The sequence below is a fragment of the Pseudochaenichthys georgianus genome, chromosome 10, assembly GCF_902827115.2.
Source record: "Pseudochaenichthys georgianus chromosome 10, fPseGeo1.2, whole genome shotgun sequence".
Taxonomy (NCBI): domain Eukaryota; kingdom Metazoa; phylum Chordata; class Actinopteri; order Perciformes; family Channichthyidae; genus Pseudochaenichthys; species Pseudochaenichthys georgianus.
This window is the reverse complement of record NC_047512.1, coordinates 3,295,163-3,367,251: the sequence shown is the minus strand read 5'-3', so window position 1 is coordinate 3,367,251 and position 72,089 is coordinate 3,295,163. Positions and strand designations below refer to the sequence as shown.

Sequence of the window (72,089 nt, the reverse complement as noted above, 5' to 3'; positions counted from 1 at the left end):
TAGTATAGCAATATCCTGTAAAATTATGTAAAAACATGAATAAAACTACACATCTTCAGATGTTATACATACATAAGTGTCTACACTAATAATACAAAGTTATTATTAGTATGCTGTGTGTACCTTGTGTGCACCGCCTAGTGGTTAAAGCATGTTATTGAATTATTTTTGTTGAATAACGTTATTTGATTAAAACAATATTAAGAGTACATACTTTCATAGGGGGAAAGTAGAAGGTCAATGATAGAAATATTATATAGAATATAAAAAGTCAAGAAGATACTAAGTGATCTCTACAATAAAACAGTTTAGTGCCGGATGTACACAGATATTAATAGGAGGATGTGCAAAACAGAAAAACGAATTAACCTTTATTAACACATTAAAGAATACTTTAGGTTAAGGTCTTCTTTTAAACAAGAAAAAAGCTTTGGGGGTATCTATCTACAGATGAATATTAAGCCTGACAAAGTACTTAACGTCTAAAATATTGCTTTCCTGCAATGTTACCTATGTTGAAGCACTTATTTTAACTGACAGTATACACATTAATGATACTCTTATGTATGTAGATAGAATAATAAATGTGCAGAATATGACAGTTTAATGGTGGAGGTACACACATATTCATAGATGTCTTGTAATGCACTGTTGAGGAACCTGCGACCCAAAGTTGTGTATAAGATCAATACACCTTAGAACATCTTGAAATCTTGAAAGGGATGTGCAAAATAGCCATTATACAGTTTTTAATTAACTATTAGTAGAGAATAACAAGTAATGAATATACTTTATAAATATCTGCAGATAAATGTTTAGTCTTCTCAAGCACCAACTATCAAATATCTCTCCTGATTGTTCGCACTTGACAATCACCTTCCCTGAATTTTACTCAGATGTAACTAAAGTCTGCTTTAAGGGTTGTTTATATTCCACATCATTAATCAGAATCTGCAAAGTAACTAAACTAAATGTAGTGGAGTAAAAATACCAGGTTAACCTCTGAATTGTAGTGGAGTAGAATTACAAAGTAACAATGAGCTGTCGTGTGGGTATATATTAATGCTGCCCATTATGGATACAAGCGATTTTCACCCATTTAGTAATTACATGTTTTAAATGTGTACACACCAATGTGTTTCCTATCGCCTAAACCTCCAGGGCTGTACACAGTTTAATACTGTCAACTTCTAAATTTGGGAAAAACGTCTTTTAAAACTACAATTCCCAGTAGAGACGTGCCATAGAGAACATGTTGCGAAACACAATAGCCAGCATGTGTAGTTCTCGGGGGGGCGTTCGAGTCCAGTTTTGAATAGGTTTCGTTCCATTTTCAAAGAGCTTGAATCTCGGCGTAACCTTGGCGCAACATCACTGGGACTGTAGTCCCAAACGATAGCTGGGGATTATGGGTAGTGTAGTGTCTTCGGCCATCCTAAATCTTGAAATGTCCCGTCTGTTTCTGGTGACTTTATTTACGGCTAAAAAGCATTCTAAAAAGCCCAAGATTATAGAATTAAACGAATAAATAAAAACAAGGATAATTGTGTGTTGTTGTTGAGTAAATCACAGTGTGTTATTTAGAAAAGAATAACAAATTAGAAGGAAGACATTTAAAAAAATACAGATTTCAGTATTTTGAGGCTCTAAACCCAATTTCTTTTCCTCAAAGACGACAAAAAAGTCCGACATTATACGATTTAAAATAAAAACAAATAAATAAAAAGATAAAACACTGGCATGTAATTTACATTAGAATAAATAGAATTGTTTTTGAATAATAGATGAGAGTAAAATCGACTTCACTTTACAGCCCCGCCCACTTTTGGGGAAACCAACGCTGTCATTTGAACAGCGATCAAGCCTGAAGCAACAGAGATCTTCTGTCACGGAGCGTCCACACTACAGCTTAAAAAAAAGCTTGGAGCTGGGTGTGTCTGGAGCTTGGGGATTTTATTCAAGCAACACGACCAACAACCAATCACATGAATCTCCCGCCCCCGACATACAAAGCAAAAAACCCCGGGGATTTTATGCGAGCAATATATATATAAACTCCCCAAACAGGCGAAAACCTACCAGTTTCCCCCACTGTCTCTGCCACCTCCCTCCATGCTGGTTCCTCCGATTTGTATCCCGTAGGTGAAGAGGGTCTGGTCATACAAATCGGGTGATTGCTACGGCGATAGTTAGTTTCTCCTCCGACTTTTTTTGAAATATAGAAATGAACGGCGGGATATCTCTCCCAGCTTAGACGCGGTTTGATTGGCTAGCGCTTGAGCTGTCAGATTTTCAGAAACGGGATTTGATTGGCTGGCGCTGGCTACTCCGGCGTCTCCGGCGTCAGAAGTTGAACGTTCAACTTCTGACGGCGGAGACGGCGGAGACGGACCGCTCTGCTACCCACAATTCAGTTCGGCGAAAAAGCGAGGCAACGTGACGTCACCCCATTCAAAGTGAATGGGCAGATTGGAGTTTTCGACGCTGTCGACGCTGTAGTGTGGACGGGCCGTTACTGTCCTTTCTTCTTAGAGGAAGTTCAGAAAAACGTAACTCTGGATTTGTTTTTAATGTTTGAGGAGCAATAAACGACACAGCAGCTTTGTGTCATGTTAAAACTATTATTTTCTGCCTCGCTCATGAGAGTAACAGCTGGCAAAATTACAGCCTCGCCTACTGATTTTAATTTAACCCTATATCGAGCCCGATTGTCGATTTCAAAGGTGTGCTCTAAAATGATATTTATAAATGACTATTATCATTATTATAAGCAAGACAATAAATGGCAAAGATATGTAGAAAATAAACGTATTTAAGATATGTTCATAAGAAACGTAACGTGGGAGAAACTACGTTTATAGCTAAACGTAATTCAGAATGCAGTTTAGTTCTGTGGGAACGTAATTTTTAGGAGACAGGGTTGCGCTAGTCCCATATACTTAGAATATAGAATATCTAAATCATTGAACTTAACTTACATTTTTACTAGAGGTGGGAAGTAGTGGAGTACAAATACTTCGTTACTCTACTTAAGTACATTTTTCTGGTATCAGTACTTCACTCCACTACTTATTTTTCTGAAGACTTTTTACTTTAGCCGCGTTCACACTGCGGTACTTTTCCCACAAAGGTTCATGCGAACTTAGTTCATGCTCGCGTTCACACCAAAAAGAGCCGGTACTAAAAGTAGTTCATGCGAACCTTTTAATCCCCTCGAAAGTCCCTGCTAGAGAGCAGGGACTTTCGAACGGCTCTTTTTTGAGAAAAGAGCTATATTTCTGATTGGCAGGGCGGATTGCAAACCACGCCCCGTGAAACTCTGAGAATGCCATTTTTATTTCCTCGCATTATTGCCCAGCGCACCAACGGAGAGAGTACTGTTTTTGAAAGCAGTTATGGCAGCAGTTATTGCAAAGAAGTCATCGGAGCGGGACAGCAGTCCTCGCTCGTCTCCCTTTCCACCAACCAAACGCAAAGGTACATACAAACACATTTACTACTCTGGTCTTGAAAAGAACGTTATCCATCGAACTGATGTCCACTAATCAGGTTTATTTCCGTCTTGGTACAATTATGAAACACCGTGAAAATACATCGTTTACACTTTTAGTGCCTTTTTTCACTCTCTCACAAACGTAAACTTCCGGGCTAGAGGTCGCATGACTTCCGGTAAGAAAACTCTTAAGATATTTTGACAAAAAACTAAGTTCAAGCATACATTAAGCACTCTTCACAAATACAAAACAATAAATAAGGGCACGACACACACACACACACACACACACACACACACACACACACACACACACACACACACACACACACACACACACACACACACACACACACACACACACACACACACACACACACACACACACACAGTGTATGTGTGTGTATATATATATGTATGTACACACAAAGTGTGTGTATGTGTGTGTGTATATATATATATATGTACACACAAAGTGTATGTGTGTGTGTATATATATATATATGTATGTATGTACACACAAAGTGTATATATATATATATGTACACACAAAGTGTGTGTATATATATATGTATGTATGTATGTATGCATGTATGTACACACAAAGTGTGTATATATATATGTATGTATGTACACACAAAGTGTGTGTGTGTGTATATATTATGCTATTTGATCCTATCTTACCTTCTACTTTACACCTGCATTTTTTACACTGTCCCTGCCTGCACCCTGTCCAATGTTGTCTCCGTGAAAAACCTACTAGTAAACAAATTCCTTGTATGTTGTAAAACTACATGGAGAATAAACTGATCTTGTATCTTGCTTATTTGTCCTCTTAGGAAAGCGGGCTCGGGATGAGAGCTTCCTTGACACCATCGCGGCGATGGAGGACCGGCGTGCCATGGCCAGCAAGGAGAGTGAGGACCGACGTGCCATGGCCAGCAGGGAGATGCACGACGAACAGACGTTGTCTGTTCATAAGTCCCAGGAAACGGACAACAATCTGGTCATGGTGATGTTGCGCCAGGCTGATGCGATGTCGCGCCAGGCTGAGGCATCGGCACGCCAGGCTGAGGTGTCTGCGCAGCAACAACAGGCCTTCCAGGTTGGGCTTCTGGCAGTGCTTTCCGAGCTGGTTAAATCCAACAGGCCTTCTTCGCTGTAGTGTGTATATATAGGGGGGGGGGGGGCTGTGGCTCAGTGTATGCTGTACTTTGAATCGGGGGGTAGCCGGTTCGAGTCCTACTGCAGTCAGCATGTCGTTGTGTCCCTGGGCAAGACACTTCACCCCAAATTGCTCCTGTGGTTGTCCACGGTATTGAGTATGTAAGTCACTTTGGATAAAAGCGTCTAACAAATGACATGTAATGTAATTGCCACTGTTTTGATACTGACAATTTACTTGCACTAGTGTGTGTCTGCAGCGGAGCCTATCCCTACACCTGGGACAGTTTATTTTGTATTGTTATTATATATATATATATATTGCCACTGTTACTATATTGTTTTGGTACTAAAACTTTAACTTATACGACACCTGGGACAGCGTGATGCCGTTATTATGTCTTGACTGTGCTAAATAAAAGAGAACCTACATAGCGATTAAACAGATCCTGTATCTTGCTTATTTCTCTTAGTCTTACGCATACACACAAATAATTTATCATATCATTGAGATAAATAATGAAAATACAAGGGTTAATATCCTTTTGCTAAATCAGCCTGAGGACACTATATAAATAAATGTACATAGTTGTAAAGTACCCGTATAACTGGTGTGTCTGCACTATTGTAATTGTGTCTGTCTTGACTGGTAAATAAAAGAGAACCAAAAGCACTGTAGAAATATCAGTTTTATTGTCAATTAAAAAATGTCAACACTGTTGAGATGCCTCATAAGGGCTGTGCGCGTGTCTTGGGGAGGCTGCCCCCCAGCCTCGCCAATGGCTGGCGCTGGCCCATCAAGCTGGGTCGCCGGTAAGGCAGTCCATTCGGCCCTGTACTCATCGCCATTACTCTCACAAAGGTTATGTAGTATGCAACATGCTGCCACCTGGATTTTTATCTTGTCAATCTTGCAGTCGTTTCGCTTCATCAAGCACCTCCATCTGCCCTTCAGTCTGCCAAAAGCGTTCTCCACCACCACTCGTGCTCGGCTTGTCTTGAAGTTGTACACATGTTGCTCGGGTGTGAGCCTTCCATTATCTTGGAACGGTTTCATCAGCCATCTTTGCAGGGGGTAGGCTGAGTCACCAAGGATATAGTAACCCACATCATGTCCACCAATATCTCTTGTCACATGAGGAAGTAGACCACCCCTATCCACAAAACTACCCAGTGATGACAAGCCTAACACTCTGCTATCATGCATGCTACCTGGTAAGCCAACAAAAACACTCCAAAAGAGGCCCTTGCCATCCACAACACCCTGCAGGACGAGCGAGTGCCAGCCTTTGCGGTTGAAATACTCGTGGTGGTGTTCCTCTGGTCTCAGAATGGGGATGTGTGATCCATCTACTGCACCTACACACTGTGGCACACCCCATCTGCGCTCAAAAAATAACGCCATCTCCTTTAACTTCTCAGAGTTCGGCCATGGCATAAACTCAGGAAGGAGTAGCGTCACAACAGAGGAGCAGAACTCGTGCACACAGCAACACACCGTAGATCTGCCGACTCCAAACAAATGAGAGATGGTCCTGTACTCTGAGTTGGTCGCAAGTTTCCACAGTGCTATGGCGATTTTTTTACATACAGGTACACACTCCCGGAAGTTTGTGTCGCTTCTCCCCAACGTTGCTCCCAGGCGAGAACAGAGGTATTGAAAAGACTGCTTGGACATTCGGAAATCTTTAATCCACTGCTCATCGGTGTACGTTGGCCCCACCGTCTCCCACCAGGCCGAGGTTCTATTGTTCACCCAGAGAGAGCGTGGGATACGGCGCGCACCGTAGTATTCGCATATCTGGAACACATACAAAGGCACAAATTAGCTCAACATGGGTCATTCCAGAATTGGAGGACAATTTAGACACCAACATTTTTGAAAAATGAACCTTTAAAATTTGATAAAAAATGGTTATGTATTTAGGAAAAACAGATAATAAACCATCAAAAAAAGTGATTTGCCCAGCTAGGCATCAAATGTATATTTTCCAATGAAGAATTACCCCGGTTACTCTAATTATAGTAACAGGGTTGAAAGCAACAGGGTTGAAAATCAATGCTAATTTGAGCTTTAACCTCAGGAAGTATTGCTAGATGTAGCATGTAATGCTACTTTCAAGGCAAGGACAAACTTGGATATCTAATGCAAGAAAGATAACTTTGAAATGAATATGCTTTATTCTGAAAATATCAGTAACAGGGTGGAGTGGGTCAGAGTGCCACACTCTTTTAAGACTGAAAAGATTGTAAACGCATGTTGAGGGACACACCTTCTGTGCAAAATTACTGTTATTTAAAATATGTTTATGATTTAACAAATTGATTTTACCATTACAAGAGACATATATCAATAGAATAATACCAAAAAAGTAAATAAAATCCCTATTTCAAATGTTATATTTGACTTGCAAGTTGGTCACCAAGATTTTTTATATGGGGGACATGAAATGTCCTACAATGCTGGAATGACCCACATAACTCCACAAATCCTACATTAGATAGTATTATGATTTACTGATAACTTACCATTGCTGTTCTTATGGCGTGATAACGCTCATCATCCTCAGCCGCCCTACGGTCAAACAAGGCCAGAGAGCGTGCATTCCATCGTCCAATCCTTTTGCTATCGCTTCTTAACCGTCTTCGCTTCCGAAGCAGCGTTGCTATTTCAATTGAGGTGGTGTAGATCTGCTTTTGTGGCTTAAATAACTCAGTTACAACGCTGTATAACACGAGCACAAAAACCACAACATCAGTCAACTCCATCATGTTTGAGGTCTACGGTCGGAAGTGTGTGTTGTTGTTCTTATCTTGGTTCTTCTTCTCTCGGTTTTTGGCGGATTGCAACTTTAAGGTGCATACCGCCACCACTGTACTCGCCGTGAAGTGGTTTGCGGCCTGCCAATAAACCCAAAGCAGAAGAAGAAGAAGTGACGTCAGCGGCTTCATTTGCCTAATCCACCCCCGGGGACTTTTTCTGGTGTGAACGCGATCTGTACTTAGTTCATGCGAACTAAAGAGTTCTCATGAACTAAGTTCGCATGAACCTTTGTGGGAAAAGTACCGCAGTGTGAACGCGCCTTATGACTTCTTACATTTTGAACACAAATACCTGTACTTTCTACTTCTTACATGTTGAACTCAAATACCTGTACTTTCTACTTCTTACATGTTGAACTCAAATACCTGTACTTTCTACTTCTTACATGTTGAACACAAATACCTGTACTTTCTACTTCTTACATGTTGAACCAAATACCTGTACTTTCTACTTCTTACATGTTGAACTCAAATACCTGTACTTTCTACTTCTTACATGTTGAACTCAAATACCTGTACTTTCTACTTCTTACATGTTGAACTCAAATACCTGTACTTTCTACTTCTTACATGTTGAACTCAAATACCTGTACTTTCTACTTCTTACATGTTGAACTCAAATACCTGTACTTTCTACTTCTCACATTTTTCAAACAGACTGGTTCCTTTAGTTTGAATGTGTGTTTGGTGGCATGATCCTTGTATTCTGTGGAGACGATAACATTTATAACAAGTGCACTTTCAATTGCTCTGAAAGTTGGGCACGTGTCTTTAACAATATCTTTGAGTTGCTATAATATTTTATTTCCCCTTTTATTTTGACTGTTTGTGTCAAATTGTACCGGGCCCAGCGCCACGAGGGGGCAAAAGGGGGCATTGCCCCCTCAGTTGTATTCTTTGACCCCCTCACTTTGAGCATCATTCATCCATCAAAAAGTACAATAAATGTCACAAATATTAAATAACTTTAAATAATTATTTTCCCCAATACACTTTACTATGTTTAGATCAGATATGTGGGCAGGCAGTCAAGCAACATGTAAAAAAGCCTCCACCCCAAGTGAGCTGTAGTCTTTATGTTAGCGTGTGTGCTTAGCTGTAAACACAGTCGGATGGGTGACCAAAACGTCCCCGTTTTCCGGGCAGAGTCCCCGTTTTCAGTGGCTGGTACCCTGTTGAAACTCCCGAAAATGTTCCCATTTTTGAACGTGCGTTAAAAAATATAGAGCAAGGTGAAATCAAATGTTATATGTCAGTAAAAACAGAGTAACAGTGTTGTGCCTGTTTGTAGCGTTAGCATATTTTTTCTTCTCATACTTCTTCTTCTTCTTTTTTCTTTAATGGCGAATCGCTTCCACTTGGAGCATATATCGCCACCTACTGTTGATTTATTAAATGTTCATATTAAATCCTTGTCCTCAGACCAGTGTTTTTGAGGAACTTGAAGATCAGCTTGTTTACTTAATTTCTTGATTTATTTTCGTATATTGACTTGAAATCCATGTCCTTGATGTTATGTTGTTCCAGTGAAGTTTTCAGAATGAGTCTTTGTCTGTTATAAACCGGGCAGCTAAAAAATACATGATGTAATTTTTCTCCCCAATTTTCGGCGCCCCCTTAGCATTCGCCTATACTGCCTATGCCAAGGGCCGGCCCTGGTGAAAACAATATGATATCAACAAAAAATAAGACAGACAACTACAGATAGCACCACACATGATGGTTACTTGTTATTATTTAGGGCTACCTGTATGGATCAGGTTTTTGCCGAAGAGAGCCCTTTTACTATAATAATAATATGCAGTGGCGGCGCCAGAGTATTTTTGTTGGGTAATCTATGTTAGGGCTAACCCATACAGTGGTGGGGCTCAAGTCAGTATTTGCAATGTAATTATATACACCGTACACGCTCCCCATGAGAGTGAAACGGCACGCGTGAGGTTTAGATTATTTCCCTGTCTCAATCCAAATTGAACTATATGAAATAAAAGGCACATTTGTCTTGTAGTAAATAAAAAGGGCGACCAGGAGCCAATCCTGCAATTTCCCCACAGCTGAAAGAGTTGATATGCTGAAAACCACACATTTAAAAAAATGAATGCCATTTTAGTTTATTGTTACTTTGTTCTGAAAGCTGAACCTGCTGCTCCTCACTGAAGAGGGAAGAGGCTGTGTGAATTACTTTACATTGTGGATAAGGGTGGATAGCCCCCATTGTTTTGTGTGTCAAAATGAAAGACAGCCCACACACCTACCAATCATCAAACCGTGGGGTCTTATTTCATTAGGCCTATATAGAGATGTACTACAGCAAAAGTATTCTGCCAGAAGACATTATCAAAGATGTTCTATTGAGAAGACGATCACTACATGACAAAGGTTTTCAAAGCCGTTTCTAGTCTTCGGTATTTCCAGACAAGTGGCTGCTGAAATCAATCTTACTGCTGTCTGTGCAATTTACTCCGCGCGAGTTGGCGGACTTTATTTTGCTTACTTTAACATCATTTTTCATGGTGGGGCTAAGCCATTTCTTGGTATGGCTGTAGCCTACCCCAGCCACACCCTGGCGCCGCCACTGCAGCTCATCCAGAATGCAGCGGCTCGTCTGGTCTTCAACCTTCCAAAATGTTCCCACACCACGCCGCTCCTCCGCTCCCTCCACTGGCTTCCGGTAACTGCTAGAATCCACTTCAAGACACTGGTGCTTGCGTACCATGCTGCAATGCTGGATCTGGCCCTTCCTACATCCAGGACATGGTTAAACCGTACACCCCAGCACGTGCACTTCGCTCTGCATCAGCCAAACGACTCGCTGCACCCTCGCTGCGAGGGGGACCCAAGTTCCCATCAGCAGAAACACGTGGGTTTGCTATCCTGGCTCCAAGATGGTGGAATGAGCTCCCATTGACATCAGGACAGCAGAAAGCTTACACACCTTCCGGCGCAGACTGAAAACTCATCTCTTTCGACGCCACTTCGAGCGATATAATTACTAACAAAGAATTACTAACAAAGCACTTATATACTAACAAAGGGCTGGCTTATCTAAAGCCAGTTGAGTAGCACTTGTAATGTTTGGCTCTATGAAACCTGATGTACTTATATCATTCTGTTTTCTTCAAGGTTGTATCTTCCTGGACGAATGTACTTATTATAAGTCACTTTGGATAAAGCGTCAGCTAAATGTAATGTAATGTAATATATATTTGATTTATTTCTGGAAGTCTTCCCCAGAAAGCATTTTATACTTGTTGGCTAATTCTAACTAGCTAATGTAACCCAGGTTATCTTTCTGTCGCTAGATTTGACAGAGGTTCCCTGAACGCCTCACAGACAATGAGTTTAACGGCTGTGCTCGCGCTCCAAGTCTCCTCCTCTGCAGCAGCACCGGAGCAGCAGTTAAAGGTGGGGTAGGTAAGTTTCAGAAACCGGCTCGAGTGCACTAAAATGTGAAAATACACAGCCGAAAAGAATCCGCCCCTTCCTTCAGACTTCCTCACAGAGCACCTCCTCCAACACACATGAACGCGCACATGACCAATGAGGGCACGAGATACATTTGTGCGTGCACGAGATGGAAGGCTGACAGACAGGGCGGGATTGGTAGTACTTTTTACAGTATTACGGCTTCCACAGATTAATTTTTTTATGGATTTTTTGTCAAAGCACTTCAGATATTCATTACTATCGGGATGTTAAGAGCATTCCATGGAATATATCAAAAAGTGTATCTCGAGCCGGTTTCTGAAACTTACCTACCCCACCTTTAAGAGTTTGAATTTAAATGTATGTCCGCGGGGTCTTAAAAAGTATTAAAAGTTGATAAATCAATTTAGCGAAAATTAAGGCTATTAAAAAGTATTAAACGGCATTTCCCAAGGTATTAAGAAGGTCCACAGCAACGACAACATGAAACACCCTTTAATTTACTGCAACGACATGTTGGGAAACCGCCTCAAGACGGCCCCATGCATAGCGCGCCGTACAATTCTGCTTCTTATTTTAAGTTTCGTTGCCTTGCTCCGTCTGGGGGGGGGGGGGGGGTGTTTTGGGGCGCCACTGATGGTGATGAAAGCTGGTCCGAGGGGCCCACAGACTCTAGAATCGCCACTGTCGATGGGGATCAAAGCTGTCCGGTCCCACATGCTAAGTAATAGCCAGAAAGCCGCGGCGTTTAAGTCCTGACTCTCCCGATAGCCAATCCGTGCCTCCTCTGACTGCACGTCACTGACGGCCCCTACACACGGCGGCGTGCGTTGCCGCTTCAACGCTTCTGCCCATTCACTTTGAATGGGGTGACGTCAAGATTCGCCGAACTGCATTGTGGGAGCAAAGCGTTGCTTCTCTCGCGGTGCTCGCTGCAAAAGTAGAGCAATGTTCTACTTTTGACGCCTCGATGGAGGCGTCAGCCAATCGAATCATATGCCAGTACAAGCTCTAGCCAATCAAACCGCGTGCTTGTGTGTCTGGGGCGGGAGATTCATGTGATTGGTTGTTGGTTGAGTTTCAGCCCCCCCCGCCGGCAGGCAACAACGCACGCCGCCGTGTGTAGGGGCCGTAACACACACCGCAGCAGACTCTCTGCACGGAGGAGGAGCGGAGTCCGGCCGATGCTGCTCCTCCAAGGAAGAGGCACACGTTCGCTAAGCCGAATTATATCCGGTCACAGTGATCTGCTATTTTAAAGTAAAGTCAACACATATCGACCCTAAATATAGTCTATATTAACAACAAGAAAAGCGTTAACATATCGTTTTTTGTTTTATCTCTTGGGAACAATGCCTAAATCAAACTTTCTAATGGTTTGTTTTTCTAATAAACCTTGCATTGGGTTAGTCACACAATTCATTCTCTTGTGCTTTGTTCTATCTGAATTATGATAAGGAGTTATCACAAGCTGTTTAGTTGTGCTATCTTACAATCCATACTGTATATAGTAAATGTGAGGTAAAGTGTGTCGCCAAGGTAACCGGTTAGAACTCAAAGTGGCGATGAGGTCTTAACATGTATGGAAAGGGTCTTAAAAAAGGTCTTAAAAGGTATTACATTTGACTTCAGGAGTCCTGCAAATACCCTGTAACTGCCTCGCGCATTGTGGCCACTGTAAACCCGCGAAAGCATTGTGAGCTAATGAATGCAGACTTGAATGAACATAGTGATGAGCTAATGTGGATTTATTTTAAATGTATGAGAAACAAAGAGGGGAAACGGACATGTTTGTTCACTCCTGTTATTTAAGTTACTTAAGGGTGTGTATAGTGTTGTGTTAAAGCAGATTTAATTGTATCCTATGGTCGTGGATGTTGTGGCGTCTCCTATGGATGCTGATGTGTGGATGTTATGTGGTGTTTTGATAACTTTGTTGAGCTTGTTTTTAGCTGCTTGTGTTTTCTATCTTACTGAACGTTTATTGCTTCAGCTGATAAGGCTGGTTATGAATCAAGAGGAGGAGCTGCAGACAGGTGAGGGTGTTAAAGTCCAAATATGAAGTCAGACTGCCAGACGCCATTTTACAGCTCGACGGAGCAGGAGGACAACAGGGTGAGTGTTAACACCAAGATCTGCTTTCTAACACATTCATTATTCACTCTGTTAAACTGGATGTCAGAAAAAAACGTATTGGTTAAAAATCTGCGTCCTAGAGTCCAATGAGACTTCTCCATGTGTTGTGAACTTTTATTATTCCTGTTTTCCTAGTTATCAGAGTTACATAACATGTGACGCAGTCAAAATGGAGAGCGGCCTGAAGTCTGACTGATTTCATGTATTTTAACCAAGTTTAATATTAAGATGATTTAGATTGAATCAAGTGTGTGTGTGTGTGTGTGTGTGTGTGTCTCCAGTGTTACTGGTCTATCTCTCAGAGAATATGAGTGATTTAAAAGATGAGGAAGAGGACACATCTTCAGTCTCCAACTGTCTGTCTCTGAAGAGTGACCGGTCTATGACTCCACATCCATATGTCAGAAATGAACCTGGACCCTCAGGCACAAAGTAAGAGTCTGTTTCTACTGTAAACTGACCTGAAGAGGATTCTGTTGTTTTGGTATCTGATAATCTAAACTGTTTAATGAAACCCAGTAGAGTACATTAATAAAGTTGAACTCTTGCTCCTTGTCATCATCAGCAATAGTAAATGATCTACCAGTGAAATCATCCTCACACTATACATGTTGGACTTTGTGTTAAATTAAGCTAATAAAATACAAATATGTAAAACGTTTCACACTCAAATGAATTTTAACAACATAAACCCACAATCAAGACTCAAAAACTAAATAAGGTAAACAGTCATCAAAAGCTACTCTTTAAATAAACTAATGATGTTTAAAACATGTGTTGTTTCCACAGACAGAGAGCAGAGTCTCCAGTCCCCAGCTGTCTGTCTCTGAAGAGTAACCGGTCTATGGGGAAACCTATAAACTTCAGTAATGAACCTGGACCCTCAGACACAAAGTAAGAGTCTGTCTCTACTGTAACCTGACCTGAAGAGGATTCAGTTTTTATGTAATCTAATATATTAAACTGTTCTTTAATGATATCATGTGAGCAGTTTGTAAAGGAAAACACAGCAGAGTACAGCAAGATAACATTATTTGATGATAATTCAATATGAAATTATATTATCATTGTATCTGTGCTATAACATGGTTTTAAATAGCAAACATGTTGATAAATACTGATTTAGAACTAAATATATATCATCCAAAACAGTATTTAACTACTTGGGCATGTTTATGATATGTCTTTTTAAGATGTTTATTAATAATAGCAGTCACCTGGTGAGCTGGTTGAGTTTAGCATTAGCGGATATAACAGAGTTTAAGAGATTACATGTAGACAGGGGCGGACTGGCCATCGGGACGTTCGGGACGAATCCCAATGGGCCGGTAGCCCGGTACCGAAGTGGGCCGGTCGGACCACTCGACGTGGCCCACTGCCCCACTCCGATCGACCCACTTTGGTACAGGTGAAATTGTAATCAGCTTAATGCTTGGCCCATGTATACGAGTGAACGTGGATCGCTTTATTTAGTGATCAGATATGATCGGAAAAGCATTCCATGTAAATGGGGCTATTGATAGGTTGTCAAACTTGTCAATTTTATGTTTTCGAAAGTAGGCTAACAGATTAACTGAAGGGGTTGGGCCGGGAGAGATGAGTCGTCTCTTCCAATTGGAAAGAGGCATCAGAGGTCTACTCATTAGACAAGCTCCCTAGCTTCGTTTGATGATTGATCAGTACGTTAGCTAGCCAAATTGAGAAAGATGGAGAACAGTAAAAAAAGAAAGGGTGGGGCTGAAAAAGCCAGAATGAAAAAACGAAAATTGCTACATGACGATGCTGGAACATTTTCGAAAATCACAGAGCTGTTTAGTAGAAGGGCTCCCGCTCCCAGTCGCAGTAATAAGGAGGAGAATGAAAAGGAAGATGATGAATCACAGACCCGGCATATAATGACAGCAGGTGCAGTGTGCAGGGCTGTGTTAATTTGTGTTACTGTTAGCAATAGCATTAGTTGACTGAGAAAACCGTCAAGAAAAAAGTTTAGTGATGTTACGACTAGTATAATATGCCCATGGCTGTGATTGACAACCTGGATAGCCAGTCAGAAGCTAGAATGCCAACCTAGAGAGCCAATCAGAACCTAGAACGGGCTGCAGGGCTGGCCAGACTATTATATTGCGTTAGGATAGAGTCATATGCTCATGATATTCCAAGTTAAATTATATAATATTGTAATTTTAAATAATTATATGAAATAATATTAATATTCAATAATATTAATATTGAATAATAAGGACACAGAGATGTGTGGCCAATTCACTATTGCATTCATTTTAGTGATTGACATTACTGTGCATGATATTGTATTCCTTGAAGTTGGTTATTTAATACTGGACAAGTGCTCTCATAATGACTATTAGAATAATTTGTTGGTTGGACCACATGGCATTGATTGAATGTCTGAGCTGCATGTGCATTGGCACTTATTTTTGTTTACAGCCAGGCACAGGCAACCATTTTTGACTATACCCATTAGCTGTACTTTGTCCTTATTCCCAATTGTACATTCACGTTACTGACTCCTACAGTCAGCCACTTTGACACACTTCACACATGACACGGACATTTTTAAGAAACCTTAACTAAAGGGAGGTTTCATTTTGCACCTTGCTCCTGTTGTCCATCTCTTTTATGTTATGGCTTGACTCTGGGGAATCTATCCTTAACAGTATACAGTATATGAGCATAGTAGATGTATCATTTATCTGTAGGCTACAAGGGTGGCCCGCATGTGTGGGCGGCGGCCCGGTGTGTGGGCCGGTGCGTCTGAACGTCCCGGGCTGAATTTGTGTCCCAGTCCGCCCCTGCATATAGAGTCAATGCAAAGACCCAGATCCGTGCCTGGCAACACGAAGGAAGTGAAGATGGGAAATTCATATCACCTGCGTATTCGTTCAGCGTGACACATTTCAACTTGAGTGTAAAGTCTGACGCTCTGTTACAGAAAGCTGTCAGTGTTGAGATTGTGCTCCTGTGGTCTCTGACGGTCTGAGGGGAATCAGAGAGGAGAACAGAGCTCTACAGCAGCTCATATTCAATCAGGGTTATAATGTTCCTGTTTAAACCAGAGACTGTCTGTGGTGCTAACAATATAGTCACTGCTGTACGTATAACTACATGAAGTTCTTCTGAGCGCTGATGGAGCAGCTAATGTTAGCCTAACTTTAATCAAACCCATCTCATTCAGAAAACAAACGTTTGTAAAAGTGTACGCTCATTGTGTTGGAGACAGACTTGACAAAGCTTTAACTCAGTATCAAATCAGTATCATTCTGTTGTTATTTAGGCTTCCTTTTCAGAAGCTTATTGCTATGAATTCACAGCAGATTCTCTGTAGGTTGGGTTTCTAAAGCACCAGGTTAATACAGCTGAGTGTCTTAGTAGATGCAGTGAACTTGTGCTCCTCTGGGGGATGTCATGAGTCCAGACAGGATGCTCTTTGGTTTCATGATAATGTGAATTGTAAGCTATCTACCTGATCACAAAGGTATATGGAATAGACCTTTTTTTAAATATCAAACTAGAATGTTCCCCTTGTTGTACCTTTGGGGATAATCAGCTCCCCTAAAGTGCTATAAAGGATGTGTTCCTCTCCACAGAGGGAAGAGGAAGAGTGGTGTTCCTGTGGAGGAGCAGCTGTCCAGCTGTGCTCTGTGTCAGGACGTCCTGAAGGATCCAGTCTCTACCAGCTGTGGACACTGGTTCTGCAGACAGTGCATCACCTCATACTGGGAGCAGAGACCTCCATCAGGAGACCCCTCCTGTCCCCAGTGTGGAGAAAGATCCAGAACCAGAGCTGGCCTGCAGACAGCCAGTCAGAGCAGCTCTGTACGAGGTAAGAGGCCGAACTCATGCAGCGTCTTATTCCTCTTCCTGGTTCATTTGGTCTTGATAAGGTATTCTGTTGTAGAGCATAGACATTAAGCTGTTTGCAAAACATTTCAACTCAGTCTGTTTTTATTAGTTTTATTGTTAGATTCTCAAAAGCATTTCCTGATTCTCTCGTGTTTGCTTCTCTTCCAGCAGATAGTGGTCTGCAGGAGGTTCTAGATGAACATCGGCTCAGTCTGAGGAGGAGATGTGAACGTGTGACTGAAGGAACTGATCAAAGTGAAACCCTCCTCAACAGCATCTTCACTGAGCTCTACATCACACAAGGCCAGAGTGAAGATGTTAATACCCAGCATGAGGTGAGGCAGCTGGAGACAGCTTCCAAGAAGGAGACCCTCCATGACACTCCAATCAAGTGCCAGGACATCTTTAAAGCCTCACCGGACCAACAGACTCCCATCAGATCGGTCCTGACCAACGGAGTCGCTGGAGTTGGAAAAAGCTTCTCGGTGCAGAAGTTCACTCTGGACTGGGCCGAGGGTTTGGGAAACCAAGATGTCAGTCTGGTGATCCCGCTCTCCTTCAGGGAGCTGAACCTGATCAAAGGTGAGCAGTACAGTCTTCTCAGGCTGCTCCATGTCTTCCATCCAACCTTACAGAAGGTCACAGCAGAGCAGCTGGCTGGCTGCAAAGTGCTGCTCATCTTTGACGGCCTGGATGAAAGCAGACTTTCTCTGGACTTCAGAAACAATGAGGTTGTGTCTGATGTCTCACAGAAGTCCTCAGTCAACGTGCTGCTGACAAACCTCATCAGGGGGAAGCTGCTTCCTTCGGCTCTCGTCTGGATAACTTCCAGACCTGCAGCGGCCAATCAGATCCCTCCTGAGTGTGTGGACAGGGTGACAGAAGTACGAGGCTTCACTGACGCCCAGAAGGAGGAGTACTTCAGGAGGAGATCGAGTGATGAAGACCTGTCCAGCAGAATCATCTCTCACATCAAGAGCTCCAGGAGCCTCCACATCATGTGCATGATCCCAGTCTTCTGCTGGATCACTGCTGCAGTTCTGGACCACATGTTGACTACAGACCAGAGAGGAGAGCTGCCCCAGACCCTCACTGACATGTACTCACACTTCCTGCTGGTCCAGACCAAGAGGAAGAAGCAGAAGTATGAAGAGGGACATGAGACGAGTCCACAGCAGCTGACGGAGGCTGACTGGGAGGTTCTTCTGAAGCTGGGGAGGCTGGCGTTTGAACATCTGGAGAAAGGAGACATCATGTTCTACCAAGAAGACCTGCAGCGCTGTGGCCTTGATGTCACCGAGGCCTTGGTGCACTCAGGAGTTTGTACAGAGATCTTCAAAAGAGAGAGTGTGATCTTCCAGAAAACAGTCTACTGCTTTGTTCATCTGAGCGTTCAGGAGTTTCTGGCTGCAGTCTACATGTTGCACTGTTACACCAAGAGAGACACAGCGGTACTGAAGGACTTCCTGCAGGCATACTATAACACCAGCAGAGATCAGGATTACCCATCCTTGGATGTCTTCCTAAAGGGAGCCATGCAGAAATCCCTCAGTAGTAAAAATGGCCACCTGGACCTGTTTGTCCGCTTTCTCCACGGCCTCTCTCTGGAGTCCAACCAGAGACTGTTAGGAGGCCTGCTGGGTCGCACAGACAAGCGTCCAACAATCATCCAGAGACTCTTCAAAGGCAAGCTGGGTCACACAGACATCCAGAGAGCCATCAAGAACCTGAAGGAGATGAGCAGTGATGAAATCTCTCCTGACAGGAGCATCAACATCTTCCACTGTCTGACAGAGATGAAGGACCACTCAGTACATCAGAAGATCACAAAGTTCCTGAAGTCAGAGAACAGATCAAAGGAGCTCTCTGTGATCCACTGCTCTGCTCTGGCCTACATGCTGCAGATGTCAGAGGATGTTCTGGATGAGTTGGACCTGAGGAAGTACAACACATCATATGAGGGACGACGGAGACTGATTCCAGTTGTGAGGAACTGCAGGAAGGCCAAGTAAGTCCAGATGCGATTAACTTTATAATGTAATGTGGATCAGGAGTTTAATTATTCAAATAAACACTTTAACATTTCTGCTGTTTAAATACTGAGAGCAAAATAAAACCAACACTGTTCTTCTATTTATTTATAATGATAGCTAAACTGAAGCGTTCAACCTGATCTCACCAGAATGCGTGACTCCACCACGACTCCTTTACACCACAATGCGTGGTGGAGTCACGAACTTTGTTACATTTGCGTGTCGGCACCACGCAAACAACCTCAATGTAAAGTGAATGAGGCTCCTTTGTCGTGGTGCACACACGCATTCTACAACGTCCCGCAGTGAGCTTTTATTCTATAAAACGTGTTTAAAACTTTATAGCTTGTAGTAACTCACGGGAGGCTTCTTTTATTTTATTTGTATTCATAATTTGATAACTTGATACTCAAATGATATCTAGAGTAAAACAGTTTCGTGCCTGATAGGACAACACACTCTCACTCCCTAAGCGTCCAATAGCGACGTTTGGTCAGTGTCCGTGGCGTCCAATTGTGACGCTCCTAGGCTCCTTCAGCCTCATAAAGAGACGCAAATAGCGTTCAACTGATTGCAATGTATTCCCATCTGCGTCTGGATTTGACGCTCATGGAAGCACGGCATTCATTTATGTCGGCTGCCCTTAAAGGTAATGTGAGCGTCCATTCCCAGGAGTAAAGGATGGCAGAAGACACTACACTACCCAGAATCCCCAGCTATCGTTTGGACTACACCATGTGCTCTTGACAAACCCCGTGATAGTCCTCAAGCTCTGTGATTGGAGAGTGTGCTCCGAGGGTTAAGCCGATTCTCGAACAGCACTTGAAATGGGATGGAACCACGGCAGACTGTCCAAAACTGGATTTGAACGGGTCCACCGCGTCCCCCCTCCCCTCCCCCACCCCGTCCCCAGAACTACACATGCTGGCTATTCTGTTTCGCAACATGTTCTCTATGGCACGTCTCTACTGGGAGTTGTAGTTTTAAAAGACGTTTTCGTATTTCCCATAATAAGAAGTTGCCAGTATTAAACTGTGTACATCCCTGGAGGTTTAGGGGACAGGAAACACTCACATTTAAAACATATAATTAATAAATGGGTGAAAATTGCTTGTGCCCATTATGGGCAGTATTACTATATATACCCACATGCCAGCTAAGGTCAGAAGAGCTTTATTTAACAGCTGGTCTTATGTGTGTGACCCCTGTGATAACATTACATTACATTAATTGATAAGCCTGAAACATGCACTTGTCAAGGTTCAGAGGCACATTGTGCAAATATGGCAGTAGCCATCGATCAGCTTAAGATAAGATATACTTTATTGATCCCAAGTTGGAACATTTGCGTTACATCAGCATGTGTAACAGTTAAATATGCAGTTGTGTTTATTTGAAAATCATTTAGTATAATCACACAAATTCTGTGTTTTATATTTAACAATTCTGTGTTCTTTATTTATTGATTGTTCAATACCTGACAAGGCCGGAGATGAAATATCTACATACATCTATAAGAGTATAATACATTATGTATAATATCAGTTAAAATAAGTGCTTCAACATAGTTAACATTGCTGGAGGTATGCACACATATTGATAGATGTCTTGTAATGCACTATTGAGGAACCTGCAACCCAAGTTTTTCATTCAGTGCAGAACTACACCACAGTTGTGTAGGCCTATATGATATGTCAATAAACCTTAGAACATCATGAAATCTTGAACGGGATGTGCAAAATAGTCATTACATACAGTCTTTAATTAACAATTAGTAGAGAATAACGAGTAATGAATATACTTTATAGGGATCGTATTAATATCTAATAATAAAAATATTGAAATTCAATAACATGCTTTAACCACCAGGTGTCCCTTTATATCAGCTGTGCACCTTTATGGTGTAAATACAGCCTATCTACCAATTGGATCAAATATAAAAGTGAGCCGAATTAGTGTTGATACGGCAAGGAGACGTATTGTGTGAAAAGAAATGTAAGATGTTGTTTAATGGCTGATATATTTATGATCCACGTCACGTTTTCAGTTCCTCATGTTTGTCTTCTCATCAGGGCTCTATAAATACAGAACTACGGCAGATATGTAATATGTAATGCAGCCGCACCGTGTATTACAATGCCGTTATGTGATGACTTTCAAAGAGAAAAGCAAGCACACTCGGAATAAGGTATTATTATTATTTCGGTCTGTTTCCGGTATTTGTTAATGACGGTGTGCTGTGAGATGTGAGACTGGAATTGCACAGGGGGGAAATAACGTAGGCTATCTTTAGATGCGGATTTTGTTAAACTAATATGTTTAGGCTGTGGACCAACACTATACATTGACGGGGAAGGGGGTAGCAATCAAGATAACACCATTAAACAGTTACACAACATAACAGAAATAATATCGATAGCAGCGTCCCTAGCAACCACCTTGGTAACAATGAAAACGTCGCGATTTCCTGAAGTAATCTTCGTAATAACTAGCAAACTAAAGATCATGTACATCCACTGCACACATAATCTGAAATAACAACTCATATTTCTCGCATCAAATGACATCAAAACGCATTTTAATGGCCAAACTAACTTTAAAATAGGCATTTTACACCTAGAATAAAACGAAGTTCGGCCATGTTTTCTTTTTCTGCAGGGAGACATTTGAAGATCACGTGACATAGACGCCAGCCATCGGAATGAATGGTGAAAAAAACGGGGTTTGTCAAACAGAGCACATGGTGTAGGCCAAACGATAGCTGGGGATTCTGGGTAGTGTAGTGTCTTCTGCCATCCTTTACTCAGAAAACATATTTGTTTCTCCGAATCGAAGGGGAAAAATACAAAAGCATTGCACACAATTTAAACCAATCAATGTTGTGTAATTAACAAGGATAATCTGGTGTTTTTTAGTCGATGAGTAGTGCAGATATCACTGTAAAATCAATCGACAGTAAGAGGAGTACTTACTTCCGGGTGTAAATTCTCCGTTATCCAATGGGAATTGATGCTCACATTGCCTTTAAGGGCAGCCGGCATAAACGAATGCCGTGCTTCCATGAGCGTCAAATCCCGACGCAGATGGGAATACATTGCAATCAGTTGAAAGCTATTTGCGTCCCTTTATGACGCTGAAGGAGCCTAGGAGCGTCACAACTGGACGCCACGGACACTGACCAAACGTCGCTATTGGACGCTTAGGGAGTGAGAGTGTGTTGGATAGGAGGATGTGCTAACTAATAAGTCTTTATTTAAAGAAATGTGCAGAATACGACAGTGTAATGGTGGAAGTATACACACATTGATAGATGTCTTGTAATGCACTGTTGATGAACCTGTGACCCAAGTTTGTCATTCATTGCATAACTACACTGTTGTGTATGATATGTCAATAAACCTTAGAAAATCTTGAAATATTGAAAGGGATGTGCAAAATAGCAATTATATACAGTCTTTAATGAACTATTAGAGAATAACGAGTAATGAATATGCTTTAAACGGATCTGCAGATAAATATTTAGTCTTCTCAAGCACCAACTATCAAATATCTCGCCTGATTGTTGGCACTTGACAATCACCTTCACTGAATTTCATTCAGGTGTAACTAAAGTCTGATTTAAGGGTTGTTTATATTTCACATCATTAATCCAAATCTGTAAAGTAACTAAAATAAATGTAGTGGAGTAAAAATACCAGGTTAACCTTAAAGAAAGCCCTCAGGATTATAAAAGACCCCATCACCCCAGCCACAAACGGTTCTGTCTGCTGCAGTCTGGCAGGCGGTACCGCAGCATCCGGACTAAAACCACCAGACACAGAGACAGCTTCATCCCACAGGCCAGAAGACTATTAAACACCTGAACTTAGAAACAACATTCATCTGGCTGCTACTTAGAAATTATTTATCTAATATATCATATTCCAATCACTTGTATATAGACTCTTATTGCACTATTTCACTATTTTTTCTGTGTATCTGTTTTATTGCGTAGCACTGTTGGAGGAGCCTGTGACCTAAGGGGGGGAGGGGGGTAGGACACGTTCGATTCCTGTTTTGAATAGTGTGCCGTCGATGGGTTTCATTCCATTTCAAAGTCCTTTTGGACGCTCTGTGTAAACGTCGCGCATCCAATCACAGAGGTTGAGGACTGATCACGGGGTTTGTCAAGCTAAGCACATGGTGTAGTCCCAAACGATAGCTGAGGATTCTGGGTAGTGTAGTGTCTTCGGCCATCCTAAAACTCAGAAAAAATCTTTGTTTCTCCGAATCGAAGGGGGAAAATACAAAAGCATTGCACACAATTCAAACCAATCAATGTTGTGTAATTAACAAGGACAATTTGGTGTTTTCTAGTCGATGAGTAGTGCAGATATCACTGAGATCAATCCACAGTAAGGAGAATAGGCTACTTACTTCCGGGTGTAAAATTCTCCGTTATCCAATGGGAATGGACGCTCGTAATACAATACAGAGGACATGATCATTATCTTTTAAATAACGTTAACTAAAGGGAACAATCTATTTGACACAGCTGAAGCTCTGGCCTTCCTTTAAAACTAACTAATTTAATACAAATCACAGTTGCATTACACACAATGCAGTGTTTTTTGAGAACACAAATTCGTAACTAATGTAATTTTTACATTCTGACGAAAAATACAAATAATTATGAATACAAATAAAAGAAGCCTCCCGTGAGTTACTACAAGCTATAAAGTAGATTTAAAAAACGTTGTATAGAATAAAAGCTCACTGCGGGACGTTGTAGAATGCGTGTGTGCACCACGACAAAGGAGCCTCATTCACTTTACATTGGGGTTGTTTGCGTGGTGCCGACACGTAAATGTAACAAAGTTCGTGACTCCACCACGCATTGTGGTGTTAAGGAGTCGTGGTGGAGTCACGCATTCTGGTGAGATCAGGTTGGAAGCGTTCCTCTCTTCATATTGAGTGAAGGAGGCGACATGTCAAACACATGAAGGACTCTAGAGGTTTCTCAGCATGTGATCACACCACACAGCAGGACTTACAGTGATCAGAGAAAGCTGTTATTATTACTTTCTAGTAGTTTCTTTATCATTAAGCAGACACACGTTTTCATCACAATGTGTTGGAGTTCAAAATAAGATCATGTGTCCCCTCTTCTTCATGTCTCTTCTACATCAACATGTGTCCCCTATTCTTCATGTCTCTTCTACATCAACATGTGTCCCCTCTTCTTCATGTCTCTTCTACATCAACATGTGTCCCCTCTTCTTCATGTCTCTTCTACATCAACATGTGTCCCCTCTTCTTCATGTCTCTTCTACATCAACATGTGTCCCCTCTTCCTCATGTCTCTTCTACATCAACATGTGTCCCCTCTTCTTCATGTCTCTTCTACATCAACATGTGTCCCCTCTTCCTCATGTCTCTTCTACATCTACATGTGTCCCCTCTTCTTCATGTCAATCAGCAACCAAGGTAACCCCCCCCCCCTTATCATCTTAATCTCCCCCTAGAGCACCATTGAGTTCTTTGTAACCAAATCTCTCTCCGAGGGGCGTGGGGAGGGGCTCCTTATTTTCATCTAAAGTAACAGACAGAGAATCAGCACTTTGGAAACAGGGCTGAAACAGAGGGGATTATGGGTAATGCTGCAATGATCTGTTTGGTGTTTCAGCCAATCAGAGACATGTTCTGGATATATCTGAGACCTGTGATATATTGATGACAAACAGTATAATAGGAGCACAGACATGTGATCAGATCACACTGACAACATATTAAGCTCTACTATAATATATTATGATATATTATATAAAATGGACTAACAGCAAATCTCAATCAATTCATCAAATTCTTCAAGTTAATATAATGTTTCCGATCTAGATCCCTCCGCTTCGCGTCGGGCTCCTGATCAGCCTGTCGGTGTTCTTTTCCCCATAATGACCGCGTCGCATCCCGCTTATTACATGGCCACATTCTCAACAAAGTAACGTTATGACTCCCAATATTAATTGAAATGCTTTTATGGATTTAGAAAATGATTTTATTGATTTAAAAAATAGTTGTATTGATTTAAATTGACATGCATCCGCGAAGAAAAATAGTCCGTTGTTACCGTTTGAACTAACGTAGCAACGGGCGGCAGGAACTGCTTCGATAGCGTTTTTGAAGAGCTTTCTGATTACAGATTTGAAAACATCGCTGCTTGCTTTAAAAGTAGCACACTTCATTATGTCAAACCTTGGAAAGTATCTCGATATCCCTGCCCTGATGCCAAAGTAACTGCACACTGTATGTGTTGCCGTTTGATGTCTATGTCTGGACCGCTGCGTAAAAAGGAGGGTTTCTGCCCGTTACTTCTGCGCTGTTTTCTTGTCCCTCTTGTCTTTTTCTTTTCTTCACTGGGGACTCATCAGCCACTAACCATTCCTCCAAATTACTGTGCTCTCCAAATATATTAAAAATGAATGTTAAAATCCTCCATGTTGCTATCACACGACAGCGGAAAACTAAAGACAATCAGACAGTTTGCTTGCTTTTCAAACTGTTAAATTTGAAAAACAGTGAGAGCGTCTCTTGTCAGTTTGAAAAGCCAACGGCAGGAACTGCTTGTGTTTTTGAAGAGCCTTTTGATTACAGATTTGAAAACATCGCTCCTTGCTTTAAAAGTAGCACAATTCATTATGTCAAACCTTGGAAAGTATCTAGATATCCCTGCCCTAATCATGCCAAAGTAACTGTTTGATGTCTATGTCTGGACCGCTGCGTAAAAAGGAGGGTTTCTGCCCCGTTACTTCTCCGCAGTTTTTACTTCTCCGCAGTTTTTACTTCTCCGCAGTTTTTCTTGTCCCAGTTTCGGCCCAACTGTATACAGTTCAATCGACCGGACTTCTTTCTGAAGATGTGAGCGTCCTTAACAACGGTCAATAAGTCCTTGACAGCGGTCTGTCTGTTCGGTATTAACAACGTGTCACGTGTTCTGAATTGACCAATCAGAATCGAGTATTCAACTAAGCCATGTAATAACTTGTTTTAACACATGTTGTAATATGTGTGTTATTATAGACTTGATGACTGTGGACTCTCAGAGACTCACTGTGAAGTCGTGGCCTCAGCTCTGAAGTCGGACCCCTCCCATCTGAGAGATCTGGACCTGGGTCTCAACCCTCTGGAGGATTCAGGAGTGGAGCTGCTGAGTTCTGGACTAAAGAGTCCAAACTGCAGACTGGAGGTTCTCAGGTCAGTTCACTGACTGCAGTTCATACAGATCTGTTTGTGTTTATGATTTTCTGAATTTGAACAAATACATTTTAATTGTTATTTCTTCCATGTTTGCTAATGACTGCATATTGATCAGATTATCAAAGAGAAGGTGAATGTGTGAGGGAGAGAGTTTGAGCTTCCACAGACTCACTCTGTGCTCCATGAGTCAGTGGAGATGCTGTCAGTACTGATGAGCTGTCAGGGAGATGAAGGAGTTGATAAACATCTGATCAAAGTGAAAGATCCAGATTATCAGTGGATTGTTTCTACATCATCTCTGACATTAAAACCCTGTTTAACTCTGAACAGATTATTAAACCTGGAGTTATTTCAAACAGGAACTTTGTTTTCTAAATCAAATCAAATCAAGTTTTATTTATATAGCACATTTATAAACGATTTATGGTCGAGCCAAAGTGCTGTACATATAATACAAATAGCCTACAGTAGAGACACTTTACAGCAAATACAACAGCACAGTTTGTACAGAATATCAGTATGACAATACGACACCCTCTGTCCTTAGACCCTCTGTCCTTAGACCCTCTGTCCTCAGACCCTCACATCGTACAAGGAACAACTTCCAGAGAAAACCCACAGTTTAAGGGGAACATGGGAGAAACCTCAGGGAGAGCAACAGAGGAGGGATCCCTCTCCCAGGACGGACAGACGTGCAATAGATGCCGTGTGTAAATCGAAAAGATAATACATTTGCAACATATAGACCGAATGTTAGGAAATGCATGTGTCTGTAATAAGAAGATGAATCCACGAGGATGTCAGCTACAATCCTGAGGAAGCCATCAGGGAAGCAGCATGACGAGACCCAAGGCAGGACCGCAGAGACAGGTTCAGCCACGACCCGAAGTCCACGACTTAATCCAGAACTCAGGATAGAGGATCCAAGACACAGGACTACAGCAAGAGGATCAGCCTCGACTCCGGATCCCGGCGTAGATATAGAAAAAAAAAATGTGGCTGGGTTAATCGGGACAAGAGAATACACAGACACAGACAGACAGACAGACGGAAGAACAAGCACTCCCTTAGAATAGGTTAAGGGCAAAGGGTAGCAAGTGAGAGAGTAAGAAACATAGGTGGAGAGGCACACACAGGGAACAAAGTCCCCATTGGAGCCTTAGTTGGAAATGTATGAGAGATAGGGAGGTACGCTGTGTCTACGAATCGTAACAATCCCCGGCCTGTCTATCAATCAATCAATCAATGTTTATTTATATAGCCCAATATCACAAATGTTACATTTGTCTCAGTGGTCTTCACAGTGTGTACAGAATATCAGTATGACAATACGACACCCTCTGTCCTTAGACCCTCACATCGTACAAGGAAAAACTTCCAAAGAAAACCCAGTTTAAAGGGAAAAATGGGAGAAACCTCAGGGAGAGCAACAGAGGAGGGATCCCTCTCCCAGGACGGACAGACGTGCAATAGATGCCGTGTGTAAATTGAAAAGATAATACATTTGCAACATAGGTAGTCCAAATGTTTGGAAATGCATGTGTGTATAATAGGAAGATGAATCCACGAGGATATCCATCCAGGACCTATGATCCAGGACCACAGCCACGACTCAAGATCCAGCGCTCGCGATCCAGGACACAGGACCGCAGGATCATCCATGACTCCGGATCCCAGCCTATATAGACACCAAAAAAATGTGTTCAATGTCTAAGCCACTCTACAAACCTGTTTCCCTCTAATAAAACCTTGAGAGGTTAGAGAGGGAAAAGGTCTTGGATAAAAGTTATTCTTGATAAGAGAAGCCTAGAAGGCCAGAGAGAAAAAGTGAGTTTTAAGTGTTGATTTAAAAACCTCCAGGTTCTGAGCCGACCTCACGTGGAGGGGCAAAGTATTCCAGAGCCTGGGGCCAGCCGCTGCGAAAGCTCGATGCCCTCGGGTTTTGAGCCTGGTCTTAGGCACTATGAACAGCAGCTGATCAGCCAACCTTAAGGCTCTGGCTTAAAGTTACATCATGTTTTCTTTATTCAGCCTGATTGGCTGTTTACTTTCTGACATCTACATGTTTATGTTCCCAATCATGTAGATGTGTTTTCACAGATAATAGACAGAAGGCTGATATAATGATGATCCTCAATAACAGAATGACGGTCACTGTTATTCAGGGGAAGATCACTGATTAGGACGCAGTAATGATGAGCTGATTTTTATCCTCATCATGTTTTCTTTATTCAGTTTGTGGAGCTGCAGTTTGTCAGAGATCAGCTGTTCTGCTCTGATCTCAGCTCTGAAGTCCAACATCCATCTGAGAGTTCTGAACCTGAGTGAGAACGCTCTGCAGGATTCAGGAGTGAAGCTGCTGAGAGATCTTCTGAAGAGTCCAGACTGCAGACTGCAGACTCTCAGGTCAGTTCACTGACTCTCTGTTACTGCTGGAGGTCTCACATGTTTCATTAGTTATTCAACTTGTTCTTCTACATAAATATAACATCCATACGTTTGTAAATGTTGTTTTGTTCACATTTGTATTTCTCTAAATGTAGTCTGCAGTCATAACAGTTGATTGTTTCCTAAATAAACTATTATTCTTCCACTGTTAGTTGTTAAAGTAAATGGATGTTTTCTTTAGTAAATGGTCTGAATAAAGAAGGTCCTCTGAACTAATATTAGTTTTACATAAAGTTTACTTTGTGACATAGAAATGTTTATGTTCCCAATAGGGCTTCACGATCTGGTGAAAAAGTCATATTGCAATTATTGTGGACAATATTTCGATTTGTGATTGAATGAACAAAGTGTAATATGTACTTGGTCAGGGAAAGGAAAAAGCACAGACAAATGATCATTTTGAAATCTGTATTTCTCAAAGAATCATAAACAAATACAACAACAACAACAATATCTGAGTAGTAGGCTACTGTTTGAAAATAACTTAGGATTTGACCAAATAAAATAAATAGCAAAATATATCTTCTTTGAATATAAAGGTTTTTTCTGCATACTTTCTGCACTACTATCCAGTAAATATAAGAAAACATGCACATGTTAATTCTAAAAGACATCTGGATGCCCAAACAAATGATGTAACAGAGAAAAGAGCAAGTAACAAAATGGGGCATATTTCAGTTAGACAACTCACGTGTTTCTTTAACATGTTTATTAGAAGCAGCATATAGTTGAGTTTGGCGATTAGGCTCGGGCATCATCACTCCCTAGATATACAGTGGGGCAAAAAAGTATTTAGTCAGTCACCAATTGTGCAAGTTCTCCCACTTAAAAAGATGAGAGAGGCCTGTAATTTTCATCCTAGGTACACTTCAACTATGAGACAGAATGGGGGGAAAGAATCCAGGAAATCACACTATGGGATTTTTAATGAATTAATTGGTAAATTCCTCGGTAAAATAAGTATTTGGTCACCTACAAACAAACAAGATTTCTGGCTCTCACAGACCTGTAACTTCTTCTTTAAGAGCCTCCTCTGTCCTCCACTCGTTAACTGTATTAATGGCACCTGTTTGAACTCGTTATCAGTATAAAAGACACCTGTCCACAATCTCAAACAGTCACACTCCAAACTCCACTATGGCCAAGACCAAAGAGCTGTCAAAGGACACCAGAAACAAAATTGTAGACCTGCACCAGGCTGGGAAGACTGAATCTGGAATAGGTAAGCAGCTTGGTGGGAAGAAATCAACTGTGGGAGCAACTATTAGAAAATGGAAGACATACAAGACCACTGATAATCTCCCTCGATCTGGGGCTTCACGCAACATCTCACCCCGTGGGGTCAAAATGATCACAAGAACGGTGAGCAAAGATCCCAGAACCACACGGGGGGACCGAGTCCATGACCTGCAGAGAGCTGGGACCAAAGTAACAAAGGCTACCATCAGTAACACACTACGCCGCCAGGGACTCAAATCCTGCAGTGCCAGACGTGTCCCCCTGCTTAAGCCAGTACATGTCCAGGCCCGTCTGAAGTTTGCTAGAGAGCATTTAGATGATCCAGAAGAGGATTGGGAGAATGTCATATGGTCAGATGAAACCAAAATAGAACTTTTTGGTAAAAACTCAACTCGACGTGTTTGGAGGAGAAAGAATGCTGAGTTGCATCCAAAGAACACCATACCTACTGTGAAACATGGGGGTGGAAACATCATGCTTTGGGGCTGTTTTTCTGCAAAAGGACCAGGACGACTGATCCGTGTAAAGGAAAGAATGAATGGGGCCATGTATCGTGAGATTTTGAGTGACAACCTCCTTCCATCAGCAAGGGCATTGAAGATGAAACGTGGCTGGGTCTTTCAGCATGACAATGATCCCAAACACACCGCCCGGGCAACGAAGAAGTGGCTTCGTAAGAAGCATTTCAAGGTCCTGGAGTGGCCTAGCCAGTCTCCAGATCTCAACCCCATAGAAAATCTTTGGAGGGAGTTGAAAGTCCATGTTGCCCAGAGACAGCCCCAAAACATCACTGCTCTAGAGGAGATCTGCATGGAGGAATGGGCCCAAATACCAGCAACAGTGTGTGAAAACCTTGTGAAGACTTACAGAAAACGTTTGACCTCTGTAATTGCCAACAAAGGGTATTTAACAAAGTATTGAGATTAACTTTTGTAATTGACCAAATACTTATTTTCCACCATCATTTGCAAATAAATTCTTTAAAAATCAGTTTCTGGATTTTTTTTTCTTCTCATTTTGTCTCTCATAGTTGAGGTACAGATGTAGCGCTTCATTTCAGACGCCTACCCGTGCGGGTCCGTGATCGGCACGGGGTGATAAGGAAAACCCCCCCGCAGGACTTGAAACGCCCCCTTGATAAATACATTTAATTATAATGAAACCAGCTGCAATGGATCATGGATCCACCAGGGGGAGCCGTGAAAAGCTGCCACACTGAAACTCATGTGAAATAAACAGCTGATCTACAGGTATCTGATATATAGCGGATATTTGTTAAGATCCATATATGTCACGGATAGGATCATATTCTGTGCCTAAGTAAGAGACATGTAATCATTTACTAAACATCACCATGTTTTTATTTAACAAAATAATGTTTAATTCACGTTGGCGTAAGTACAAAACCATCGCTATGTTTTTAGATCAGGAAATGCATCCAGGGTCAAACAAACGATGTTCGATCGTCATCCTCGCATTCATTTAATGTATCATATGTTCGCGAGTTGAAATGAATGCACTAAATTTAATCCACGTGAGTTTACAACAACAACAATAATCGCTTTGTTTTTATATCACATCCGACCGGAGGAAAATGCAGCGGCTCTCACTACCGATCACCCTAATCCCACGGGCAAACAATAATATGTCCAGTGTTAATAGTTTTGTGTATTATTAGTGTATAATATTACTGCTATAATAATCACACATTGAGTTGTTGAAATCAGACCGTCGTTTTTTTTAAACGCTCTGAATGAAATGGCAGCTCTCAGGTGATCAGCTGTGTGTTTACACAATAAAATATTCATAGTAATTTAATACCTTCCAACACACATTGTAAGAACAGTTCTGTTTCATATGAGTGTTGAGAGCTGTATCCACAAATCTACTAATTTTGCCCTCAGTGCACCAGATTGATGCATTTAACTTCAATTTAAATAAAAACATCTTCTGTTGTAACAACAATAACATTATAAATAGTAACATAGCATGGTATTGCACATTTACTGTAGCTTTGAGTGTTACTGGCCTGAGATTTTTTTATTACATGAATGAAGGTGACTGACCACATTTTGCACAGAACTGTCCCACATTAGGAAAACAGATTGTCTGAGACAACATGGCACTAAGAGTACTAATATGTCTACCATTTCTTTTATGAGTTTAATATCTGCATGTTCTCTTTTGGTTTGATTAGGACACATCCTGGGGATTTCAGAATGTTACTGGATTTTGATTTATTGTATCGGCTTCATGTCGCAATATATTCCCGAAGTCTGAAATGCAAACATTTTCCACATTAGGGCAATTCACACTACATTTAATCATTTTGTTTATTTTTAACGAAATAAATGTGGTTTAATCCATCATGAAATTAATATAGGCTATTTACTTAGTACATATCTGACATTAACGATTAACACACTGTTCATACTGCTCACAGGCTGATATCTAGTGTATTCATACCCCTCACTGTTTATTCATCATTCAATTCATTATATATTTTATTCTGTAGATTGTGAACATTACTTTTCACTTTACTGCTTGTTGCACCTGGTTAGAAGCTAAACTGCATTTCGTTGTCTCAGTAGCAACAAGTCCTCCAACTCATACGACCAAATGGGTCGATTGTTTAAGCACCAGATTACGACCCATAGCCACGTTTTAAAGTGTAGCACCTCTAGTGGTCGTGTAAGAAACAACATGCTCCCGTTTATTTTCAAATAACCCTCTCTGGAAAATCCTAAATTGTAGGATAGTTTGGCCATTAAAACGCTTTATGATTAGATTTCTAGCGAGAAGTATATATTGTACTTTTAGAATCCACGTCCAGTCGATATGTAGGATCTATAGTTTGATAGATATTACGAAGATGATTTGAGATTTCGTCAGGAGAACGTGTATATGCGGCAAGCTTCCATGTAAAGTTACGGGTTGAAAACAGTATTTCCGGTCTCGCCGTTTTCATAATAAAACCAATGATCAAATGATTTAACAGTGATATCTACACTACTCATCCACTAAAAAAACATCAGTTTATCCTAGTTAATTATACGACATTAATTGGTTTAAATTGTGTACAATGCTTTTGTGTTTTTCCCATAGGTTTTTCTCTTTCGATTCTGAGAGACGCATTTCTTTTTTCAGAGGTTTTGATAGGCTAAAATCACGCCGCAATGCACGTCGGGATATGGTGTTTATGTGATATGAAATCGGAAAACATTAATAATAATAATAATAAAATAATAATAATAATACTTTATTCCGAGTGTTCTTGCTTTTCTCTTTGAAGGTCATCACATAACGGCATTGTAATACACGGTTCGGCTGCATTAAATATTACATATCTGCCCTAGATATGTATTTATAGAGCCCTGATCAGAAGACCTTTTGACAAACTGGAAGAGATGCCGCTAAAACTGAATACGTGACGTGAACCATAAATATATCAACAATTAAACAACATCTTCCATTTCTTTTCACACAATACGTCTCCTTGCAGTATCAACACTAATTCGGCTGACTTTTATATTTGATCCAATTAGTAGATAGTCTGTATTTACACCATAACGGTGCACAGCTTTTTAAAGATATTACTGATTTTCTGAACTACCTTTCCAACTCCTCATGCAGTTGACTGTTACAGGTCTATACAGGTTCATGGTACAATGCATAAGCTTCACATCGAGAGACTGAAACTGTATTTTCCTTTACCGTTCTGTTTTAAACTCACAATAAAGTGAATAATCATATTATGTACGATATTATGTTTTATTAACTAGACCACTGGTCTAAACCGCACCTCCTAGTGGTTAAAGCACGTTATTGAATGTAGTTGTTGAATAAGTTATATTTATTTAGTTATTGATGAAAACATTTAAATATTAAGAGTAGCCTACATACAAAATAGGGGTCAATGATAGAAATATAGAATGGAAAATATCTAGAAGATACTGTAGTGATCTCTACAATAAAACAGTTTAGTGCAGGACGTCCAAAGATATTAACAGGAGGATGTGCAAAACAGACAAACTGATAAGGCTGAATTTTACTCAGGTGTAACTAAAGTCTGATTTAAGGGTTGTTTATATTTCACATCATTAATCAGAATCTGCAAAGTAACAAAAATAAATGTAGTAGAGTAAAAATACCAGGTTAACCTCTGAATTGTAGTGGAGTAGAACAAAGTAGTACATGCTGCTGTAACAAAAACATTTCCCAACTTGGGATCAATAAAGTATATCTTATCTTATCTTAAGATGATCGATGGCTACTGCCATATTTGCAAAATTTGCCTCTGAACCTTGACAAGTGCATGTTTCCGGCTTATCAATGAACAACAGGAGGGGTAGACATAAAACCATCTGTTAAATAAAGCTCTTCTGACCTTAGGTGTCATGTGGGTATATTATTTCACCATTTATTAATTATATGTTTTACAATTGATAACACCACTGTGTTTCGTATCCCCTAAACCTCCAGGGTGTACACGTTTAATACTGCCAACTTCTAATTGTGGGAAATACGAAAACGTCTTATAAAGAGACGTGCCATATATTGCGAAACACACAATAGCCAGCATGTGTAGTTCTGGGGGGGCTTGATGACTAATCACGGGGTTTGTAAAGCAAGGCGGATGTTGTAGTCCCAAACGATAGCTGGGGATTCTGGGTAGTGTAGTGTCTTCGGAAACTGTAGTGTCTAAACTCCTAAAAAACTATTTGTTTCTCTGACTCGAAGGTTAAAAACACAAAAGCATTGTACACCATTTAAACCAATCAATATTGTGTAATTAACAAGGATAAACTGATGTTTTTTAGTGGATGAGTAATGCAGATATCACTGTGTAATCATTTGACAGTGAGGGGAATATATCCGGTTTTATTATGAAAACTTCGAGACCGGAAATACTGTTTTCACCCACGCTAACTTTACATGGAAGCTGCCGCATATACACGTTATCCTGGCGAGACCTCAAATCATCTTCGTAATATCTATCAAACTATAGATCCTACACATCCACTGGACGTGGATTATAAAAGTACAATATACACTTCTCGCTAGAAATCTAATCAAAAAGCATTTTAATGGCCAAACTGTTCTACAATTTAGGATTTTCCAGAGAGGGTTATTTGTAAATAAACGGGAGCATGTTGTTTCTTACACGACCACTAGAGGTGCTACACTTTAAAACGTGGCTATGGGTCGTAATCTGGTGCTTAAACGATCGACCTATTTGGTCGTTTTTTGTAGGAGGACAGGCTGCTCAGTAGGCCTACCTGTAATCTGTGCAATAACAATAAAGTTGAATCTAATCTTGAGCAGGAACTAATGTAGGCTATTTACTTAGTACATATCTGACATTAACGATTAAACACGTTTGTGCATTCTTTATGAATGCAAACCGAGTCATTTCGTTTATTTTTAACGAAATAAATGTGATTGAATCCACATAATTTACTGTGTTAATTGTTTACTGTACAGTAGTATTGTTTAACTTGAAGGTGCCTGATGTGAACATTTCCAGAATGTATTGTCTTCACTTTTTAAATGCCTCTGTGATGTGCTGCAGACATACCGTTCACCAGCCCAACCCCCCATGTGTCCTATGTTGGGGACCCTTTGTTTAAAACTAATTGGCCATCGGAATGTGTATCACATTCCACAGCTCTCCCCCCCCCCTCCTGTGATCCCCCGCACACAGAGAGACACAGGGAGATCGCTCTTCTGAAGAGAGCGGAAATAATGATATTGCAAGTTAGAAACGTAAAATGCATTTTGACAGACACTTGGGGGAAATATGCTGCATTTTGAATGTCCGATAGTCCACCATTAACACCTTAGTCCGTCTCGTCTCATCAACGAAAACTAAATATACATGACATACTTTGTTTTAGTAGATTTCGCATGAGAGCAGAAGGAGAATATCCGTGTGTAAGAGTGAAAATGTATGTATGTAAAATGAGAATATATGTGTGTAAGAGTGAAAATATGCTGCATTTTGAATGTCCGATAGTCCACCATTTCCACCGGAAATATCAAACATTTAATAAAAGTGAAAAACAATGAACAAGACTTAACGTATTCATCATAATTAATTATATTTATTTCGTTTGGATGTAGGATTTTTGACTTTGTTTAGAGCAGTGATCTTCTACTATATGAACATTTTGGACCCAAAATCACAAAAAAAACGTAAAAACAGATTTTGAAAATGATTTTATTTTTCATAACACAAACATACACAACGAAACCATTTAAAATCTGGAAATATATACATGGGATGTGACTATGATAATGTGAAAGTTTGATTGAGGTAGCATGGGATTTCATTCTGATAAGGCAAAAGTGTTATTATAAATATAATACAAATATATATATATATACACCTTATGTACAACAATCTGTTTTATTTGTCTTTATCTGTGCCACGCTTCAAAGCGGTTTCTGTCAACTACGACACAGAGGGCAACATCACAGATTCCTCCTCCTCCATGTCAAAAAACAAGCTTAACGCTTGACTCACGTTCAGAGTTCTCTTCATCATAGTTGAGTCTTCAAAACTCTAAATCTATCTAACTATATCTAAATTCTCAGTGTTTGTCTGTCACTTTACTTCAATCGCAGTCTCCCGCAGCCTCTATTCGTCTCCCGCCGCCTGTCTTCGTATATCTTCCTCTCTCTCCATTTCCCGCCGTCTCTCTTCGGTTCCCGCCGTCCCTCTTCGTCTCTTTTCGTCTCGTTTCGTATCACTCCGTTTAACTGATTACCTCACCCCCTCCCTGGTAAATACATCCTGTTGAGCAGAATCTACAGTTTCCAATATTTTCCGTTTCGTAAAATGAAAAATATGGTGAAGATATTAAAATATGTGCTTCCATTATTCATACTTCTGAAATATATCTGTATTAACTTTATATCGTCGTATGTCCGTGTTTATTGGGTATTTTTGCATGAAACAAAGACTGGCATATAGTTTCAAGCCAGTACTTTCGACAGAAATACACATATACATCCTGTTGAGCAGGATCTACAGTTTCCAGTATTTTCCGTTTCGTAAAATGATAAAACACGGCGAAGATATTAAAATATGTGCTTCCATTATTCATACTTCTGAAATATATCTGTATTAACTATATATCATCGTATGTCCGTGTTTATTGGGTATTTTTGCATGAAACAAAGACTGGCATATAGTTTAAAGCCAGTACTTTCGACAGAAATACACATATACATCCTGTTGAGCAGGATCTACAGTTTCCAGTATTTTCCGTTTCGTAAAATGATAAAACACGGCGAAGATATTAAAATATGTGCTTCCATTATTCATACTTCTGAAATATATCTGTATTAACTTTATATCATCGTATGTCCGTGTTTATTGGGTATTTTTGCATGAAACAAAGACTGGCATATAGTTTCAAGCCAGTACTTTCGACAGAAATACACATATACATCCTGTTGAGCAGGATCTACAGTTTCCAGTATTTTCCGTTTCGTAAAATGATAAAACACGGCGAAGATATTAAAATATGTGCTTCCATTATTCATACTTCTGAAATATATCTGTATTAACTTTATATCATCGTATCTCCGTGTTTACTGGGTCTTTTTGCATGAAACAAAGACTGGGATATAGTTTCAAGCCAGTACTTTCGACAGAAACACACGGCAATGTTGTCCGGACTGTTGTTTTTATGCGGCACCGGCTTGAACAGGTCATGTGATCTGATCACGCCGGCGTGACGGTCGACTCCAAAGGGTTAATATTAAATACATATAAGTATTTTTACAACTTGTATTTAGAAATACTCTGTTGTAATTATTGATGCATACATGTGTTCATCCATTTAATGTGGCATCTGCTATAATGGGGTTAATGTATGATATTACTTAATAATACAATACATTATAATATATGATATGATAATTACATTTTAGTTTTATTCATTTCTTATTTCATAGTTTCTCATTATTATTATTTTTATCGCTCATCTTATTTTTGATTTTATTAATCTGTGTGAATCTGTGCTGTCCTGTTTTTCACTCTCACCCCTGCGGTATTAACTTTATATCATTGTATGTCCGTGTTTATTGGGTATTTTTGCATGAAACAAAGACTGGCATATAGTTTCAAGCCAGTACTTTCGACAGAAATACACATATACATCCTGTTGAGCAGGATCTACAGTTTCCAGTATTTTCCGTTTCGTAAAATGCTAAAATATGGCGAAGATATTAAAATATGTGCTTCCATTATTCATACTTCTGAAATATATCTGTATTAACTTTATATCATCGTATGTCCGTGTTTATTGGGTATTTTTGCATGAAACAAAGACTGGCATATAGTTTCAAGCCAGTACTTTCGACAGAAATACACATATACATCCTGTTGAGCAGGATCTACAGTTTCCAGTATTTTCCGTTTCGTAAAATGATAAAACACGGCGAAGATATTAAAATATGTGCTTCCATTATTCATACTTCTGAAATATATCTGTATTAACTTTATATCATCGTATGTCCGTGTTTATTGGGTATTTTTGCATGAAACAAAGACTGGCATATAGTTTCAAGCCAGTACTTTCGACAGAAATACACATATACATCCTGTTGAGCAGGATCTACAGTTTCCAGTATTTTCCGTTTCATAAAATGATAAAACACGGCGAAGATATTAAAATATGTGCTTCCATTATTCATACTTCTGAAATATATCTGTATTAACTTTATATCATCGTATGTCCGTGTTTATTGGGTATTTTTGCATGAAACAAAGACTGGCATATAGTTTCAAGCCAGTACTTTCGACAGAAATACACATATACATCCTGTTGAGCAGGATCTACAGTTTCCAGTATTTTCCGTTTCGTAAAATGATAAAATACGGCGAAGATATTAAAATATGTGCTTCCATTATTCATACTTCTGAAATATATCTGTATTAACTTTATATCATCGTATCTCCGTGTTTACTGGGTCTTTTTGCATGAAACAAAGACTGGGATATAGTTTCAAGCCAGTACTTTCGACAGAAACACGCGGCAATGTTGTCCGGACTGTTGTTTTTATGCGGCACCGGCTTGAACAGGTCATGTGATCTGATCACGCCGGCGTGACGGTCGACTCCAAAGGGTTAATATTAAATACATATAAGTATTTTTACAACTTGTATTTAGAAATACTCTGTTGTAATTATTGATGCATACATGTGTTCATCCATTCAATGTGGCATCTGCTATAATGGGGTTAATGTATGATATTACTTAATAATACAATACATTATAATATATGATATGATAATTACATTTTAGTTTTATTCATTTCTTATTTCATAGTTTCTCATTATTATTATTTTTATCGCTCATCTTATTTTTGATTTTATTAATCTGTGTGAATCTGTGCTGTCCTGTTTTTCACTCTCACCCTGTTGCTGTTTGAACTACTGAATTTCCCCACGGGATTAATAAAGGTCCATCTTATCTTATCTTAATGTATAAGTTGATTTACTTCAATCTACTGTACAATATTACAAGAAATATACTGCATAAAGCAAACTATATACTTTATTTGATCTAAAATATTGATGTTTCTACAACGCCCATTGTGTATTTTGTGAATGAAGCGCCATCTCATGGTTAAATCCTGTAATTGAACAAATGGGGAAATTGGGCAACGCCCTCTAGCAATTTGGCAACACCCCCAGCCACTGGCATCCGCTGGGCTTTTGACTGGGACACACCCATTTGAGTCTGATCTGGAGTGCTACATCTGTATACCTAGGATGAAAATTACAGGCCTCTCTCATCTTTTTAAGTGGGAGAACTTGCACAATTGGTGGCTGACTAAATACTTGTTTGCCCCACTGTACATAGCACGATGAGTGATGATCAAATAACTAACCCCCGAGCCTACAGGTGGAAGCTGGGGTGGAAGCTGGGGTGGTGGTGGGGCAGGCAAGCAGCAGCGACGTAAAGTTAGCTGCAGCAATAGCAGCAGCAAGCAATGCATGGAGAGAGAACTGGCAGGTTAAATAGAGCGGCATATTAAGGAGACTCTGTTGGTTGGTTGTAGAGTGGCAAGGGGCGTTATGCATGAATAAAGCATAAGTGCTCGAGTTGACTGAGCAGGCTTCGCCCCATTTCAGTCAGACAACTCACGTGTTTCTTTAACATGTTTATTTCAATCAGGAGAGACATGATGTATGGAATACATATTTATTATCGGTCACATTATATCAATGAAGCATAATGATGACAGTTCATCACAAATGAATGAATGTTGTTTTGGCGATTAGGCCCAGGTTTTAGTAGGATATCAATCGGGAAGGGAAGAACCGTTTCCGATGAACCCCCCCGGGTCTAGACACTGGTGGTGGTGATAAGTGGTTAGGTCCGGTTGGAAGGGAGAAGGTTAAGCTTGGTCCTGAGTTCAATCAATCGATCAATCAATGTTTAGTCATATAGCTCAATATCACGAATGTTACGTTTGTCTCAGTGGTCTTCACAGTTTGTACAGAATATCAGTATGGCAATATGACACCCTCTGTCCTTAGACCCTCACATCGTATAAGGAAAACTTCCGAAGAAAACCCAGTTTAAAGGGAAAAATGGGAGAAACCTCAGGGAGAGCAACAGAGGAGGGATCCCTCTCCCAGGACGGACAGACGTGCAATAGATGCCGTGTGTAAATTGAAAAGATAATACATTTGCAGCATAGGTAGTCCAATGTTTGGAAATGCATGTGTGTGCATGCATGGAGTTGAAAGCAGGAGGCGAAGGGGTGGAGGAGGGTTGCGCGTTGACACCTGGAAGACAGCTGATAGAACAGGGGAGAGCATATATAGAGGGGTTAACAGGTGCGATGATTAGGCTTGTAAATGGAGGGGCGTGATAGGTTTAGCTGAGGAGAGGCGCTCCCTGTCATTTAGATGACAGGGAGCAAGTATTGCCATGACGAGCAATACGGAGTGTTAGGTCTTCCTGTCTGAACTTGCGCTAAGCTTCATTTCAATCAGGAGAGACATGATGTATGGAATATATATTTATTATCGGTCACATTATATCAATGAAGCATAATGATGACAGTTCATCACAAATGAATGAATGTTGTTTTGGCGATTAGGCCCAGGTTTTAGTAGGATATCAATCGGGAAGGGAAGAACCGTTTCCGATGAACCCCCAAAAGAATGAAGTATGAAGTACTGGATGTGAATAATCTTACCTTGTGGGATGCAGCGGAAATCTATGGATGGAAAGGAGAGGTTAATACGTGTGAGGATTTAAGCGACTGATGCCTCCCGGGCATCCTTCCTGGACGTACAGGGCTTCCCGGCCGTACGGGGCATCCCGGACAGACGGGGCATCCCGGATGGGGCTTCCTGGACATACAGGGCGTCCCGGACGTACGGGGCATCCCGGAGGGGGCATCCTGGCCGTACAGGGCGTCCCGGACGTACGGGGCATCCCGGAGGGGGCATCCTGGCCGTACAGGGCGTCCCGGACGTACGGGGCATCCCGGATGGGGCTTCCTGGACATACAGGGCGTCCCGGACGTACGGGGCATCCCGGAGGGGGCATCCTGGCCGTACAGGGCGTCCCGGACGTACGGGGCATCCCGGGTAAGCGGGGACTACCCGGACGCACCGAGCGACCCGACCAGTGCCCCGGGTGCCCGGAACGTGCGAGGCTTCCCGAATGTGCGGGGTAACCTGACTTTAGCAGGGAAACATAATACGGACCGGAGGTTTCACGACCCAGACATACGGGGCTTCCCGGACGTACGGGGCATCCTGGACATACAGGGCAACCCGGACATACGGGGCATCCTGGCCGTACAGGGCATCCTGGATCGTACAGGGCATCCACACAGGGCTTCCCGGACGTACGGGGCATCCCGGAGGGGGCATCCTGGCCGTACAGGGCGTCCCGGACGTCAGTGGCGCAGTAGCACATGAAGGCACACACGGTGGAGATGAGAACAGTTTTAAGTGTGAAGCCTACGGAAAGCAAAACGTCGCAAACGTTCTCCAAGCGAATCATATGTTTTGAGGGTGGACGCGCTAAGCCCTTCCTCATAAACCTGCTGATTCGAGGTGCCTTTCTAGGGGCCTTCTATTTAAGAGAGAGAGAGGAGATGCAGGGGAGGAATCCTGACGGGTTGAGCGCTGGCTCCTGGGCAGAGGTTCCGGAACGTCTTGTGGGCTGACTGCGGTGATCTATGGATGAAATGAGAGATTAACATGTGGATTAAACAATCTGCCGGAATCACTGCCGGGCTTACTGTACATCATAAGATGCTGACCCGAAGGTCGACGGCCGGAACCAGCGCCGGACTTACGAGAACATTACCACTAAACGACGGCCGGAGTCGCTGCCGGGCTTACTGTTCTCTGCTGGGTTTACTGTACATCATAAGATGCTTGACCCGAGAGCCACCGGCCGGAATCAGGCCGGGCTTACGTACTACCACTAAACAACGGCCGGAATCGCTGCCGGCCTTACTGTACATCATAGGATGCTGACTCGGAAGTCGACGGCCAGAATCAGCGCCGGGCTTACGTGAACACTACCACTAAACCTTGCCGACACGATGGTCGATGACCTGCGATGCAGGGTTAAAATGCACAGATGAACACTACCACTAAATGTATAAATACCAGGAAAGAGAGATCTTGGATGGCCGTCTGGTTGTTGTAGGGATGAGGAATAATTACCTTGATTGCGGCAGGGTTGCTGCACCTATCCTGGACGAAGCCCTGAAATGCTATTAAGACACCACCACCAGTTATATGCATGTTTACCATAGGTAAACTGAGATCTAGGATTGCCGGCACGAGTCGATGTCCGGGGGAAGAGGGAGATGTAGACAATGTAATGCAGCTGTTAGCTTGAGTACAATGATACATGAATGTTATATCCTGGCTTATCATAAGCCATGTGAGCATGAACCAATATAAATGAGACAATATGCGCAGCATAAAATGATGTATGCTTAGGTAAATACTGAAACATGACCCATGATATGGGACTAGCTTAATTAGCAGTTTAATTACGCCACGGTGAGACATGGATGCACTTGATTGGGTGATTAGACTGTCTTCTATCATATTACGTGAACTTCTCTTTCTCCCTGAAGTAACTCCCCAAAAACCCCACGGATGGGCAGCATCCGTGAATAAAAACGAAGACTCATTGAGTGTCTGAGTGAGTAGATACGGCCACTGCTAATGTGTAGCGTTAATACGGGTGGGGGGGGGGGTTGAAAGATTATTTTCCATGTGATTCCTGGCGCGAGGTACTGGCAAAGCTGCGGTTGCGCTTGGGGCATACAGACCTCGGATGAGCGTCCTTGCAGGACTGCAGATGTGGAGGAATGTACGATATGGGTGGTAGCAGACGTTTTCGTTAAAGTTATGACAAATCTTGTCGTCTTGCCTATGCTGCACCTGACGGCTTTGACTATTATTCCCGGAAAACAGCATGGGAAAGACTCTAGCCCAACAAAATAAAATACTCAGTTACCTCTAATCATTAACCCATGTTTGTATAATTTAGTGAACTCTGTGTGTTGCTGCCAGCATACATGACACCTGACGTGGAAACGTTACTCGTGGATGGGGCTACAGAGCTGCTAGACAGTCGAAAACGGTGCATTCCTCTGTCTGAATGTGCTGCACTTTGATAAATGTTTAGACAAAAGCTAAACTCTTATTGCACTTTGTCAACGAGCATTCTCCACGTCGAGACGGGTAAAGTTTAACCACACCTCGGAGCGCGTTCTCTCCGCCACCTCCGCAGAGTGCTCCGCTGCATGGAGCAGCTGCGTGTGTGTAAACTGCCCCGCCCCCTCGCACGCAGACCGGGAGAGAGATCTCGTCTGATCGAAAATACATCATAGACGCATTTGTTTGTCTTTTGCATATTAGAAATGAGTTGGCGCCATTCATTTCAGGTAACGCTGTGTTGAAGCTTGAAACTGCGTTAGTTACTGAGCATTGTAATGGGTAGTAATAACCCGACTGCCTTAGTAATGCAAGTAATACGTTACTGAAACTCCATACTGTAACACGTTACACCCAACACTGCCTGGAACTCACCTTACCCCTCTTGCCAGCGCTACTCAAACGCCTATTTTTAGAGTGAGGCGCAGGGGGAAGTAGCTCCAATGGGATGTAGCTTGAGCCCTGCCTGCCTGCAGGAGGGGTTGTGGTTTGAAGCCAGAATGGGTAAAGCTTCGCATGCGATGAGGACCCGTTCCGCGTGAAGCCGGAAGCGCCGCATTTGAGCGGCCATGAAGCCAGTGATACCCTCTTGAGAGACTGAAGGCGTGCGTCAATTGTTTGGGTGAAGTAGCCCGTTTCCATTAAGCCGGAGGAACTTCCGTGGAGCCCGATTTCCTTGTCTTTTCCTCCCGCGTCCGGGTTTGCGGGGCGGCCGGCTGGAACCGCTAGCCGACTGGGGAACGCCGCCTGTAGCTTAATCCGCCAGACTGCGGAGCTGATGAATAATGTCTGGAGCTGGGACGAAGCCCTGCTGCTGCTTGCGCATTGACACCTGGAAGACAGCTGATAGAACAAGGGAGAGCATATATAGAGGGGTTAACAGGTGCGATGATTAGGCTTGTAAATGGAGGGGCGTGATAGGTTTAGCTGAGGAGAGGCGCTCCCTGTCATTTAGATGCAGGGAGCAAGTATTGCCATGACGAGCAATACGGAGTGTTAGGTCTTCCTGTCTGAACTTGCGCTAAGCTTCATTAGAAGCAGCATATACTTGAGTTTGGCGACTAGGCTCGGGCATCATCACTCCATAGATATACATAGCACCATGAGTGATGATTAAATAACTATCCCCCAAAACTGCGTAGCCCGAGCCTGACGCTGGTGATGTAAATCTGATAAGTAGAGGGCCTGGCGAACTGCCATGTGGCCATTCCCCCTAAGCACAGCGGCTTTAAGGGGAATATAATACCTAATGACTGCTATGTGAAGGCCCGGGAACGCCCCGAAAGCCACCCCCCCCCCAGCACAGCGGCTTTCAGGGGAATATACTACCTATCGAGACTGAGTAGTATTGAGGCAGCGACAATGAGCTTACCCCCCCCCCCAAGCATGCAGCTATGAGGGGAATATACTATAATGAAATAAATATAATCTAACCCAGCAACCACCTGGTGTGCAATAACAGAATCCTACAGATATACATCTTTGAACGTTTACTCATTCATCGAGTAATGCAAGAGTTCATGGTTGTTTGTGCTGAAAGGATCTCATTAATCTGAAGCATGATATAGCGCTGGTGGGCAGAAGATGACCGACGGCCCACGATACTCAGCGTTGAGGTAGGCGGAGAGCTACAGTTGTGGCTGCGCAGATTCTTAAACAGTGGGAATAGCGATCTGGGGGCAGGTCGCAGCTTAGGCAGAGATCACGCAGCTTGGAGGAGAACCCTTGTCGTTGGGTTTGCAGCCATCGAATAAACATGGCTGCAGACCCATGTGTCGGAGGGCAATGGTGCGAGAAGTTCAGCATGGAAGATAAAGGATAAAGAAAACAGTGTTAGTTTTAGCAATGATTATTCGGGGTTCCGTAACTCCCCAAACAGAACTGTCAGACATTGAATGTTTCAAAACAGTGTGTATATTTGATCTCCAAAGTTAATTCAGTAAGGGCGAGATTAAGCTGATGATTAAAAGGTGAGAGGTCTGTGTATATTCGCCAACTGAGAAACCCATAGAAAGCTGTAACAACTGCATCTGACGTTTATCAATGTATAGTGAAACACCTTTGCCTGAACTTATACCTTAACCTTTGCACGGGTGCAAAGTTAAGAGGCAGTCTTTATCATTGCGTGGAGGACGTGCCTTATTAAGGCCCTTGAGGAGCAAATTAATTAACTCTAGCGTGGCTTAATACTTAGCACTTGAAGATGCAGGATTTGAAGAAAATGCAATTAATGCATGAACAACTATTATATATATTGCATAAGTACACAGAGGAGGTTGGGACAGAAGAAGATATAGTACCAAGCTGAATTGTATGCTTTGAATCATGCTCTTGGTTGGAGGCAGAATATGGGAAATCCTTGAGGGGCTTGACGTGTAGATCCAGAGTAATTTGGTTGAACGAAGGGCATGGCAAGCTGGTGGGACAAACCACTCATTGTGAAATCCCCCGAACCAGCAGAAGGCGCAGCATCTGTAAGTAACTAGAGAGATCTGAAGACACCACAAGGTCATTATAAAAGAATGAACATAACATTCCAATCGTCGCAGAGGGGCTACCAAGATCCGAGCAATGACCATCTCTAAGATTGCATTCATGCCGAATAGTCCGCGTCTTTACACCAGACGCAAGTGTATTACATCGTTTCATTTGCAGAAGGTTGGGTTTGCATCGCCCAAGCAACCTCAAACGGACTATGAACTGTAAACTAAAGGCATTGTACGGAGATGCTTTTTCGACAATGCAGGACATTAATTAAGCGGATAAAATGCAGATCCCGCAATTTCTACAGTAGCCTGCATCATAGCGCATTGGCAGTTATTCTCATACTGCTGTTAATCTGGAGTGTATCAACAGACTCTGTGGCCAGCGCATAGGATTATAAATCAGACGACGTGCATTAAAAACATAACATAAAATGAGACGTTATGCAGTGAGGAGGTTTCACCGATGACAGGTGGCTCTGATGAGATTGTACCACTGCCTTTCTCTGTACACAGGGGACCAGTGAGGTAAGCAGTCACCAGAATGAATGCATGACCCTATAGGTTACTGGATGTTGCACACAGCATAGATAGCAAAACAAGGCGATGGCAAATGGTTTGTTTCCCATGTTTGATGCGGACTACGTCACACCAGCAATGACCGCTCTGGAGTTTACTAGCGAGCGACCCGAGACCACCTTTTTAAGGCGGAGCACAGGTATCGGACTGCTTCCATACCAATCCAACGAACCGCATCAACGGGTTAACGCTAGAGGGACCGATTCAATAGCTAAACAAGCAGGTGTGAACGCGACCTAAGACTATGGTGCCTTAAGGTTTGGACAGAATGGCTAGAGCCCTTATAAATATAAAACATATATTTTAGAGACTACCAGTGGGAGACCAAATTAAAGCAGTAATCAGTATTGAATGTATTACAAGTCTAATATGTAGTATAACGTAGAGCACTTTGAAAGGCGCTAAATAAATAACATGAATTGTAATTATGGCTGTTCTGATGCGGGACAGCTTGTCTGGTGGCAGTGAAGCTTGCATCAGCACACTATCGAGAATGATACCGATAATTCTAGACGTGTGGAAGGGCTTCCAGTTCCTGTTCTGAAAGAGGTAGGCCTAGCTGTTTTAACTGGGAAAGTCAACAACTAGGACATGGTTAAAAGATGGACACCAAGGGGTGCTTGCAGGTATTGCAGAGGATCCAGCATAATGCTTCTGACGAGGTGTCAAAGAAACGTGGGCTACTACGGCAACCAAATGCACGTTTGAGTGTAAAACTTTAAAATATATATGCCGCAGAGGCATATGGGATGTCTGCTTTCCCTGCCTTATCATCTACAGAGCATAGAAACGGGAACATCTTTAGTAGTTATTAATACTCTTGACTAACGGCTCAATAAAGAAACTTTGCTAGAATAATTCCTCATAGCACTAGGCTAGGGGCCTGTCATGTTTTTAAACGTTTAAATAGCAGCACGTGTAATACTCCTGGCTCCTTCAGTGCACACTTCAGTCTTGAGTGCGGGTTTCAAGGCAAGGCAAGGCAAGGCACGTTTATTTATATAGCACTTTTCAACGCAAGGCAATTCAAAGTGCTTTACAAAAAAAATGAAATACATTAAGCATTAAAAAAGAAAAGCTAATAAAATAAAAAAAATGAAAGACATTAAACATTGAAAAAGAAAAGCTAATAAAATAAACATTGAGGAAAAATACATGGATAAAAGTTACAGTGCAGTCTAAAATATGAATAGTTCAATTAAACATTACAAGAAAAAGTACATGGATAAAAGTTACAGAGTCAACAGACATGGGTCCCTGGGAGCCAGCATAACCTGCTAAGAAACCTTGATTTAAGCCTGTGATAAGGTCATTTGACAAACATCTGTGATTAGAAAGAGCTTGGAAACGATTTGCAGCATGAAGCCTCCTGAGGCACACCCAGCGAGGGGGCAGAATATTGCAGGTAGAGCTTATTTTAGCTTAATAGTATACATACTTATACACTTACAACTTCTGTATAATTACCTCAAATATGACTTACTTTTATTTTCATAAAAACCATTGCTTATGCAGAATAGTATTATATACCTGCTAGATGCGATTCCTAAGGAATTGCTGCTGCAGGGGGCAGGAAGCTAGAACTCGTGGCTGGATCTGGGCGGCACAACGTGGTTGAACGCGGAAGTAGAAACATTGTTTACATTGCAGCAGAGGGAATCGAGTTTGTTCACGGGAATATATATCGTGGAATTAAAGGCTTCGAGCGCTGATTTAACATCAAGAAGGTATAACAGGATGGCAGGTACTTTGGAATGCTGGAGTCAGCTTGCTCCTGCCTTTTTTGTTTGTTGTTTAAATACCCGCCGACCGAGAGACAGTGTGACTCTTAGCTGACACACAAGAGAGGGGTTGTTACCGGAGCTGGCGTAGAACTCGGGACTTCCTCTGGCCCAAAGGATATTAAAAGCTACTCCAGATGAGGACGGAAGGGACACCGGGATGTGTGTCGTGCGGGAGCTGTGGCTCGTTCCAGCGGCGTCTGAACCATGCTCTGCGGTAGCCTGTGTTTCGGGAATGAGGCATTTCTTACGGTTCGTATGATGATTCGGTTCCAGAGTCGGAGATTGCAATAGACCATGGGCGTCACAGCCATTATATGAGGGTGGGACAAGTCCCCCCCACTTTTTCAAATAATTAGTTTAGACCCCCCCCACTTTTACCATGTGGAAAGTCCGTGAATCAGTCTATCCACTCGCCGCACTTTGTAGAGCGCTGTGTCAGTGCTTCACTATCAAATCCATTCCACTTGCTTATTGAGAGAATACCCAAATCAATGAAACTCCGTACCATGTTTTCACTGCTACTTTGTTTCAAGGCAGATTCTCACATAGCGCGCGCATCTTCAAGGAGTGTTGCCATAGTTGGACAGCTCAGATCTGTTGTACGAAGCGATGCCGGTAGCGGAGGTAAGGCACACACACCAAGTGTTCAGGACATTGTTAATACAGAGAAAATCAAAGCTCATGATCTCTTGGTTTGATATGTGTTCTCCCCCAGACAACATGGACATAAGAAAACAAATTCAAAGAAGAGGAAAGTAGCCTAAGTCTTCAGCTGGTAGCAGTTAATCAGTTAACAGTGATGGCGGCGGCGGCGTCTCACTTCTGGAGAGGAGTTTCGTCTTTATGTCATGACAGAGAGATACAAATACTGAATAGTTTAGATGAGAAAAGACATCGAAATGCCAGGTTACTAGTATTTATAATGTAAACAGGAAACATGAATAACCCGATCTCTCTGTGCTCATGTAAACACCATGATGTCCATGTAGACCAGGGGTGCCCAACCTTTTTTGAACCGAGAGCTACTTTTAAAGTTGCCAGTCTGCCGAGATCTACCAGTCCAAATACCAGGTAAATACTAGGGTTGCCAGAAACTGACCATGATCAAAATCGATGATTCGGCAGCCCTGGCGAATAATAATCGATTATTATACCCCCTCCCCCCCCGCACAAACAACAAACATGCACGCATGTCATCACAACGACGTGGCCTTGAAGTGAAGTTGGTAATGGCCGGCTGTGCTGCGTCTTTCTCTGTAACCTCTTTGGCGTGCTTCGCACTCAAATGCGAACGCATTGTTGAGGTTGAGCTGTGATAGACCAACATCTTTTCGCAGAGCTTGCATCTAACTTACTTTGGACTTGTAAGTTTGAAGTAGTTCCACGAGGAGGAACTCTTTTTACCTGCTGCTTTGTTCATCTTTAGTCGCACGTGTGAGGGAGAGGGGGGTGGGGGCGGGGTCGGTGTGTAGCGTGCTGCAGCAGCAGTCTGCTCCGCACGCAGGCTTCCTCCAAGTTTACAGTAAAACAAACTGGTGGTGTGACCAATGGCCATTTACAATTATTAATAATATTACTAGCATTAGTCTATATTTTGGTTGAAACTAAGCCAGAAAAAAAAAAAATACATGCATAATAATAAAAATATATAAATAAAATCGTTTTTTCAAAATAATATTCGATTATGGAGACTGTAACGAATATTCGAATAATCGAATAATCACTGGCATCCCTAGTAAATACACACTTCTACTTGTATAAAACTGACCTTCGTAACGATGAATACTTCATAAAATACTGCAGATCCTTTATCTTCTTTACCTCTTTCTAATCTACACACATACTGAAGTTACACAACAGTGTTGTTGATACAGAGTTGGAGTGTATTCACACGTAACACTACGGTGGGTAATGTTTTCAAGAAACATTGAACAGTGCTGCCACATATGACACAGGGAAAAAAGAAAATACTCTGAACCCTTTCTTTGCCATTATATACAAATAGTGTTGCTACAAAAGTATAAATGAGGCTTACTAATAAGACAACTCAGATCTGAAGCTACAATCTGCTGCAACAGTGTAATAAAAAAGACAACATTAATAGAATCAAACCCTTTTTTTGTTGCATTTTAGTAGATTATAAAAAGAAATGCCTTTTTAAAATAGGATGCAAGCAACACTAGCTTCTTAACCTGAATTGATAATAGACTATAATCAATTTAAGTTTGCATTCTTATACTATTTTGTACAATAATTATAATGAATAAGTTCAAACAAACTAAAACTTATAGATGATTAATAACGGTATCTAACTTGAGTTTTTATTATATAAAAAACCTGATGAAATGCTACTGTTATTTTTACTGTCCCCAAAAAGCGCGTCGCAGCCTCCAGGAATGCTTCTTTCACAACTTCGCCGTCTTTGAAAGACTTCATGTGTTTCGCAAGAACGTGACTGACACGATAAGATGCTCTGGTAGCAGCCTTGCTCTTGTTGTAGGGCCTGGTGAAAATGGACTGCTGTGCATTTAGCTGTCCTCTCAGGCCCCTCCCCTTTTGGAGCGTAGGGCAGAATTAGGAGGGAATTCCTTCTCGTAGCGTTTGTGCACTGTTTTGAAATGCCGCTCCTAAATTACCCTTCTTCGATAAAGCCACGCTCGCATTGCAGATGAGACAGATGGACTTTGAATTGGAATAGATACAGAAATAATCATCCTCCCACTCGGAGTGAAAATTATATAGTTTGGGCTTTTTTGCTTCTGCCATAATTGCGGTCTTGTGTGTGTGCGGACCTCTATGGTGCGGACTGTCACTCCTGTTCACACGGACAACGTCAGCGAACTAGTGCAATAGAGTCTGTCTACAGCAAGGAGGCGTTTCCTATAGGGGCGTTTCCTATAGGGCATTTCCTATAGGGGCGTTTCCTATAGTGAACGACGGGAGCCGGCTCTCGCCCGCGAACGAGACGTTTTTTGTTTTGTTTTTGCGGAGGGATCTAGATCGGCATGAAGGCACATTATGCAATGTGCAATGTGGACATTATCCCGCTTATTACACATGGCCACATTCTCAACAAAGTAACGACATGACTCCCAATAATAATTGAAATGCTTTTATGGATTTAGAAAAAGATTTTATTGATTTAAAAAATAGTTTTTTGTATTGATTTAAATTGACATGCATCCGCTAAGAAAAGTAGTCCGTTGTTACTGTTTGAACTAACGTAACAACGGCAGGAACTGCTTCTATAGTGTTTTTGAGGAGCTTTTTTATTACAGATTTGAAAACATCGTTGCTTGCTTTAAAAGTAGCACAATTCATTATGTCAAACCTTGAAAGATATCCCTGCCCTAATGCCAAAAGTAACTGGCAACTGAATATATGTCGCCGTAGCTATGATGTCTATGTCTGGACCGCTGCGTAAAAAGGAGGGTTTCTGACCCATTACTTCTCTTCCTACTTTTTGTCCCCCTCTTCTCCCCGCTGCAGCCTAGCAGTTGATCTCAAAGCACGCTCCCCTCTCCTGCAGGGAGAAAAACTATATTTATATACTTTATATAGGTTGATACAGTAGCCCCTTTTTTTAAATAGTTTTTATAGGTGTTGCCATCTGTTTTGTGTAGCGTGGTTCTACAAGCAAGTCAATGCATTAATTGGGTGGTATCAGAGAGTTACACGGGTCTGTAAATGCAATGAAAACAATTGGCCACAGCAAATAATTTATATTAAACATGTCATTTTTACTTTTGAATACTTTAGTACAAAGGATGTCTTGAATAATTTAAGTGATATATGTGTACACATATAAATCATTAGTCAAAACAGCGCTACATTTGATTTAATTAAAAGGTATAATATGTGGTAAACTGAAGAGCCCTTTGGGAGCCGAAAGAGCCGGCTCTTCTTGGTGAGCCAAATGATCCGGCTCAGCAAGAAGAGCCGGAATTCCCATCACTAGAACAATGACTTCTTCTGCGAGGATTTATAAAAGCAGCTGGATAAAAAAAGTTAGGAAACGCCCCTATAGGAAACGCCCCTATAGGAAACGCCCCTATAGGAAACGCCTCCTTGCTGCGGTCTGCAGACAGACCCATCTCAACTAGTGCCCACTGCCCACCAGCCACGCCCCGACACATGGGGTCACTCCGGCCAATCACAAAGCTTTGATGCGTTCAATTGCATTATTCTGGCACAGGAAGATTATGTTATAGGACATTAACGATAAAACAGAATATTGTTGTTCTATTTTTAGACACATCTCGCGATCGACTGGGAATCTCCTCGACTGGTTGGGCACCCCTGATGGAGACGCAGTCAGTGTGTTTTACTGGAGCCTCAGTTCGATAAGAGATTATTTTCTGAGTTCTTTAACTTCGGTACTCTCTCTCAAAATGATAATGTGCATTATGTTTTAATTATACTTCTTATCATTCAGAAGCTTTTTGTGTGTGTTTATGTTTTACTGAGTGCTTATAGGCAATTTACATCCCAGTATTCAGTTAACTATTTACTTTCTGTGCACATTACATAGACCAGCTAATATTCTATCTACTGCTTGGGACTTTGTGTCTTCAAAATGTCCAATGTCACAGACTGGGACTTACTTTAGAGTCAGTTGTATTTACATTCAGTATGACTTGTTCAATCAACCAATCAATGTTTATTTATATAGCCCAATATCACAAATGTTACATTTGTCTCAGTGGTCTTCACAGTGTGTACAGAATATCAGTATGACAATACGACACCCTCTGTCCTTAGACCCTCTGTCCTTAGACCCTCTGTCCTTAGACCCTCACATCGTACAAGGAAACACTTCCAGAGAAAACCCACAGTTTAAAGGTAAAAATGGGAGAAACCTCAGGGAGAGCAACAGAGGAGGTATTCCCCTCCCAGGACGGACAGACGTGCAATAGATGCTGTGTGTAAATTGAAAAGATAATACATTTGCAACATAGGTAGTCCAAATGTTTGGAAATGCATGTGTGTATAATAGGAAGATGAATCCACAAGGATACCATCCAGGACTTATGATCCAGGACCACAGCCACGACTCAAGATCCAGGGCTCGTGATCCAGGACACAGGACCGCAGGATCATCCATGACTCCGGATCCCGGCGTATATAGACACCAAAAAGAAATACATTTGGGGAAGCTGGGTTAATCGGAACATGAGAGTACACAGGTACAGACAGAGAGAAGGAAGAAGTAAGATGTCCCCCGACAAACTAAGCCTATATCAGCAAAACTAGGGGCTGAATCTAATCAGCTCTAACTATAAGCTTTATCAAAAAGGAAGGTCTTAAGCGCACTCTTAAAAACGGATAGGGTGTCTGCCGCCCGAACACAAACTGGAAGCTGATTCCACAAATGTGGAGCTTAATAAGAAAAGGCTCTGGCTCCCATTGTACTTTTAGAGACTCTAGGAACAACCAACAACCCTGCATTCTTGGAACGCAATGCCCTAGTAGGACAGTAGGGTATAATGAGTTATTTAAGGTAAGATGGCGCCTGCCCATTAAGGGCTTTGTAGGCGAGAAGAAGAATTTTAAATTCTATCCTGTGTTCTATAGGGAGCCAGTGTAAGGCAGCCAGAACAGGAGTAATGTGGTCCCTTCTCCTAACTCTGGTTAGTACACGAGCCGCAGCATTTTGAATCAGCTGAAGCGACTTGATTGACTTCTTGGTACTCCCTGATAATAAAGAGTTACAATAATCCAGCCTAGAAGTAACAAATGCATGGACTTGTTTCTCTGCATCGTTTTGAGGCAAGATATGCCTGATTTTTGCAATGTTACGTAGATGGAAGTAGGCGGTCCTTGAAATTGATTTTATGTGGGCGTTAAAGGATAAATCCTGATCAAATATAACACCAAGATTCCTTACAGTCTCACTGGAGGCCAAATTAATGCCATCCATAGTTAGTATATCTTTAGATAATTTGTTTCGTAGATTCTTCGGGCCAAGTACAATAACTTCAGTTTTGGTCGTGTTTAACATAAAAAAATGTAAGGTCATCCACGTTTTTAAGTCCTTAAGGCAGTCTTACATTTTATTTAGATGATTAATTTCATCAGGCTTGATTTATAAATATAGTTGAGTATCATCCGCATAACAATTACAGTTTACAGAATGATTCCTTATAATATTGCCTAACGGAAGCATATATAATGTAAACAAAATAGGTCCGAGCACTGAACCCTGTGGCACTCCATGGCTAACTTTGGTTTGCTTGGAAGATTCATCGTTAACACGTACAAACTGAGAGCGTTCAGATAGATAGGACCTAAACCAGCCTAAAGCAGTTCCCTGTATGCCAACTAAGTGCTCTAGCAGAGATGTTCACAAGTCTTTTTTTGCAAGTCCAAGTCAAGTCTCAAGTCTTTGGTCACGAGTCCAAGTCAAGTCTCAAGTCTTTGTGGGGTGAGACTTGATCAAGTCTCAAGTCTTTGGTCACGAGTCCAAGTCAAGTCTCAAGTCTCTAAAAAAATAAAAGTCTCATGTCTCTTCTGGTTGTAATAAGCCTTCTATTGTCTGCTGCTATACAGTCTGTTAAGAATACTGCACAGCTCTATACTGCACCTCTGCAACCGTATTGTTTAATTACACTGGGTCTCTAATGACATCTTTTAAGTCTACTATTAATAAACATATTCCTCTATCCTCTCACTCAAAGCCAGTGTCATGGTAACCTGATAAACCTGTAACATTAACGTTACGTGGTCAACAATAAACCTGTAACCTGCCTATAAACCGACAGATGTATTTATGTATGTAACTATGTATTTTTCTACGTTTAACGTTAGCCAGTAGATGGTGGCAGCGGATAATGATTAACGTTACCGACCTTTTTTATGTCATGTCAAGAGTTGGATGTCAACGCCACTCAACTCAAACAAGTGTGACAAGCAAACATTCACTCATCTTTTCAAATATTCAGTTACAAAGCTAGTAGCAAGCTAAGTTAACATTACATAGCTGATGCTGAGCTAAACATGTTTGCTAACCGTCCATATGCGTTAATGTGACTGACCTCTCCGGGTGAGTTTTCAAGTGCCTGATGAAATTCAACGTTGTTGCGCCAGCATCCTTGATTTTGATATTGCAGACTTTGCAGTGTGCGCTCCTTTTGTTGGTGCTGCCGGCGTTTTGTTCGAAGTTTTTGTAGTTGAACCTAATTACAAGTGGTACAGCCGCAGGTGTGCCGCCGGTGGCATTGTGTTACTACGAAGTAGTAACAGAGGCGCGCACGTCTGCGTAATGAGCCCGGCTAAAATAACTGGATGGCCTACCTGCCTGTCAGCCTTCCATCTGGGCACACATTTCTCTCGTGCCCTCATTGGTCATGTGCGCGTTCGTGTGTGTTGGAGGAGGCGGGCTCTATAAGGAAGTAGCAGGCTCTAGCAGATTATCTCCGGTTGTGTATTTTCAAATTCTAGCGATCTCGAGCCGGTTTCTCTCAAATGTACCTACCCCACCTTTAATACGCCAAAAATAGAAAACACAATGATTGTTCACGAGTCCCAACACACGAGTCCAAGTCGAGTCTGAAGTCTTTTGGTCACGAGTCCAAGTCAAGTCTGAAGTCTCTGTGTGTGCGACTTAAGTGCGACTCGAGTCCGAGTCGCAGACTCGAGTCCCCATCTCTGTGCTCTAGTCTTTGCAATAGGATATCATGGTTGATAGTATCAAATGCAGCACTGAGATCGAGCAAGACATGAATAGAGACAAGTCCCTTGTCTGAGGCTATTAGAATGTAATTTGTGACTTTAACCAGAGCTGTCTCTGTGCTATGATGTGTTCTAAAGCCAGACTGAAAATCTTCAAATAAATCTTTGTTTTTTAAGTAATCACACAACTGTTTTGCGACCGCTTTCTCAAGAATCTTTGAGAGGAACGGAAGATTAGAAATAGGTCTATCGTTGGCTAAAACCTCTGGATCGAGGTTGTGCTTTTTAAGAAGCGGTTTTATCACTGCTACTTTGAATGATTGTGGAACATAGCCTGATAATAAAGACATATTCATAATATTTAATAAAGAAGTGCTAATTAATGGAAAAACTTCCTTCAACAGTTTAGTTGGAATTGGGTCTAACATGCACGTTGATGGTTTAGAAGAGAGAATCATTGAATTTAATTGTTCAAGGTTAATGGCTGAAAAGTATTCTAGTTTACTATCTAGTGTAATATTAGAACTTACGTTTCCGGGAGCTGTTGATAACACTATACTGGTCAAAGGCAAGAGGTTATTAATTTTGTTTCTAAGAGTAACAATTTTATCGTTAAAAAAGCACATAAAATCATTACTACTGAGTGCTATGGGAATAGAAGGCTCAATGGAGCTGTGGCTCTCTGTCAGCCTGGCTACAGTGCTGAAAAGAAATCTTGCATTATTCTTATTCTCATCTATTAATGAAGAGTAGTAGGCTGCTCTCGCTTTACGCAGTGCTTTCTTATATTCATTGAGAGTAATATGCCAAATTAAACGAGATTCTTCAAGTTTAGTGGAACGCCATATCCTTTCAAGTTGTCTAGACTTTTGCTTTATTTTACGGGTTTCGGCATTATGCCATGGAGCTAATCTATGTTGTTTTATTTTCTTTTTCAAAGGAGCAACAGAGTCTACTTTTATTCGCAGCGCATCTGTAGCACTATCAACAACATGATCAATTTGGGGTGGTGTACATTTTGTATAAGTTTCCTCCCTTACACGCAGACATGCTATCGAGTTAAGTATTGGTGGAATCTCTTCCTTAAATTTGGCTATAGCACTAACAGATAGGTTTCTGCTGCAAGAGCTTTTGACTAATGCTTTGTAGTCTCGTAACAGTACTTCCAAAGTTACCAAAAAATGGTCGGATAAAGCAGGATTATGCGGTTCGACTAATAGTTGCTCAATTTCAACGAGTGTGATTATAGCAGTGGGTTGGTTTATTTACACAGAAACCAACAGAATCTAATATAGAGTTAAATGCAACAGTAAGGCTATTTTTATCATCGTCAACATGAATATTAAAGTCACCTACGATAATTACTTTATCTGTTTTAAGTACCAAAGTTGATAAAAACTCAGAGAATTCTGATAAGAATTCTGAATAAGGACCTGGTGCACGGTACACTGTAACAAATAAGATTGGCTGCAAAGTTTTCCAGGTCGGATGCGTAAGACTAAAAATGAGGCTTTCAAAGGAGGTATAATTTAATTTTGGTTTAGTATTGATAAGTAAACTTGAGTCAAAGATTGCTGCAACTCCACCTCCTCGGGCCGTGCCTCGGGCAATATGAGTGTTGATATAACTGGGTGGAGTGGCCTCATTTATGTTGACATATTCTTCATGTCTCAACCAAGTTTCAGTGAGACAGCATATATCAATATTATAATCTGATATTAAATCATTTACCAATATTGCTTTAGATGCTAGAGATCTTATGTGTAAGAGTCAGAGACCACATTTAATCTTCCTGTTTTGTTGCACTGTAGTAGTTGTTACATGTACTTTTATTAAGTTATTATATGTATGACACCTCTATTAGGTTTTACCTTAAATTGTCCTTGGGCAGACAAACACCGTTAATATTGGGTATTTTATTGGGTTCGGGATTCCTATGGATGACTGCCTAGGAGAGAGCGCAGAGAAGCGTGTAAGACTGCGCCTCCGCCTCCTGGTCTCTACTCCAGTTTGTCATGGATTAAGTCCACAAAGCCCTGAAATGTTTGCCGAAATGAGATCTGCACCTTCCAAAGTAGGATGAATGCCATCTCTCTTAATCAGACCAGGTTTTCCCCAGAAGGCTGTCCAATTATTTACGAAGCCCACATTGTTTGCTGGGCACCACCAGGACAACCAGTGCTGAAATGATGACATGCGGCTATACATGTCATCATTGATCAGATTGGGGAGGGGACTAGAGCAGATTACGGTGTCCGACATTGTTTTAGAGCATAACTACACACCGACTCCACATTAAGTTTGGTGCATTCTGATTGGCGTAAACGAACATCATTACCACCGACGTGAATAACAATCCTACTGTATTTACGTTTATTTGTAGCCAGCAGTTTAAGATGCGCCTCAACGTCGCTCACATTGAACTTGTTATGGTTCAATGTGAAAGAGTATACTGCTCAATACATAATGATCACTTCACCACCTCTCTTGACATCTAGGGGCTTGAGAGTGAGTCAGAAGCAGAACACAGGGACAGTGGAGAGAGGTCCGTTGCGGAGGTGAGTGATGAAAGGGAAATGACAGTTTAGAGTAAATTGTGATGTGGACTCTCATCCCAGAATGTTAAGGAAATCAGTGGGGATATTGAACAGGAAGCATTTCAGTCAAGGGGCATCATATGACCAATATAGACAGAAGAGCAACATTTAAGTCAATGATACCATTCCTAGGTGAACTTAACATCCGTATGGAGTCAGATCAGTCTCAATATTAATAAATGCTCACAGAAGGATTCACAAATGTATTTTACGATTTATATATTCTCTCCACAACAATATCTCTCAATGCACTCACAAATATTTATTGTTGGAAATAAATGTTCCAAAGACGGCTCTGAATTAATAATCAAATATGTTTCCTTTCTTTACTACTGGATGAAATTACAAAATGTACACATAATTTTCCTCATGCTAGTAGGCCTATAGTCACATAAAAGTATCAAACCACCTGTTAAAATGCACCAGAAAATACATACAGGAAATCTATTTTATTTTCTTTCGTTGGGGGGATCCCCACACCCCCCGTTAAAAATGTCCCCCCCACATTCAGGATGCTTCCTACGCCCATGCAATAGACGATTGCAATAGACATTTGCAAGGACAGCACCGGCAGGCGAGCAGCAGCAACATGAAACACAGCAGCAGGAACATGAACGTAGCAATAGCAAGTGAACACAGCAGGCAAGCAGCAGTGACGTACAGGTAGCTGCGGCAATAGCAGCAGCAAGCAATGCATGGAGAGAGAACTGGCAGGTTAAATAGAGCTGCATATAAGGAGACTCTGTTGGTTGGTTGTAGAGTGGCAAGGGGCGTTATCTATGAATGCAGCATAAGTGCTCGAGTTGACAGCCTGAACTAGATCGCAGGCTTCGCCCCATTTAGTGTAACCTCTACAACTGGAACAACATGTTGAATAAAAGTGATACCCAAAGTATCGCCATATTACAGATGGAGCATTATTTGTGGCCACCAATTATCCTGAAAAGGTTATTGCATTGTTTTGTTACTTTCATTGCTATTGTATACATTTCTTAAGTAATTTAACTCAACTTCCTGTTTTATTTAGACATGCTTTTAGTTTGAAGGCGACTTTGCGCTAATAACAGGAAGCTACTGTTCCCAAATAAAAAAACTTGACGGAGATGAACGGAGATAAAGTAGAGACATTAACGGAGATATCTACATTTAAATACGGCGATATCAAAAGAAAAAGTTTACATTAAAGTATTAGCAAGAGGCACAAGTTTAGTTTTAACTGATATAAACATGTGTCCTGATTCGTTTATACTGTTTTATAACTTTGCGGTTCACTTGTTTAATGGTATGCTAAAGTGATGCTAATATGGATGAAGCTTAACTGTATTTGTTGTTTTGTGTCTTTGTGTAGCTCTTACGTTGATTTTTGGAGTTTTCAATAAATTAGAAATCATCAGTCAAGTGTACGACCATCTTTCGGAGGGATCTGCTACACTTGGTGTTCCGGTTTCCTGTTGTTAGCATTCCAGCTTCACAGTAGCATGCTAGTGCTTTCTTGTGTGTGTAGTTAAATGGAAAATAAAGTGTGGAGTTCCATATTAAACACACCGCCTCCGACTCCCATTCATCGGCTCTACACCACCACATTTTATTATTTAATTAAATCGCAGCCTGTTATGTAATCGCACAAGCTGATATCGCGATTCGATTCGATTAATCGTGCAGCCCTAGTTCCCAATCATTTAGACGTGTTTTCACAGATAATAAACAGAAGGCTGATATAATGATGATCCTCAATAACAGAATGACGGTCACTGTTATTCAGGGACAGATCATTGATTAGGACGCAGTAATGATGAGCTGCACATTTCAGACCTGAACATCTGACTGGATTATAAACTGATTTTTATCCTCATCATGTTTTCTTTATTCAGACTGAGGAGCTGCAGGTTGTCAGATATCAGCTGTTCTGCTCTGGCCTCAGCTCTGAAGTCCAACCTCCATCTGAGAGAGCTGGACCTGAGTTACAACGATCTGCAGGATTCAGAGAAGCTGCTGAGAGATCTTCTGGAGAGTCCAGACTGCAGACTGGAGACCCTCAGGTCAGTAAGGGGTCTCTGCTGGTTCAGCAGTATTGTATTAAACTCAGGGAGGTGTTTCTCTCTCTGGGGAAACACAACCGATCAGTGATGTTACCCACTGACTGCAGGCTCTTTCATTCTTCCATCAACTATAGAAGGCCAGCTGAAAATGCACACATTTATATATATTATTATTTATTTATAGCCACTGTCATTTTATTTTGTATATATTGATTGTTGTATTGTTTTATTTAGGTCTTAATGTAAACATGTGTCTTTGATTCTGTATATATATATACTTGCACACATATTTTTATGTACATTTGTTTTTATATTCTGGATTGTGGGAAGCGGTATTTCGATCTCTCTGTCTGTGCACACAAACTGGAAGATTGACACTAAAATTGACTTTGACTTGACATTTAGTAATCAACTCTCTCACAGACAAATGGGATTTGACAGAAGAGTGGAAAAGGTAGTCTGTTTTTATGGGATGTTTTTAGTTTCTAGACTAATGACTGGTTACTTCCTGTAATGCAGCTGAGAGCAGTCAGTCGTAGTGTTTGCAGAGAAGATATGATGGGATGTAAAGCATGAGATCAGTCAGGACTCTGAAGCTGACTCAAAGAACAAACACTTATTTTAAACTGGATCTAAAACTGTTGGGTTCTGTTCATCCCTACAGGATCAAACATAATAAGACGATCAGAGCCACGATCCAGAAGACCTGTGAGTACTGAATATCCTCTATTCATCTAGATATTAAACTCTTTCATTGAGCATGACCTCAGAGGAAAACAACACTCTTGTTTTTCTCTCTTCATCATTCTGGCTCTTCATGTTTTATTGTCATCATTATTCTCTCTCTTTCTCCTTCTCCTCTCAGGTGACAGGAAGTGAAGACACACAGAAAGGTGAGAGGTGAAGTTTGTTTATTGAGGTTTCACCACGGAATAAATGTAGTTATTGGTAATGGATTTTCTGGGAAAGAAAGTCCTTAATTCAAAATGTTACTCAAGTGAAAGTAGAAAAGCATCATCATCAAAATATAGTGAAAGACAGTAAAAGTAGTCGTTGTGCAGATTGGTCCATCTCAGAATAATATATATGATATGTTTTATAATGATTGATCATGAAAGTGTTCTCAAAGCTGGTGAAGGTGCAGCTAGTCTGAAGTACTTTGTAGACTGCAGGGTAGCTGGTAAAGGTGCAGCTAGTCTGAAGTACTTTGTAGACTGCAGGGCAGCTGGTGGGTTTACTCCAGGTGGAACTAAAGTCTGATTCAACACTTGATTATATTTCACATCATTCATCCAGATCTGTGAAGTAACTAAAGGTATTACATACATGGAGTAGAAGTACACCATGTACCTCTGAACTGGAGTGGAGTAGAAGTACACAGTAGCATAACATGGCAATACTCAAGTAAAGTACAAGTACATCAAAATGGTACTTAAGTACAGTACTTTAGTAAATGTACTTAGTGTTAGAGAATAATTCTGTCTTACTCCTAAGATATTTAACCTTTTTTGCCTGTTGACGTTTATGACCAACCCTGACTCTGTTATCTCCTCAGGAATGTGCTGCTGCACTTATATGTGGATATTCTCAGTGTATGACTGGTCAACTCTTGGTCACAGAGCCTAAGAGTCAGATAAGTGATTCAGTGTCTCCAGATTTTGGGGCTATCTCCAGTGTTCCCAGGTGTTTACGTTATCTCCCCCAATATCTGGATTAACTCTCTGTAAACTAGTTAAACAGGTCTATCGAGAGAGAGGCTGGTCAGAATTGATGTGGCAACCCACCCGTGCAGTCAGAACCTCTGGCTGCTGTGACTTGTGATGTGAAATTCTCCCGCCGATACTTGTAATAAACCACCAGTGTTTGACATCAAAGCTCCAACTCTCCTCGTGTCTCTCTGAGTCCTGACTCTCCATTGCTGTTGAAGTTTCCCTTACACTTAGTTACTCTCCTGATCTGTAAAGCTCTCCCAACATATGCAGGTCAGCATCCGGCAACTTCTATGTGCTGGGGACCCGTACTCTACATTTCCATCATCAAACTTTGGGGTCCTCCACATCTCTGGGTTCCCAGCAGGACTCTCTGAGCTGCAGACACATTCTTTCTGTGACTTTGATCCAGCTATTTGGAGCATAACAACTGAAGCTGTTTCTCCATGTTCAGGAACTCGAGTCCTGCGGCAGGAAGCGGTCCTTTTCTCCAAGAACTCCTGGAGCCAGGCCTGCAAGCTGGTCCAGAACCAGAGTCCAACCGGTCGACCTCGTAAAGTTAAACTAAAGAACACAATTATTAAAGATCATGTTTAAAGTTAAAAAAGGATGCTTTCAGACTGCAGGGTTTCCCACACATAGACTCTACTTGTATATATTTCGAATATATATATATGTTTTGTATCCGTCCGCAAGCACGCCGCCATCTGCGATCGATGAACTAGTGGACAATGATCCCTGGCTCTACGCCTCCTGTACCTGTTCCCTCTGTGTTGGGAAAATACTGAATGTTCCTTCTGTATCAGAGTAGCACATGATAACAGAGGCCCTACGTAGCTGTGTACATAGCCGGATGTCTGACTACATGGATGACGCTCATGAGACACTGTGTTGAAGTTATGATAGCTATGTTCCTCAGAGTGGCATGATGACACAGCCCCTAGAGAGATAGACATATGACTGTCATGTTTATTGCTTACGCAGGCCTTAGCTAATCTGAACTAATGTCAGAATACTGCTTTGAACCGTTATTCCTCCATCGTGTTGACTGTAACTCCCTCTCTTGTATATAAGCATATCAAGGACACTGTTCTGGGAACTATTTGTCCCACGCAGCCCTGTGTGTGATGACTACTTCCATTTTTGCAAGGATAATAAATACATGGATCCTGATATTGAAGACCAAGCTGGTGACGAGTGATATTTGTATAACATCCATTTTAGAATCGCGTGAAGGGTCTGCTAACAAGCGACCAGCAGAAAGGGAGACCTTACGAGAAACAGAAGACGACGTAAACATCGTTTCTCTGACTACAGTCAAAGCAGATACTTTGTGGAATATAAAAATGAAACTATAAGAATTACTCAGAATGTTCTTTTACAAATATTTCAAATGTTTTTAACCGAGTGCTTTCCTCATGAATTATCCATAAATCTTGGTGTTTTTTCTGTGTATTTCATAATCTTAAAGGATATTTGATTTCATGTTTTTGTATTTGGGATTGTGGGAAACGATCTCTCTGTCTGTACACACAAACTGAAAGATTGACAATAAAGTTGACTTTGATTTCATGTAACTTTCAGATAAAAAATGTTTTTATTGCGTTTCTAGAACGCATACAATTGTTTGTACTGGTTATATGTACAAAGAGAAAAATAAAAAATAAAAAACAACAGAAAAGACAAACAATAATGACTAAAGTTATCCCCTACATTCACTGCTAGTGAGCCCCATACACACAAATATTTACAAGAAATATTGTTAAACTAATATATATGCATGTAATACATATGCATAAACATAAATGCTACATGCACTGCATACATACACACATACATATGCTGCACATAAGCTATATCAATAACAGATCATTTTACAGAGTGTGGAATACATTAAAAAAGGTCTCCAGGCTTCCTGAAATGTCCTGTTTCAGTATAGAAATTAATATCTGATCTTTTCCAGTTTCATGCAGGACATTACATCCGTCAACCAGCTAGCAGGAGAGCAAAGGACAGAGATGGACGTTCTGCAGTTAAATGCATCTCCTTTCCTATGACCCCAAATAGAGCGGTGCAGTAATGACGTATTTTTGTAGGCCGACCCGGAAGTAAGCTGCTGGTTCCCTCGACAAAAAGCAACGGGATTTCTCCATAGGATTTAGGAATATTGTAAAAAATAAGATCTGTGGAAAACAAACCTGTTTGATAAATGCACGTTTTGTTCAGCCGGATAATCTCCACATGTCTACCCTACTTTTAAAATGTTCGAATCATAAATCTAATGGCCAGAAGCAAAATGCTAACGTTATGCTGTAAAGAAACTACAGCCGAGTCCAGCAGCACGACTTCAACGTCACGCCAACTTAAGATCCATATTCAAACACACAGATTCTAAATGGTACAAGTTGAAGCGTTTGTTTGAACAGTTTGTAGGAGGAAGGTACTTGCTTTCAAGTAGAACAGGGCAAACAAACTTAGAGGAGTGTTTACGTGTTTGGCGTAATGACGTACAACGTCCCCCACGACTTCTGTTCAATCAGGAGAGACGGTTTTGATGTAATAATACATATTTATTGCAGAGATACACAAATGAATGTAATGGTGATTTTGGCGATTAGGCCCCGTTGTGCAGGAAGTATCATTCGGGAGGGTAGAACCGATCCGATGAAACCCCCCGGGGGGTTTAGACACTGGTGGTGGTGAATGGATAGTTGGGTTGGTCTGAAGAGGAGGGGCTTAGCTTGACCCTGGATTCAGAGGGACAGGAGGTGAAAAGGGGGAGAGGAGGGTTGCGTAGAGTCACCTGAAATGACAGCTGTCAGAGGAGGGAGAGCAGACTTAAAAGGCTTATGTTACGTCCCCAGCTTGCTTAGGGTAAAAGGGAAGCAACACGAAACCATGTGTTCTTGGTAAGAGGTTGGTTTTAATAATAAATTCAAAATAAAGATGATATAACCAAATATACAGGCTCTTAAAACCAGCTATCTGTTCACAATAACGCTACACAAAACAAAGGCCACAGATTATCACAGTCATAGGGTCATATGGGCACTTAAGGCTAAAATAGTGAGGCGTCTTGCACAAGTTCGACGCTGTCACAAATCACAGAACACACACAAAACACACTTAAGCACACACCCTAACTAACCACTGTAGCAGAACTAGCGCAGAGCTACACAGAACTGACACAGTACGTAAGGAGAGTACCGAGAGACGTCTGACACAGATTCAGACCTCTCCTGTCTAACTGAGATGCACACACTCTTGTAAGAGTCCCCGGAAGGTGTGGGCAGGGATTGGTGAGTCGGGCCCGACCTGCTCCAATCCAGATCTTCTGTCATGCCTACCGGAGAAGGGACAGGAAACTGGCATCCAATGGCGTCCGGGCAACGGCACATCTCATATACATATAACATACACAGCTGAAAACAATCCCAGACAGGTTAACGAGCAGACAGCAGCAGCAGCCGTGACACCCCCCCCCCCCCTTAAGACACAAACTCACAGTTTTGTTAACCATGCCTACTACTAAACCTACCTAATAATTCTGAAGGACTAAAAGACTCAAAGGAAATCACTACACACAATACACATAACGACCAGGGTCGTAACACCCCCCCAACTAAAAATCATCAACATTTGCCCCTAAAGAAAATGTTTGACCTCTACACTATACCACACCACAATACGATCCCGGACGATCCCCCAAATAAGTTACGTCCCCAGCTCGCTTAGGGTAAAAGGGAAGCAACACGAAACCAGGTGTTCTTGGTAAGAGGTTGATTTTAATAGTAAATTCTCTACACACAATACACATAACGACCAGGGTTGTAACACTTAGCAGAGCACTATGATAGGCTCTTGAGAATAGAGCGAAGTGATTGGTTAAGCTGGAGAGTGACGCCCCCGATCACTTATTGAGAGGAGAGAGAGTAGTTACATGGGAATAGTAAATGAAGAGTAAAGACGGTCTTCCTGGTTGAACTTACGTTGAGCTTCATTTGTCCTATTCAGCCACTTGTTAACAACCATCGTTTTTCAGACGTCAACTCTTCAGAAATCACCAGTGGGGTCACTGCTGATGGATTTAATGTCGTAGAACAAAACGTGATCCGTCTCTTACATTTGTGTCAACCACAGACCTTATTTCCAGATATTTTCCAAAAACTAGTTCAAAAATCCCGTTGACTCTGAGACGAGGGAACAGGAAGTGGTGACATGCTGACTCACTTCCTGGTTTTAGGACTCGTTCCTGCACCACTCTATAGGGCAGCCAGAGGATTTGGATCCAGTTCAGTGCTGAACACCTGGGATAAAGTGTGAAAGATCTCCGTCCAGTACATATGAATGAGAGAGGCTGTAGCATGTATTATTTTGAAATGAAGAAGATTCATTGTATTAATTGTTCAAAGGAGACAAGCTGCATGTTTGCTAATCTAATAGATCCAAGCTAAAGACATTAAAGTCTCATTTTATCCTCGGAAAGTTCACAAAAAAAGCTCGGCGTTTCATCACAAATCTGGAGAATCTCCTGACTGGTTTCACATCCACAGTTTGAACCAAAGTCTACAGATATTTCAGCGTGATCTAGCCGAGATGACTTTTTCTTTTATAAAAGTGTTTTGGTTTTGACACGTGAAAAAGTAGAATATTGCTCCATATGTTGTCTCCAGTACTGAGCAAGATCACTCTCTATTCCAGTAAGTCTTCACAGGCTCTGCAGCATTTTGAAGTGACACTGCACAGATCAGTGCTGCAGAGATACAGCGACGAAGAGGAGGAGGAAGAGGGGAGATGAGAGGAATCCTGCTACGAAGCTGGAATGGGAAAGACGACTTCAGCAGGGAGAGGAGATGAGGAAGAGGAGATGAGGAAGAGGAGAGGATTAGAATAAGAGAGGCAGGGAGAGGACGGATGAGATAAAAATATGAGGAGTAATGGAATAGAAATGGAAAGTCTGGCTCTTACCTTGCTTCAGTCTCTGAGGAAAAATAAAAATGTTTGGTTGAACTGTCCCTTTAAAGACATCATCACAATGCTCGTCCGAGTCCTCCCCCTTGAGGTGTCAGTTGGAAACTATTTCTCAAAAATGTTGTTCAAAAGTCTGACTTTTTAAAAAAAAATCTGACTTTTTCCTCAAAATAAGAAATTAGATATTTTTCCTCAAAATTCAGTTTTTCTAAAAATTATGACTTTTTAGGAAAAATCTGAAATCGGACTTTTTCAGAAAAATCTTTGTGAATGTTATTCTGAACTCATCGCTGTGTATTTTCTGAAATTTTCTGAAAAATTCTATTTATTCTGAAAAAGTCACATTTTACATTTCTGTGAAAAAGTTAATTTTTCAGATTTTTTTCTGAAATTCTGGCTTTTTATTAAAGTTCTAACTTTTGGTCCAAATTATTGACTTTTTCAAAAATTAAGAAATATAGATATTTAAAATAATGAGAAATGTAAAATCTCTAGATTATAAAAAAAAGACTCCTATTATTTTCTTTGGTGAATGTTATAACTTCCATTCTTTCAAGGACTATTGCAACACCTCAATTCTGAATAATTCCCCAAAAAGCTCTTATTTTTTCCAATTAGTTCTTATTTAATGTAATGATACTCAACCCCATTATTCGCTAAATATACAGATACTTGATTTAGAGTTTTCGTGATGTGTCTAATGTCAAAGTAGCACGACGTTACTGAATAAGGCATAAATCAAAGTGCAACAACAAATGTTGATTTTCTTCTAAATGAGGTGGTGATTAAAATATCTACAGAAAACTAAATCCCAACAACTAATTTGGTTTACATTTTGATTGTCCAGATTTAAATAAACACATGTGTGAGGTAGTTTGATTAAACATTAATATATTCAAAATGATAGACTACCTCTTATATACCTAATCTCTCGAAGCTACCTGAAGGAATGAATTTATCATTATTATTACGTTATTGTAAGTTTGCAGTACTTTCCAGGACTCTAAATTAAGTGTGGCAGTTTGTTACAGCAATGAAATTGAGTCAGAAAGCGATGAAAGGATGAAATATAAATCCTTACAGCTTCTTAAAAACGCGATAGATTAATGCAAAAAAAAATCAGTGTCCGCCATATCCAACAGCAGCAGCAAGTGGAAGGATAAAGTAAAATAAGAAATGTGCCCTAATATGTTTTCTAAATGTCTTTTGTCGGGACATCACTGCGTCATGAAGGAGGAAAACGCCTCTGCGCTTTTGAGTCCGTTTCGCTCTATGATCTTCTCGATGGCGATGTAAGTTCCCGTGATGAAGCCGATGAGCCCGATGAGGCCAATGGCGGCGTTTTTGATGGTGACAAGAGGCGAAAGACCCTCCGTGTGGAAAGTGATTATCTGCAGGACGGGCGGGAAGATCAGCGCCACAAAACTGCTGCTGACCGAACTTTCTTTCTTTCATTTTCACATTAGGTCATACTGAAGAGGAACACTTAAGGGAACAAATCCTCTAGAGTTTATGGTTCTTTCTGGGTCACAGCCTGCTGCTGCTGCTGCTCTCTCCCTGTATTCACATAACTTTTACCCAGGTTTCACACACTTATTCCGTGGTAAGAAAGCCATGTGCATCACCCTGGATATCTGCCTGTGAGTGTGGGACCCTGCTTACAGCAGTGAATCTGCTGTGAAGCAGCCTCTCCTCTGGGTGGGATAGAGCGAGGTGCTGGAAGGAGCTCTCTGGGTCACAGCCTGCTGCTGCTGCTGCTCTCTCCCTGTATTCACATAACTTTTACCCAGCTTTCACACACTTATTCCGGGGTACGAAAGCCATGTGCATCACCCTGGATCTCTGCCTGTGAGTGTGGGACCCTGCTTACAGCAGTGACTGCTGCCATCATTACAAACATATTAATCAGGCATTTTAACACTTTTTTCCATGAAAATGATTTTTATTCACTATCATGGGACTATATAAATCAAATTCCGGGTAATTAGGAGCACAATTGTACCTTTCACTATTTAAATGTATTCGTATTATATATTTTTGGGCTATTAAAATTACATTTCTGGGTGACTTTGTCAGTTTATGGAGCTTAACCCACAAGTCCCGGAGGTTCCAGGCCGAATTTGGGAGCTCATAGGTGGCCTGCCATGCGCCCCCACCCGTGGAAAGCAAAACAAAGTAAAGAAAATGGTCAACTATATCTTAAAATAATCAAACATGAAGTTTTAAAAAATTCTCGAAAAAACGGCTAAGTTTCAACGGAGGAGGGGCTCACAAAAGCGCAAGTCTTCGGCGCTTCCGGCGGAAGCCCCGGACACTTTTCCACTCCCCCGTTGCATTTTACAACGGAGAGGGGAATCAATACCTCCCTTCCTCCGTCGAAAAAATGCATTCATCTTTTCCAAGCTACCATCTGCACGAAATCGGAAACCCGGTTTTTGAGAGCACTTAGAAAACAAACGGCTATTTCACATCATGGAGTAATCATGGAGTAATGCGTCCGCTACATGAGCACTTTGGATCGGATACAATTGTTGCCTGGAGGACCCCCAATCATGGTTCTTACCAAACTTTAAGTTTTTGAACTGGCCTCTGGAGGAATGTAAGAGGAGTTTGGGGAGACTCTACCCGCATATGAGGCACTATTTTCGGATACATTTTTTCCATTTTCAGCCCTTTTCTATGGTTCTTCCAAAAAGTTAACTTTGACTTTTTCTGACTCTGGCGGAATGTGAGGGGAGTTTGGGGAGACTCTACCCGCATATGAGTCACTAATTTCGGATACATTGTTTCCATTTTCACCCCTTTTCTATGGTTCTTCCAAAAGTTAACTTTGACTTTTGCTGACTCTAGAGGAATGTGAGGGGAGTTTGGGGAGACTCTACCCGCATATGAGGCACTATTTTCGGATACATTTTTTCCATTTTCACCCCTTTTCTCTGGTTCTTCCAAAAGTTAACTTAGACTTTTTATGACCCATGTACATCACCCTGGATCTCTGCCTGTGAGTGTGGGACCCTGCTTACAGCAGTGACTCTGCTGTGAAGCAGCCTCTCCTCTGGGTGGGATAGAGCGAGGTGCTGGAAGGAGCTCTCTGGGTCACAGCCTGCTGCTGCTCTCTCCCTGTATTCACATAACATTTACCCAGCTTTCACACACTTATTCCGGGGTAAGAAAGCCATGTGCATCACCCTGGATCTCTGCCTGTGAGTGTGGGACCCTGCTTACAGCAGTGACTCTGCTGTGAAGCAGCCTCTCCTCTGGGTGGGATAGAGCAAGGTGCTGGAAGGAGCTCTCTGGGTCACAGCCTGCTGCTGCTGCTGCTCTCTGCCTGTATTCACATAACTTTTACCCAGCTTTCACACACTTATTCCGGGGTAAGAAAGCCATGTGCATCACCCTGGATCTCTGCCTGTTAGTGTGGGACCCTGCTTACAGCACTGACTGCTGCCATCATTACAAACATATTAATCAGGCATTTTAACACTTTTTTCCATGAAAATGATTTGTATTCACTATCATGGGGCTATATAAATCAAATTCTGGGTAATTAGGAGCACAATTGTACCTTTCACTATTTAAATGTATTCGTTTTAATTATTTTTGGGCTATTAAAATGACATTTCTGGGTGACTTTGTCAGTTTATGGAGCTTAACCCACAATTCCCAGAGGTTCCAGGCCGAATTTGGGAGGTCATAGGCGGCCTGCCATGCACCCCCACCCGTGGAAAGCAAAAAAAAGTAAAGAAAACGGTCAACTATATCTTAAAATAATCAAAAATGAAGTTTTAAAAAATTCTCGAAAAAACGGCTAAGTTTCAACGGAGGAGGGGCTCACAAAAGCGCAAGTCTTCGGCGCTTCCGGTGGAAGCCCCGGACACTTTTCCACTCCCCCGTTGCATTTTACAACGGAGAGGGGAATCGAGACCTCCCTTCCTCCGTCGAAAAAATGCATTCATCTTTTCCAAGCTACCATCTGCACGAAATCGGAAACCCGGTTTTTGAGAGCACTTAGAAAAAAAACGGCTATTTCACATCATGGAGAAATCATGGAGGAATGCGTCCGCTACATGAGCACTTTGGATCGGATACAATTGTTGCCTGGAGGACCCCCAATCATGGTTCTCACCAAACTTTAAGTTTTTGAACTGGCCTCTGGAGGAATGTAAGAGGAGTTTGGGGAGACTCTACCCGCATATGAGGCACTATTTTCGGATACATTTTTTCCATTTTCAGCCCTTTTTTATGATTCTTCCAAAAGTTAACTTTGACTCTTTCTGACTCTGGAGGAATGTGAGGGGAGTTTGGGGAGACTCTACCCGCATATGAGGCACTATTTTCGGATACATTTTTTCCATTTTCACCCCTTTTCTCTGGTTCTTCCAAAAGTTAACTTAGACTTTTTCTGACCCATGTACATCACCCTGGATCTCTGCCTGTGAGTGTGGGACCCTGCTTACAGCAGTGACTCTTCTGTGAAGCAGCCTTTCCTCTGGGTGGGATAGAGCGAGGTGCTGGAAGGAGCTCTCTGTGTCACAGCCTGCTGCTGCTGCTGCTGCTGCTGCTCTCTCTCTGTATTCACATAACTTTTACCCAGCTTTCACACACTTATTCCGGGGTAAGAAAGCCATGTGCATCACCCTGGATCTCTGCCTCTGAGTGTGGGACCCTGCTTAC

At 41.5% G+C, this 72,089-nt stretch overlaps 1 long non-coding RNA gene and 1 pseudogene across 1 annotated transcript; both read left to right on the top strand.

Annotated features, from left to right (window-relative positions):
• Positions 1–13,349: 13,349 nt before the first annotated feature.
• Positions 13,350–26,179, top strand: LOC117453970 (protein NLRC3-like; annotated as a pseudogene).
• Positions 26,180–61,361: 35,182 nt separating this feature from the next.
• On the top strand, positions 61,362–62,984 carry LOC117453504 (uncharacterized). The gene is made up of 3 exons (XR_004552900.2): positions 61,362–61,443; positions 61,601–61,628; positions 62,899–62,984. It is a non-coding gene; the product is annotated as an uncharacterized lncRNA (long non-coding RNA).
• The last annotated feature ends 9,105 nt before the right edge of the window (positions 62,985–72,089 follow it).